This window comes from Sciurus vulgaris (assembly GCF_902686455.1).
Source record: "Sciurus vulgaris genome assembly, chromosome: 15".
Taxonomy (NCBI): Eukaryota; Metazoa; Chordata; class Mammalia; order Rodentia; family Sciuridae; genus Sciurus; species Sciurus vulgaris.
Window position 1 is genome coordinate 63835152 of NC_136476.1, and position 72089 is coordinate 63907240.

At 37.1% G+C, this 72089-nt stretch overlaps 1 protein-coding gene and 1 long non-coding RNA gene across 2 annotated transcripts; one reads left to right on the forward strand and one right to left on the reverse strand.

Annotated features, from left to right (window-relative positions):
• The first annotated feature begins 7210 nt into the window (after positions 1-7210).
• On the forward strand, positions 7211-46783 carry LOC306645686. Its single transcript, XR_013759703.1, has 3 exons — positions 7211-7704; positions 43977-44046; positions 45756-46783. It is a non-coding gene; the product is annotated as an uncharacterized lncRNA (long non-coding RNA).
• A 7046-nt stretch (positions 46784-53829) lies between these two features.
• Positions 53830-54188, reverse strand: LOC306644806 (mitochondrial import inner membrane translocase subunit Tim9-like). The gene has a single exon (XM_079112074.1). It carries the CDS (start codon positions 54133-54135, stop codon positions 53914-53916), a length of 222 nt encoding a protein of 73 aa, XP_078968200.1. The 5' UTR covers positions 54136-54188; the 3' UTR covers positions 53830-53913.
• Between the last annotated feature and the right edge of the window lie 17901 nt (positions 54189-72089).

Here is a 72089-nt window from a genome sequence, read left to right on the forward strand (position 1 = left end):
TGTCCATTCTGCCAAAGCCCAACTCAACCTCTCCTCCTTTGTCAATCAAATCACTGTAGCTCTTTTTGACTTGATTCCCTTTCCTGCTGTCCCTTCCTCTCCCTTCCATTCCTTGGTTTCTCAGTTGCTTGTCATTTTTCCACTGTTCACACTTGAACGTGTGGCTCTTTCATTGTAAAATCCCTGATGGCTCCCATATTGCCTGCTGAAAATCCAAGCATCATGGCGTGACACTAATGGCTTTTCATTACCTGGCCACCACCAACCTCTGCGGATTAAACTTCCAGTTACTTCCCTGCCATGCTACTCCCAAACTTTCAGTTGTTTCCTGAATATAGCATGTAATTCTCTGTAAAGTCTTTCCACACCCAATTTCCAAACTTTCCCCTGATTTCAACCTCTTTTCTCTTCCAAGAAAAAAATATTTTTCCTTGTTCTTTGTCCATATGGTTACTGGAAGTGATTTCTTTAAAAAATTGAAGGCAGCAAGACATGATTGAGATATTATGTTTTATACTTGAGAATAATATATGTCACATTTCAGATGGGAAGCTGGGGAGACAAATATAGGATCAGATAATTATAATTCAGGGATGTGATGAAGACTATATAAAGAAATGCTTAATTAAATACCAGGGGGAGACCTGTATAGATACTCACCCTAAAGTTCTCCATGACTCCATCTCCAGTCATTCTTTATCATGTTACCCAGTTAACATTTATCTGAACTTATTTATTCTGTTGTTTCCTTATTTATTCTGTTTCCTCCCCTGGAATGCAAGTCTTATAAGAGCAGATACTGGACACATTTATTTGCTCTTATACCCTGTGTTAGAACAGTTATTGGCATATTATGGTGCTTAGGAAATATTTGTCGATTAAATAAATGTGGTTGGAGAAGGTTTCCTGCTTCCGTTTCCCTATCCTTCTCCTTTAATCTTTCTCTTGGTTAGCAAAGTTTGACTTCCACTCCATCTAGCTGCAACCATCAGGTGAAGTATAAATTTTATTTCATTCTGGGGACTTTTCTGGCCATCTATTACTTATCCTCATTTATTCATTTATATGTCTGTTCATTACCCATACCACAAATGTGCTACACGAGGCTAGACATAAGAAAAGAAAGATAATAAGATGAAGTCCCTCAAGTAATTCATTACACCAGATTAAACAGATAGTGTTCATTGAGATCAGTGTTTTTAATTGAGGTAAACAACCTAAAGGTATATCATTTAAAGGAGGGCACACATTTCTGTCATTGAACTTCAGATAACATTAATGCTAATCACATTCTAGGATCTATCTTTGGGGTATCTTTTGTCTCCAATTGTCTCAAAATTCAAATCGATAAATATTTATGAACAGCGACTTTGTGCCCAATGGAGAGGGGTACAAATGGGAATGGCATTTGCCGTACTACTAAGAAACTGATGGTCTGGTAGTCTCTTTCCAAAATGAATTTGAAGCATTCTAAAATGGGATATCAAAATTCTGGTAGGAAGGAGGTGAAACAAACATGTTGGCCATGGTCAAATATCAGCTGTTGTTAGATTTGGATTTGAGATTTCTTTGTGCAAAGACAAAATGGGAACTGAGTTGGATTAGAGATTTTCAGTGTGAGAAAGCAGCGATTCTGAGTGTATCCTTTTATTTTTTTTTTAGATTAAATTCTTAAGAAAAATTTTCACAGAGGATCCATTATCAGAGTCATCAAATGATTAGCACACAATGTCCAACACAACAGCTTTTACAACCACAATTAAATCTAATAATTTGCATTTGTTGAGCCAAGAGCTGCTGTAAATATGCATGTTCTCATCTCAACCTTATGTGGTGAATATTCTTATTATCCCCACTTTATGTATGGGGGAACTAAAGCCTAATAGGTTAAATAACACATTGAGAATAATCAATAAATGGTAGGGCCAATAATCACAGTGAGAAAGCCTGACTACAGAGCTCATGCACTTCCTCTGGAAATGTAGCAAGAAGCAGAATGGATCTTCCTGACATGACTATCCCCATAAAACTGTGGTCATGTCATTAAAGGCCAACTCGGAACAAATCCACAAGTGTTCATCTGTGAGTTTCCTGGTGGTTCCTTGACCCTATGGTAAAACGTCCAGAGGAAGATTTTTGCAGTTTGAACATCTTTCCTAAATGCTCAGGGCTTCTGACAGAGACAGCCTTCAGACACTATGAGACCTGTGTTGTGTGACAAGGCTCACGGTATTTGGCTGGGATATTTTGGAAACCAGAGAAGGTGAGGAAGGCTGGGAAGACTCAAAGTGGTTCCTCCCTTAATGAGGACTGCCTCCTTTCCTGAAGGACCTATTGACAAAGCCAAGACTTCCTCCGGAATCAGCTTTTGGTCAGTTCTAGAATTGGATTCAAGGTTTGACTGGCTAAAACCTCTGGAGGTTTCTGATGCACCCTCTAGGGAAAAAAAAATTTTTTTTCATCAAGGTGGAGACTTCTAGTTTTGTCTACCAAATTGAAGAAAACTTAGCAGAAAGAACATGCTGAAAAAATTCAATCGACAGAACAAAAAACCCAGCCTAGGCTCAGTTTTATACATTTTCGACTTTATTATTTTTTTTTAATACTGCAGGTGAACTTTATGATGAATGCTCCAAACTAACAAGTCCTTTAAATGACTCTATAATGAGAAAACTCTTTTGTATGAATTTGTGAAGTTCCCTGTCAATGCAGATCAATAAATCCTGCACCAGTTGATTTTTAAAAAAAAATGCAATTTATTGAAGGGGGGGAAAGACTGTATGGATTGGATTTCTTGTCCCAGTTTTCAAAGACAAAGAACAGGTTCAATAGCAATGCAACTGAAGTGTCTCTCGGTGCTGCCTCAACCCCCTCCCTTCCCTCACTGACTCCCACTCCTGGTTTTCCTTTTTTAGTACCCTGTCTGCAATCACCCTGCCTGGGCCTGCTGCATATTTTCATGAAGTGGCGATTTGAAAAATTCACAGAGGTATGATACCGCCTGGACAGTGGACAGTGAATTCCAGCTGCTGTGTTCATGAATTTCTGACATAGCTTCTTTACACCTGTAATTGAGAAGAACATTCTCAGGTGATGTGGACTCCATCCTTGGCTCTTGGAGCATTCACTTCCCAGGCAAAACTGACTTATTTTAGTGATATTTTGGTTTAGGAATTTATCTCCTACTAGAGTAGACTAGGGATGACTAGTGATTGACTGACGTCAAATCCTAGCTTTAATACTAGGACCTTGGGAAAATTCCTGAAGCTCTCAAAACCTCAACTTCTTCATCTGTCAAATAGGAATAACAATAGTGTGCCCACTATTCTAGGATTAATTAAGATGTAAAGTGCTTGTGTGTCAATTATAGTACTTGTTTATATCAACTACTTGATTAATACTCCTTGCAAATATGAATGAATGTGAATGTGTGCATAATTCACTTTGTGCTTAAATGATTGTAATTTTTTCCCTTCTCCAAATCCCAGAATTTAACATGGGATCCAGAAGATGGTAAGTGTTCCACAAATGTTAATTGAATTAATGACAGCAACAAAGCCTGGAAGTGATGCTTCCTTGGATTTTCTCAAGTTGACTCCTAAATTCATTTTCTCCTTTGCATTTTACTCTTGACCCTGCTGTGTGCTCAGTATGACTTTGGAAGAGGCATTGTTTTCTTATCTACAGAACTGCGGGTTGGCATGTAAAGGTCTCTGGAATTCTGGAAACCCTTGCTCCCTCACCCTTCTCTTCTCATCACTCTATTTTTTAGGATGACCAGAGATCAAGCTCTGTCAGCAGGGAGGGTGTAGCTCATGGTCTCCGAGCCCATCAGACCCAGAGGTTCTGGGCCAAAGAGTTGGCTGAGTAGAGAGGATTAGAGTTAACCCAGGTGTTCAGAGGCATGCTTTAGGAGTTGTAGACACTTACTCTAGTGCTGGGTCTGCCCTTTCTTGGCTGTGTGACTATAGTCAAGTCACCTGAGCTCCATTGGCCTGCTTTTCAGGTAGGAATGGTGTCCTTTACTCTATTTATCATTTGAGTGGTGAGATTCCAAGAAGACTGGGCATTTTGTCAACATGTACACAATTACAGACAAGCTGCCATGGCTTTGGTGTTAGGATGCAATGGTTCCCTTGCTTTAGGGTTTTATAGAGATTTTTCAGAAAAGCCAATAGATACTTCAGAGACATCACATAATGTTTAAATTATGGACAGAAATACAAGAATTGAAAATTACAGGCTATGGCGAAGATAGGCTTTCAATGATTACAGGAATAATAAAGTCAAAGTCAAAACAGCAACAGCAGACACTTCTTTATGTTCCATGCATACAATGGACAGGCACTGAAATAAACATATTTAATGTATTATCTCATTTAACTTTTACAACAAGCTCACGATCTAGTAAGTACCCTTATGATCCCATTTTGCAAGCGAGTAAACAGGTTCAAGAAGGTCTCAGAGTTACGAGGTGGAACCAAGCATGTCGGCAGAGTTCACATTTGGCTCTTCACCACAATGTTGCCTTCAGGGAGTGGAGGCAGAGGGAAGAAAGGGTGACGCCTCACCCAGTGCTCCTGAAGCTGAATGTCCTTTGGTCTCTGACACCTTACCTGTCTCTGGATGGGAGATCCATTGCCAATTTCCTCTCTCAAGCAAGAGGCTCTGGACTTGGAGCCTTGGAAGATAAACTAGATGATGCATCTGTAAGGAAGCTAATAGTGGGGGCTGTCCAAGAGGAAACTGAAAAGTGCTGAGGGACCCAGGGGCCCAGAAAAGGATGACAATTATGACCTATAAGGTGGTAGCAAGAATCAGTCCAAGAAAAGAGGCAGGGAGGAGCCTAGCCCGTGGTGGTCCCATGAGACACTTCTGGGCCTTATCTGAGAGGACAAGGCTTGGGCTGAGGCCCAGCCTACCTAATGAAGGGATGGGGCAACTTTCAGAGGGTGGAAAAGATACAACTTCTTAGCCACCTGGAATTGACTCCGGGAGAATTAAGCTTGGCAGAATCGTATATTCTTGGAAGTGGATTTTGAAGAGAACTTGAACTTGTAATTATACCAACAAAACTCACCCCTGTTGGTTGAAGACTGTTCCGCAGCAGGCACCACGCCAACATTTCACCTCCATTTTCTCTCTCACAGGAGCTGAGTATGGCCCCAGTTTCCACATGAGAAAACTGAGGACCAACGTCACACTGCTTGTGGGAGAGTATAGTTGAGATTCAAATCCAGATCTCCCTTCAACATGTCCTACTGCCTCCCAAAACTGAGAAGAAGGGAGCCTAAATACTGGTAAATTTACATAACATCTGGTAATCTTTCATCTGTATGCTGAGGTATTCTTCGAAGATATAAAAGAAAGCAAATGAAATTGTTTTTGCATTGTATCATTTTGACAGCCATCAGCTTCCCACATAGAGACTTACTTTGGCTTTTTGCAGTTATGTGAATATGCTTATAAGGACCTGTTACCCTAGGAGAGCAGGGTGTAGAGAACCCATGTCCCAAGGTAAGTGAGCAGATGGAACAGAAGCACCAGCCTTACAAAGTGAATGCCAGACTTTTAACTGAGTAAGTACATCCCGAAGCTTGGAGAGAATGTCTTTTTTCTTCTTATTCCTTTTTTTTTTTCCATGCTGGGGATCAAACCCAGAGCCTCCCACATGCTAGGCAAGTAAGTCTCCTGGAGAATTATGGTAAAAAGATACAATGCTTCAATTCTGTCCATTCTAATTCCTAAATATCACATACTCCTGCCAACCTGTCTCTTTACTACTATTTTCTGTGTCTTGGCCACTGTCACCTTGAGCCCCAGTTCTGGCAAGAGGCTTCTAAAAGGTCTCCCCCAATTCTATCTTATCTCATCTCCAACCCCATCTAGCCCATTCTCTACACGACAGTCTAGATGATCTTCCTACAATGTACACCAAGTCGCTCTTGCTTCAAACAGTAGAGAAAACACAGTCTGCTTTTGCTATCGGGTAGATCTGGGGATGAAGTGTGAAGAACTGGACCAGAGACTTTCAGGAAATTTAAGGAGGATATTTCTGATAGTCCTAACTGTCCAGTGACTGGGTGGGAATGTGAGCTCTTCATCACTGGTTGGTGGGTGGTGAGCAGAGACAGTCCCTTGGAGGCGGATGTAGCATCTTTTTTAAACATGGGGGCAGGAGTTTATGGGAAAAGGAGGACAGGAAAGCTAGATGATTTTTCAGTTTTTCCTGAGGCTGTATGAGTTCAGTCTCTGTAATCACATTAAATAAACAAGCAATTTTCCCTTGGGTCAAGGTTTGGGATTACACACAATTAATATTCTTTTCCTTCTCTTCCTTCTCCTCCCTTTCTTCCTTCCTGCCTCCAGACAACTTCTTTGAGAACTACTAGCCTTTGTACAGTTGAGGGGCAGGGAGTTTAATATCTAACTAATAAAAAGACAGGCAAAGATAGTGGCACTCCTTCAACCCTGTGGCATCTGTATGCCTCTCCATGAAAGAAATAGGGCCTCCCCTCTCCTCACTTTCTCCTTAAAGGAGAGGAGGGTTTGACTGAGTGAAAGTGAGGATTTGGGGGTAGGGGAACCACACCTTCTGCTATTCGTGTGGATTAGAATGGGATGGGGCACCCTCCACTGGCTGCCCCCAGTCAGGTGGATTTGTCTGGCTACACCATTTCATCAGCGCAGGAGGGTAGAAGGAGGCTGATATTTAGAGCTAAGCTGTTGGGTTGGCATTTTCTTTACCTATTGTCCTTTAAGAGAGCTTTTACAGCCCCAGAATGCCTCCACACGTACGTTGGAGCAGCCAGCACTAGCCATCCCAAAGCACAATGTTCCATTTAGAAGTTTTACAAACATTTGGTGAGCATCCACAGGTACTGCTCTAGATGGTAGCAACACAGGGAATTTGACCAAGTCCCTATCCTCATGAACTGGCTTTCCAGTGGGTGATACGGAACAAGTCATCAGATAAAAGCACACTATTCTTAGAATTGATGATAAATGCTTAGTGGGACAAAAGACTAAACTACACTGCAGGGTCAAACATGCCTCAAATTTCCATGGCTTACAATAACCAAGCTCCTTCTCCAGGTCTACCACAGGTCAATGACTCTCCTACTCCATTTTTTGACTTCAAGACGTACTGACAGAGCATTTCTGGTCTTGATGGCAGAGAGGATAGAAATAGAGTAAGTCACAGGCTGGCTACAGAGTTTCTTCCTGGAAGCAGTACACCTGGTGCTTGTCCACATTTTATCAATCAAGGCATGTAAAATGGCGTCTGCCCACCACACCTCAGGGAGAGAAATAGAGGTGTTGGGTGATATGATTTAACGGGTGGTGCACATTCACTCTGGGAGTCTGGACAGCGTGGTCTGAGTGAAGCAAGGACACGGCCCACATGAAGATATGGACAGAGCTGGTTCTACGTAGAGGGAGAGGAAGCACAAAGGGTCTGAGGGGGAAATGAGAAGAACTGAGAGCTGGGCAGGCCAACATTTAGAGATTGAAACAGGAGGAGGCAACAAAGGAAGGCTGAGGACGAACAGCCAGCAACACAGAAAAATCTAGTAAACCAGTGGGCGAAACAAATCACCCCCCCCCCCCAAAAAAAAAGTTTGCTGTTCTAGAATGCAAAAGAGATGAGTATTTCAGGAGGAAGAAGGTAATCGACTGTGCCAAATGTTTTTGAGAAGTCAGGTATGTTTGAGACTAAATGTCATCCAATCTCTTCATGGTTAAGGGCATTTGGGAGCCTTTTGGGGACAGTTGGAATTGAGTGGCGGGGATGAAAGCTTGATTTGTATTTTCATTACAGAATAGAGGTGGGGAAGCAGAGGTAGTGAGAACAGTGTTCTTTTAAAAAATTTTTTTTATATTGTAATTTTTTAATTTGTTATTTTTAGATATACATGATAGAGTGTATTTTGACATATAATACATATATGGAGTATAACTTATTCTAATTAGGATTCCATTCTTGTGGTTGAACATGATGTGGACTTCCAGTGATTGTATAGTCATATATGAACATGGGAAAATTATGTCCAATTCATTTTACTGTCTTTCCTATTCTCATCCCTCTTTCCTTCCCTTCATTTCCCCTTGTCTAATCCAATGAACTTCTATTCCCCCCAACCTCATGCATTGTGTGATAGCACCTGCATATCAGAGAGAACATTTGGCCTTTGGCTTTTTGGGACTGGCTTATTTCACTTAGGATGATAGTCTTCAGTTCTATCCATTTACCAGCAAATGACATAATTTCATTCTTCTTTACAGCTGAGTAATAGTCCATTGTGTATATATACCATATTTTCTTTATTAATTCATCTGTTGAAGGGCACTAGGTTGGCTCCATAGCTTCACTATTATAAGTTTAACTGCTATAAACATTGATGTGACTGTGTCATTGTAGTATGCCGATTTTAAGTCTTTTGTATATATGCCAATGTGTGGGATAACTGGGTCAAATGGTGGTCGCATTCCAAGTTTTCTGAGGAATTTCTATACTGCTTTTCAGAGTGGTTGCATCAATTTGTAGACATACCAGCAATTTATTGTTGCGTGTGCTCTTGATAATTGCCATTCTGACTGGAGTGAAATAAAATCTCAAAATAGTTTAAATTGCATTTGTCTAATTGCTAGAGATGTTGATTTTTTAACTGTTGACCATTTATATTTCTTCTGTGAAGTGCCTGTTCAGTTTTGTTGTCCATTTATTGGTTGGGTTATTTGGGGTTTTCTTGGTGTTTTTTGAATTCTTTGTATATCCTGGAAATTAAGGCCCTATTGAGGTACAGGTAGCAAAGGTTTTCTTCCATTCTGTAGATTCTCTCTTCATGTTCTTGATTGTTTCTTTTACCATTAAGAAACCTTTTTGTTTGATACCATCCCATTTACTTACTGTACTTTAGGAGTCTTACTGAGGAATTTGGTTCCTAAGCCAATATGATGAAGAGTTGGGCCTACTTTTTTTCTAGTAGGTACAGGGTCTCTGGTCTAATGCCTAAGTTCTTGATCCACTTTGAGTTTTGTGCAGGGTGAGAAATAGGGCTTAAACTTTATTTTATATAGATTTCTGTTTTCCCAGCACCATTTGTTGAAGAGGTTATCTTTTCTACAATGTATGTTCATGGCTCCTTTGTCTAGTATGAGATAACTGTATTTATGTGGGTTTCTCTCTGTGCCTTGTCTTCTGAGAACAGTTTTTCTTAAAATAAGGCAGTGACTAGGAGGGGGTGTGTGGCCAACAGAGGTTCTATTTATTTATTTATTTAGTCTGTTCTGTGTCCATTTAGTTTCATCTTTGTTAGTTTAAATGGCAGCTATTACACCATGGTTGGGTTTTGTGTTTTAATGGAATGGCCCTTTCAAGTCATAGACAGGTGGCATCTGTGTGGCTCTTCAGAGTCCATGTGTCCTTATGCTTTGACTCTGCCATTTTGTCTTGGGTTTGCTCTTTCCTCAAAGCTACTATGTCATGAAACTACAAAGACAGAGGTAGATTTCAGAGACAGTCTCTCTCCCATCATGCTGAGTTATCCAATCTTATCTGGTCCCAGCAGTCAGAGACTTTCTCTTGATTAATATTATCTGAGACTCCTCAGTTCTCTTAGTGTTTGGTGGCACTGACTTCTTTTGAAACTTAATAGTTTTATGACTTTTATTAATTTACAAGCCTGCATTCCTGTGTATTATGACTCAACCATAAGTCTCTTAGGAACCAACAGTCACCATAAAGGAGTTGTGTTTTCCTTTGTAGCAGACCTACCTTAAGATTTCTTTTTACAGGATTACTGCAAAGCTATCACTTCCTTTTAATAAGTACAATCAATTCTTAAGGAAGTTTTTGGAAGCAGAACTATAGGGTTTTTCATTTTAAGGTTCCATGTTTTTGCTTTGCTCTGGCTTCTCCTAGCTTGATGTTACGTGTGGATATTAAATGTATCCCTAGGTCTGCAAAATTAGGGTCCAGGTCCAGCCCATAGCCAACTAGCCAGCATAAGCCTGACACTCATTTGTCTGGTTACTTTGTCCATTAGGTTTGTCTTCCTATCTTATCAACAGAATCCATGAATTCCTGGTAACTTGTACCTAAAAATCAATTTTCATTCAACAACTTACTTTATATTTTGATTTTGTTCTTCTTAAGTCAAACCACCTTTTTTTAAACTTTCTTTAGAAAACAGGGAATTACATTCCCCTTCTAGAACTGTTCTGAAGACTTTAGGGACTGTTCAGAGCATTGTGGCTCCCACTATTATAAGGACTGCTTTTTTGAAAGCTTCCATTGAGCCTCTCTGGCTTATCTCCAGAATCTCCACAATCCCCAGAATGCATCTGGTCTGACTTTCTGGGGAAAGTGATCAAGGTCTTGCCTCCTTTCATTATATGTAAATCCTAAGTTCAAGTTCACCCTGCCTAGATTATGCTTTAATTGAGAGGTTTTTGGTTTTGTCCACCTAGCAGAGGTTCTCAGCCTGTAAGTAGACTGTGTGGTGTTATTAGAAGGAGGAGTAATAGAATTATGAAATCTTCTTCTTTTGGCTGCTCTGAGAATGTACTACTCTTCCTTTCTCTCTCTCTGAGCATATATTGAGACAAAGTGAAAACATCCTGACATTTGTGAGTAGTCAGACATGAATAAGGTCAAGGTCTGTAGCACTATTATTTATTGACTATGTGACTTTGGTCAATGTTTCAGCCTAAATCTTTTCCTGTATAAAAGGTGGGTGGTAAAGACCTATGCCATTAAATTTTAGTAAGTATCCATAATACTGTGTGAAGTGCTCAGTATAAATAGAAGTTATAAAAACTGGTACTATTACTGATGTAGATAATAATAATAATGATAACAATAATAATAATAAAGCATGTGTCATATAGAGCTAGACTACAGCTAAACATCAATGAATAGAACTTAATCCTTTACCCTAAACCATCTCCTGAATTGGTGGGATGCATAAAGGAATGATTCTAACACAGCTCAGCATATGGAATGGTAGTGCAAGTGCAAAATCTTAAAGAAAAAAACAGTTGATTCTGTTTAGATGGTATCAGGACAATGCTACCTAAGTTGGGGATTTCTAAAGAATAGGGAACATTTTTGGCAGCAAGCACATTATCAACTAAGGGATAGAGATAAGAAATGATATTCTGGCTTTTGAAATAATGGGCGAATTAAATTCAGGTCATGGTAGAATAATGGTAGCTGCCTAAAGATAAATTTTTCCACATCCCCCCACAACTATACACATGATAAGGAGGGCAAATAAAATTACCTATAATCTAAGCCTAGAGCACACTTAAGGAATAGAATCCTACAAACTGCAATTTCTGTATGAGTGGGATATGGTAGGCAGAATAATTTCCCACCTCTCCAAAGACATCGACAACCTAGCTGTGGGTATTTTATAAGACAAAATGGAATTAAAGTCGCAAAGAAATTAAGGTGGATAATCAGATGATCTTGAGATGGGGAGATTATCCTGAATTATCCAACTGGGCCCAGTATACCACAAATATTCTCAAAAGCGAAGGAAGGAGACAGAAGAGAAAGAGTCACAGAGACACTCATTGATCTTGCTGACTTTGAAGATGGATGGTGTGGCCACAGACAAGGAATGAAAATCACTTCTAGAATCTGGAAAAACAAGGAAACATTCTTCCCTAGAACCTGTAGAAAGAATGCTGTTCTGCTGGCACCCTGGCTTGAACCCAGTGAGAATCATTTTAGATTTCTGACTTTCGGAACTGAAAGATAATAAATTTGTATTGTTTGAAGGCACTAAGTTTCTGGTACTTTATTATAGAAACAAGAGTACACTAATAATACATAGGGAAATAAACAGGCCAACACTTAGGTATACTGTGAAGTCAGTGCCAGAGAAGAGTTAGGCAGAGGCTTCATAAAAAAGAAGGAATAGTTGAGGGACAGCCTTAGCATTGGAGGAATCACGTATTATCATCCTTACAATGAAAGAGAGCTGCCGAAAGTGAGAAAACACTGAGGATGAGTTTGAGATGTTGTGTATTAGAACATTGGTTACTAGAGAATTGAAACATAGAGAATTCACAGGATATGGGATTTAAGGCAGCTGTTTGAGAAGTCACTGCTTTGGAGGAACAGAGGACTGATTTGGAGCAGGAGATGTGTCCTACAGGTTTGGTGGTAAATGGAAATAAGAGAGCAAGCTTTGCAAATAAATTATACTACAGAAACAGAAGATAATCATTAAATCAGAAGGCACACCAACCCTTATGCTCATCCTCAATCCAAATAAAAGGGACTTTTGACAAAGGATCTACCAATGAAAGAAACTAATGCCATTGTAACAATGTAAAGAATAATTTTTCTATTTGTTCTAATTACTTATACATGACAGTTGAATGCATTTTGACACATCATACATAAACGTAATATACCTTCTCATTCTTCTGGTTGTACGTGATGTAGAATCATACTGGTTGTGTAATTATATATGTACATAGGGTAATACTGTCTGATTCATTCTACTATCTTTCCTACCTGAAACCCTCCTCCCCCTTTCCTCCCCTCTGCCTAATGCAAAGTACCTCTAGTTTTCCCAAAGCCCCCCTAATTGTGATTTAGCATCTACATATCAGAGAAAACATTCAACTTTTGTTTTTTTGTGGATTGGCTTATTTTATTTAGCATGGTATTCTCCATTTACCTGAAATTGCCATAATTTCATTCTGCTTTAAGGCTGAGTAATAGTCCATTGTGTATATATACCACATTTTACTTATCCATTCATATGTTGAAGGGCATCTAGGTTGGTTCCATAGTTTGGCTATTGTGAATTGAGCTGCTATAGGCACTAATGTGGCTGTGTCACATTAGTAAGGTGATTTTAAATCCTTCGGGTATAAACCATGGAGTGGGATAGCTAAGTCAATGGTGGTTCTATTCCAAGTTTTCTGAAGAATTTCCATACTTCTTTCCATAATGGCTGCACCAATTTGCAGTCCCACCAGCAATGTGTAAGTGAACATTTTTCTCCACATCCTCCCCAACATTTATTGTTGCTTGTATTCTTAATAAATATCATTCTGACTGGAGTGAGATGACCAATATCCCTGATGAACATAGATGCAAAAATTCTCAATAATATTCTGACAAATCACATACAAAAACATATTAATAGTGCACCATGATCAACTGGGGTTCATCCCAGGGATGCAAACTTGGTTCAACATACAGAAATCAATAAATGCAATTCATTACATCAATAGACTTAAAGACAAGAATCATATACTTGACCATCTCTATAGATGCAGAAAAAGCATTGGACTAAATACAGCACCCTTTATGTTCAAAAATTAGAAAACTGGGGATAATAGGAACATACCTCAACATTGTAAAAGCTATCTATGCTAAACCCAAGGCCAACATCATTCTAAATGGAGAAAAATTGAAAGCATTCCCTCTAAAAACTGGAACAAGACAAGGATGCCCTCTTTTACCACTTTTATTCAATGTAGTTCTGGAAACTCTAACCAGAATAATTAGACAGAGGAAAGAATCAAAGGTATACAAATAGGAAAAGAAGAACTCAAACTATTATTATTTGCTAATGACCTGATTCTATATTTAGAAGATTCAAAATATTCCACCAGAAAACTTCTATAACCAATAAATGAATTCAGCAGGACATAAAATTAATACCCATAACTCAGTTGTGTTCCTATACATTAGTGATGAATCTACTGAAAGAGAAATTAGGAAAACTATCCCACTCACAATAGCCTCAAAGGAAGCAAAATATTTGGGAATCAACAAAAGAGGTGAAAGACCTCTACAATGAAAAACATAACATTAAAGAAAGAAATTGAAGTCCTTAGAAGATGGAAATGTCTCCCATGCTCTTGAATAGGCAGAATTAATACTGTCAAAATGACCATACTACCAAAAGTTTCATACAGATTTAATGCAATTCCTATTAAAATCCCAATGACATTCTTCATAGAAACAGAAAAAGCAATCATGAAATTCATTTGGAAAAATAAGAGACCCAGAATAGTCAAAGCAATCCTTAGTAAGAAGAGTGAAGCAGGAGGCATCACAATACCAGAACTTAAACTATACTACAGAGCAATAGTAACAAAAACAGCATGATATTGGCACCAAAACAGACATGAATGTCAATGGTACAGAATAGAAGACAGAGAGCCAAATCCACATAAATACAGTTATCTCATACTTGTCAAAGGCATCAAAAACATTCATTGGAGAAAAGATAGCCTCTTCAACAAATGGTGCTGGGAAAACTGGAAATCCACGTGTAGCAAAATGAAATTAAACCCCTATCTCTCACCCTTGCACAAAACTCAATTCAAAGTGGATCAAAGACTTAGGCCTTAGAACAGAGATCCTGTGCCTAGTAGAAGCAAAAGTAGGCCCAAATCTTCACCATGTTGCCTTAGGAACTAACTTCCTGAACAAGACTTCTAAAATGTAAGATGTAAAATCAAGAATCAATAAATGGGATAGAATCAAATGAAAAAGTTTCTTCTCAGCAAAGGAAAAAATCAATAATGTGAAGAGAGATCCTACAGAATGGGAGAAAATCTTTACCACCAGCACCTCAGATAGAGCATTAATCTCCAGGATATATAAAGAACTTGAAAAACTCAAGGCCAAAAAAATAAATAACCCAATCAATAAATGGACTAAGGAACTAAACAGAGACTTCCCAGAAGAAATACAATTGATCACCAAATATATGAAAAAATGTTCAACATCTCTAGCACTTAGAAAAATGCAAATCAAAACTAAGAATACTTTTGAAAAAGGGAATCTGATAATCCATTTGAACCCAGTACTTCTGCTAACAAAGCAATTATTGCTAGCTGAGAAAATATAAGATATTGGAAAATAAATAGAAAAGAATACTGGAATAATGAAAAAAAGAAGGAAAATTCCTCCCCTAAAATTAATCACAGAGCACAAAAAAATCAGGACACAATCTCCTATCTCAATTAAATGTCTAAAAGCAGGTAGATATGAAAATTATCCTCAAATAAAAAATTAAAAAACTCAAAATTTAGATAGGCAGAATATTCAAGGAGACAGGAAGTTAGTGTTGACAAAATTCAGAAAAAAATTTGAAGAAAAAGTCCAAGCCATTTCATAATAAAGATAGGTGTTTAAGAAGAATAGATTCAACTACAAATATAGGAAGATGAATTAGGACATAGAAGGGAAACAGATGAGAGAATCATAAAACAAAAGTAGAATTGTTGAAAGAAAAAGAGATAGATCTCGAAGACAGGTGTAGAATAACCAAAATACCCATGGAGTTCCAGAAGAATGAATAGAAATCAAGGAAACAAAACTTATATGTGAAAACTATAATCCAAAGCTGTCAGGAAAAACATGACCTAAATTTACATATTTAAAGGGCCTGCCATATGCTTAAGAAAATTGACCCAGAACATTCAACTCTGAGTCATCATCTTTAACAGTAAAGTTAAAAACATCATATGAACTCCAGGCAAAATTATAAGCTCACTTCAAAGTGAAAACTTGGGTTGGCATTTGAATTGTGAGGAGTGAAACACTATTTCCAAGAGACTTAGGAAATAGTGTTAGGAAAGGATTTTATAGCCTGCCAACTTGTACTTTAAAATCAAGGTTATGGAATAACAGTTTAAATATGTGGGAACTCAGCAAACACTATGTGTGAGTCCTTTTTGAAGAATCTAAGAGAAGATGAACTTTATCACATCTTATCAAGCTATGACTAGGGAAAGTTTGACCCACAGGGAAGCATTAAATATATTTAAATGTGGATTCTAGACTTAAGATCTGGGGCGAGATCTGACAACAAAAATAAGAATGTAAAAGAATAGTAACTTTATATATTTTTAGAAAATAGAAGTAATATAACCAAATTATGATAGTAAAAGAGAGAACGGATAGATGATGTAAAAAATGAAACAAAACATCCCCAAAACAAAACAACTCAGTGATTGACAGAGAGGCAATGTGAGAGGCACAGAATGTACTTAAAGGTGAAAAACCAAACAATAGAAGCCAAAGTAAGGAGAAAAGTTTCAAAGGACATTATGCAAATCCCTTAGAATAACCAAGAGAAATATCAAAAAGAAAAAAAAATTAGATCATATAAATAAAATATTTCATACTACAAATCACATGCAAACTTTCCTACAAGAAAGAAGGGATACCAATAAACAGAGGTATAGAGAAGTTAAATAACATTTCCTGGACCAGACAGTGAACTTCGCAGAGCTGGAAACAGAACATTTGTCACTTAGAGCACTTTTTTTGTTTGTTTGTTTTGTTTTTAGATTAAATAGAGACATAAGATTTTGTAAAGAATGTATCTCAGTAAAAATGTCTTAACATCATCGAATGATTATTAAACTCATCTGAAAAAGACTGAAAAACCAAATAATGAGGAACAGAGTAGATTAGTGTACCACATAATAAAAATAAGAGAAAATATTCCATAATTAAAATCATGAAGTAGTATCATCTAATTAAACATAAAAAGAAATAGGAGAAAATATATTAGATATGAATTAGTGAATAGCTGATCTCTAGTTTTACATAGCTGGCCATCAGTTCTGAAAATAAAGTGAGATTCATACCTCATGCAAAATAACATTAAAAATCTAGCTAGTCAACATAATAGATAATGGAAATGGTATCACATTTTTGGAGAGACAATGATATTATCAGTTTCAAGATATTAGATTAAATCACAAAGTTGAAAATAAATTTGATCACCTGAGATAATATCTGTTCAGTAAAAACGTGTAACAATTTAGCAAGAGAAAACATTTACAACAGACATGATAATGCTTAATGTCTTAATGTCTTAAAAGATATATCCAAGTTGAAAAAATCTGAAGACCCTCAGGCAAATATACAAATTTTGGGGAAAAATTAGTTCAACTACACTAGTTTAGCAAATAATTTACATTTTTATTCCCATTAGAGTAGTACTACTTTGGAAAATATACTACTCAGGGTTGCAGTCAAATTGTTACTTAAACCATTAATAGCAGCATAGTGGATGAATGCAAACCTTTTAGAAAGCAAGACCACAAATGGAAACAAGTAATTATAAAATATTCAGGCATTTTACATTTTTCAGTTTGTTTCCACTAATTGGTCCTAGGGAAAAATATGACAAAAGGAAAAAGAATAGTGATCATTTATATTAGAGTTTGGAAACAATCTAAGTATATGATGATAGAGAAATTGTTATAAATATGGCACCTTGATTTAGAAGATATTTATGTGATGATCCTAAGGATCAAAGTAATATAAAGACCTTCTAAACATATAATAAATAAAAATTATAAAACATGATAGCATTCTGGAGAAGTCAACTATGCCTGAACATAGATATAGACAGGAAGAGAACAAGGAAATAAAAAAGTTCATTTTATTGCAAATTTGGTATTTTTCAAATAAGATGTTTTTACTTTCTGTCTTCCATTCATACCATTTGTATCATATGATTATGCAATATATAAGTCATCCCTACATTCTCTCCCTGAGATCCCTGGCCTATTTCTATTTTACTGTAGTCATTTTCTTACTGTATTTTAATTGTATGTTTGCTCAGTTTCTCCATTAACTTGTAAGATTCCTGAGGTCATCTCTGATATGAAGATCATGCTTATCACAGAGTAACCACTGAGATAATAATGGAGAAAAGAAAGGAATCCCCCTAACATGAAGCAAATAAAGTCTAGAATGTCTCCACCACTTTCTAATGTGCTACTGGGGGAGATTTTTAACTTTTTAACAATATTTTTTATGTGTTGGGCTGGAGTAAAGTGGGCATTGGAGAAAACTAAAGCAGCAAAGGTGAAAGAGGAATCTTAGTTAATACAAACTTACTTAAGGATCATTTGAATGAAACTGGTTTGTGCTCTCAACTTCCACAGCATCATATCATTTGTCCTTGTCAGTGATTTGCTACCTGAAACAAATGTTTTTTCCTTTTATTAGCAATACAGGAAACTCTGTGGGTCAGAGTTAGGACTGTGACCTCTATTAAACCAGGCTGTAAGATGGTATCTAGGAAAAATAGAGTAAAGGGACACACTTTCTATTCACTGATCTAATTTTTGGGTCTGGTTAGACCTTCCAGAACGCTGTGTCCTTGGTTTAGTATAGGAACTATGTTAACTAAGAGGGTTTTTTTTGTTGTTGTTGACAAAAAGGAAAAAGAAATTTTATTGCAGCGTCGTAACAGAGGGCACTTCTGGCCCAGACGTTGTTTCTGCCCATCAGTAGGAATGGGGTTTTTTGTTTGTTTGTTTGTTTGTTGTTTTTTAAAAGAGGGGATTCAAGTCTGCATTCCATATGGTGTATGTCCAGAGTTGTAATTAATTTGCTAAATTGGGATATAGTAATTTCTTAGATCTTCTGATGCCATCTCCAAGTTTGAACTACTTCTTTCCTGTGCTGGGTGTGTGCTCAAGAACAGATAACTCTGCCTAGCGGGGGGAAGAAAGGTAATCCTGTTTCCCTGGAGATTAGGGAGGTGAAGGGAGAGAGGAAGAGAAAGAGATATGCCTATTTTAAGCCTACGTTGCAGTGGCAGAGAAGCAAGAGCTATATTCAAAGAATAAACTAGATTACTCTTATATTTCCCTATTGTCCATTTCTACATTCCATTTCTATGGAAAAATGGGTGATGGCATCTCCAAGTTGCTTCCTGCTGCGAGAGGGCAAAGTTGGGGGAAGTAACCCCAAGTCCTTGTTCTCCATCATGTGGGGATGCATGAAGAACTAAGGGCATTTAGCATCAGGGCAGTCCAAGGCCCATTGGTGGGTGACTGGACAAGGCATACATAGGGCAGGGATCATGCTAGAACAACAATAAATAAGACAGCAAAGCATTACTTTTGGTAAACAATTAGCACAAAAGAAATTAGTATTTCTGAAGACTGTATCTCATAATCATACCAGTGAAAAACAGATCAAATTTGTGTATGTTAGGAAAATTTGTAGGTCTATGAGATCAGGCTCAAATTGACTCAGGACAAACATGTGACTCAAGAGTCGTGTGTGATCATTATTATTAGGCATTCCCTCACAAGAACCCTTCCTTTATAGTCTCCAGCTTTACTTACTTTTGGTAGTGCTGACACAGTATATATTGTGAGTTACATTAAAGAAATCATTGTCTTAACTTTTATGGCTGTGCTTTGATCATACTCTCCTCCCTGGTGTTAAAGACCAAGTTGATCTTAAAATTGACCTTGTTCTTATCTACTCTTAGGGTCAGCTGAGATTTCTCAGAGATCATTCTTGGGAACATGTAAGAAGCCTCTTTGCCAAAAGATTTGACTCAAGTTTTCTTATTATTACTCCCTTGCTCTTCTGGAGAACAGAATATTTTGATTTTCAAGAATTTCTATTTCAAAATATTATTGCTAATGAAAATAGAAGTAGTCCATTTGTTTTTGTTTTAGAGTTCTAAGCTCTACGAGATCAGGAACCCTTGTTCACCACCTTAGTCCCAGAACTCGAGTACCTGAGCTAATGCTGAGCATGTAGGACACGCTCAGTGTCATTAAACTAAACTATGGAATGACTTGTTGACAACCACATCTTTTTTCTTTAGCTTAATGTCTTTCATCTAAAGTTTCATGTGACCAATTTTATCTTTGAGGAACTGAGTTTTTTTTTTTTCATGTGGAAGTTACGAAAATTAGATTTCCCCTCATCTCCCTCTTCCTTCTTCCTCTCCTCCTCCTCCTCCTTTTTTATTCTTCTTTTTGTTTTCTCCTCCTCTCTCCTACTCCTCTCCATCTTTCTTTCTCTCTTCTTTATTATATGCCTCATTATCATCCTTCTCTTCCTTTTTCTTTTTGATGCCTCAGTTACTAGAAATTTTTAAACTAAAAACATGTGTAGTCAATTATAATCTAGCTGTAGGAACTCTAATAGACCTCGTCATTACCATAGTTTTTCCTGGGTTTATTTAAGTCCATATTCCTGGAATCAAATGGATATGATTTGAAGTCTGATCTCTCCACCTACCTTCCCTGAACCTCTTTCCTTATTTGTAAGGGAGCGTAACCTACAGGTTCTTGGTTCACTGTGAAGATTTAAAAAAAAAACAAAGGGCTATACAATATACGTTGTTCAATAAATCCTTATCCTCATCTTTCATTTTGATTACTTATCTCAAATCACATTTTTTTGTTTTGAGAAGTTGTTGGGATTTAATCTGATTGTTGAGGGCATGGTCCTCTGTACCAGGTATGTGTTGAGTGCTCAGGGAGGGGGCATTTATAAGAACCATGCTGCCCACATTCAAAGTATGTCTAGGCCCACAGTCAAGAGAGTGATGTGACTGTTTTTAATTAAATATGTTGTTTTATGAGGCAATGCTTGGAGAGAGAGAGAGATCTTGGAATTATTATTTTACTATCCTCCTCCTCCTCCTCCTTCTGCTCTCTTTCTGTCTCTCTCTCTTCTTACTGTTCTTTCAGAGAACATGAAGTAAACAAAGATTTCCCTACTACAGTTTGGCATTGTCAGACATGTGTGAGTTTGAGATACCAGTAGTGACTTGTTCTCTCACTTCCTGCTTACAGCATCAACCACTTAGTAGGAACTCTCATCCTCTGTCAGACCATCATGGGAAACAGGTGGCTCATCTCTTGAAATGAATGTGATGTATGTGAAAGCAGAAAGATTGAAATGCAGCTATCTCATTTTAGTCTGTTAACAAATAGGCCCTGGGCCATGGGACACACTGTGAGTACCCTGGGGTCAACAATGAACAAATAGTTATAGAATATGCAAGGTGATGTTATCCAAAGAGGCACGGAAGTACTGGCACGCACTCGGGAGGGGAGGGGAATACATCCCAGTGCAGGCCAGGGACTCTCCAGCAAAGCTCTCTGTGACCACTCATTCCTTGCTTATCATATACTTGAGCTGTTGGCTTTTCAGGTGTGCAAACACAGAAACGTAAGTCACGAATGGTATGTACCTTGTCTATTCTGTTGGACTTTCACACTCTACTGCCATTTGTTTTTATGTATTTCCAGTGAACTGTGAGTTCCAAGAGGGCATTGTCAATGTCTTATTCAAGTTTGAATCCCAGAGGCCAAAACAGTGCCAGGGTCATAGTAGATGTTTAGTAAATATTTGATAAAAAATAAAGCTGGAGCTCATAGTCTCAGGGAGAGGGATAGGGAGGGCAAAGTAAACCAGTGCTTCTCAGATGATACTTGGTTAAACATCAGTTTTTTTAAATTAAAAAAATTACAATTTCTTTTAGATTTATATTTTGAACAATAATTTTGAAAAAATAAAAAAACATGCAAATCATCAAATAATTTTTCTCATATTTACACATGAACTTCTCCTTTCAAGTTGCTATAAAAGCATTTTGTGCATGTGTTTCTCATTGTGACTGGTAAGAGTTTACAGACTGGCAGCTGTGCATGGCCACATTTACTTCTAGATAACTATATACAAATATATGTACAGTATGCTGATGTTGTGAAATTGCTAGAGTAAAATGAAGCCCAGGAATAGGGTAGAGAAGTGTGGAGTGGGGAGGGTGGGGTTGCTACTTCATTGAACAGAGTTGGGGGACTTCTCTGATAAAATGAGGTTTGAGTAGAGAATGGGATGAAGTGAGAATGAGCCTTGTAGTTATCAAAGGAGAGTTTCTGGGAAAGAAAACAACAGGATAAAGACTCTGAAGTGAGATTACTTCTGTGCCCTAGGAGTGGGGTCAGGGAGAAAAGGATGAGACTACCAGGGCCTAAAAGATAATTAAGAGAATTTTAAAATTTTATTTTGAGCCATTAGCAGATGTTGAACAAAGGTGTCACATGATCTGGATTATAACTGCAGTCATATTGGCTCCTTTATGAAGATCGCAGGAGAGAAAGTTAGGAAGCTCTTGTGTGATGTACAAGGACAAATGATGGTCACTCAGTCAGGGAGGTAGCAGTGGAGATGGTGAGAAGACTTTGGAACATGAGTTGTACTGGAAGGCAGAACAACCAACATTGACTCATAGATTGTACGTTGACTACAAGAAAAAGAAAGTCAAGGTCATCGCCATGGATTTCAGAGAAAGTCAATGATCAGTTGTTGACATTCATTGATTGAGATTGGGCTGTCTGCCCTTGGGGCATGAGTGATAAAGATGATTTATTCTGGACCTGTTAAATTTGGGATACTTATTTGACACACAAAGAAGATGTTGAATAGGCTATTGTGCATATGAGATTGGAGTTTAATTGGAATTCGAAAACTGGAGTTGTCAAATCAGAGGTCATAAGTATATGGAAGGAATGTAAAGCCACAGGTCTGAATGACCTCACTTAAGATGTGAGTTCATAAGTATATGGAAGGAATGTAAAGCCACAGGTCTGAATGACCTCACTTAAGATGTGAGTTCAGACAGAGAAATAAATAGGTCTGATACTTCAGTCCTTGGACCTTTCCACATGGAAAAGGTCTGGGATGAGGAAGAACAAGCAGAGATTGAGAATGAGCTGCTACATCAGAAGGTCAAAATTTAACTCTACACTTTTTTCAACAATTGGTTTTAGGTGTCTAGGCTCTTGTTTAGGAAACTCTGTAAGAGAAGTAATATTTTGGAAAGCTTTAGATGCCTTTGAAGTGGTTGATGTTTCAAAAAAATAGATGTTTTCATGCTTAAAGGAATAAACTCTCAGCTACCTTTCAAGCCCAGCTGTCCACAATCACTTACTCTTCAGGAGTCCTGTATTACTGAATGGCTACTTTCAAATTTTAGATTTATAAGATGTGCTACAGTACAAAAAATACTTTCCTATAGTCTATCTCCCTTGAACTTTACAGCAAACCTCCTAGGAAAATAGAGCATTATTTTGAACTTTTATTTTATTTATGGAGGAGATAAAGAACCAGAAGAAATGATTAAGACCTGTTGAATCTTGGTCTAGGCCCTAAGCTTTCTCCCCATGAATCCAAGTTTCTTTCTTCGACCTTGCCCTTCCTCTCACTAAAATGATACCATATACTGTGGCCACTGGGAAGCAAATAGCCTTCAGGCCTAATCAGGACTTGCAGTGTCCTGTTGCTTCTTTTGGAAAAATGTATTCTATGGTCTAAGTGATTGACTTGTAGACCAACAGCTGGGACCTAGTCTGCTGGTGTTACATACTCTCTATAGCTCTGTGTTCTCGCAGAAGCTGGCTTTTTGATAAAGGGTTGTTTGTGATGAACATGTTCTCTTCTCTCCCAGACTGGTTCTCTTTCCAAACTTTTCCATTTTCAGATGCTGGTGTCAGTGCAGATACCTCATTCATTTAAGGTTACATCTTCTTCATCCCTGGCATTTCACAAATTATGAAACTCAGCCTACTGTGTCCTGGACTCCTCTGGCCACCCTCTCCCCTATGCGACTGCCCTACTTTCAGCCCTCCCATCTCTCACCTGTGCCACTGCCTCTCTGCCACTTGGCTTCCTGCCTCTAATCTACTTTCCACAATCCAGCCAAAGGGCTTTCTAAATGCAAATCTAGCCCTATTAAAAACTGACCCTATTTAAAGCCTCTAGTGTTTCCAATTGCTCTTGGGATAAGATCCAAGCTCTTTAGACCAGCATACTAGGACCTTCAGAATTTGCCATGGATATATAAAAGTGAAAAAATACCTAGTCCCCTCTTCAATGAACTCACAGTTTGGGGGCAGGGGACAATAATGCATGCACCAGTAATTTTTTTGCACTATGAAAATATTCTCAGCATTATGTGAAAATGTGTACAAATCACTAGAATAAAGGGTGATGTTTGTCATTCTTCTATTTCAAGTAAGATGTAACACTCAAAGGAAGAAGTCAGGTTTATCAAGAGCATGTTCTCCATAATGACCTGTTTTCTTAGTGTACCTTACCCTGGGAAGCAAAATTTAACAGTTACTATCCTGTGGTTTCCTACCAACGTAGACATATGCATACCTTACACAGTACCTGGATGGGTTCTTTGATTTGGGAATCTGAGAAAGAACAAATGGATTTGTTCAAAATGTCTTCTTGTGTGAGAATTATATATACTTTACTCCAAAGTCCTATTTAGGCATAATTCTGAATACTGAGCTCTGGAATCTGATATCTAGGCCCACTTTTCCCTCATGAATGGATTCTCAGCGCATGAAGCAAGAAAAATGTCTGCTGCCTGCACTGTTTTTCTGCTCTTCCTTCCTCATGTGTTCCATGTCATTCTGGACCAAGGTACCCCTTTCTCATCTCAGAGGCCTTAATGACATTCTTTCAAAGGTTTCAGATTTAGCTTATGTATTTGCTTGCAGTTCTCATGCTCAGACTTTTTAAAACATCCACTTGTTTCTGTTGTTTTAAAAACATCCACATGAAGACTTCATGATGGTCCTCAGAGGGCATCACCCAGCTGCTCTGTGAATGATCCAAGTGCTGTAGCACAAGACTGTGTGCTTTTAACAACTCTACATAGGAAAAGAAAATGCCTCTACTGGGCTATGAGCTGGTAAAGGAGTCCCACATAAAGTGCCATGGGTATTCCCTGTAAAACCTCATTACGTTTCTCAGGGTGCATAGCTCAGGGGAATTCATCTCTAATCTAGTATTTCCTACTGCACATTCCTTGGAAACTTAAAGCTGAGAAATACCAAGGGGATAGTCCCATGGTCAAATAAACCTGGAAAATTCTACATATTATGTCTGGTCTTGAAGAGTCACATTGCACGGACCATCTTAGAGATGTCAATAAATGAAGCAGTAAAGAAACACATTTTCTTTTTTTAACCCAGTGCTACCAAACTTATCTGACCATAGAACCCAATTTATGTGGCACCCACGAATAATCACTGGAAAGATGATGGCTTCTTCACTAATCAAATGGGCTGAGTTTGGGGCTAAGCACTAATATGCACTTGTTACACTGCATTGTAATTAGGGGTTTTCAACATTTTATTGTAAAAGATTTTCAAAATTATACAAAAATCAATCCTAATGTGCAGCAAAGCCAGAATCTCCTCCATCTAGATTCTATGATCGTCATTTGGCTCTGTCTGCTTTACAAAATTATGATTTTTGTCTTCCTACCAGATTGGTGTACCTTACTGAGAATTTTAATTTATCTTTATTTCTTTAGTACTTAGCAGAGGACCAAGGTGCCTAGTCTGGAAACCAGTAGAAATTTTTGTGTAAACAATGAATGAATGAAGAATGAATAATGAGTGATGTTTTAAAAAAATATTCTCAGACCTCTCCCTGCCACCTCACAGGGATTAAGTTGCGAAGACGAGATGGGGCTGTTCTACAGTCTTTCTAAGTCTGAATATTATGAATGCTGAATAAAATGCAGACCCTGAGTAGAACTTCTCTGGCGACAGAGGTGGAAGCTGTTGCTTTATCACTGGGAGCTACTGTGTGGCCCCTGGAAGTCTTACTCCTGCTTCTGTCCCCGTGATTGATGTTGGGTGAGGTTAGCTCTTGCAGGCCCCGCGAGCTCTGGAGGATGAAGTGAACTTGGAGCTGGTCTGCTGAGTCCTACATTGCTAGATTCTCTTCCCCTTCACAGGTTTTGTGCTTTTGTGAGATTCTCATGTCTTAATTTCCAAAGGTGTTTAGGTTTCACTCTGATTCTTATCTGCCCCTCTTTTTGCATTCCTGAAAACCTGGTCCAGGTCTGTCTGACTTTCCACTTTATTCACTTGTAACTACTGATGGAAAATGGTCACTTGGGATGTCTTTTGCCCCTTTATCCCCAGTGAACCATTACTTCTTCTGGATCCCTCTGAAGCAATTGCCCTTCTCCTTGCATTTCTTTTCTGTTTGTGCAGCTACATCAACAGAACAAAAATCCACACAATCTTTACTTTCTTTGTTTTAAAAATCTGCTTCACTTCCTTCCAATGAACTCCATTCTAACTTTCCTAGGAGTCTTCATCTTGACACTCATTCTCTCCTCCTTCCTGTTTCTTCTCTTCTTCCCCCATCCCCTTTGATTTTCCTTGTCTGATACAAAAGAATCTGTGCTGTAAGTTTAGAGGAAATGAGGTGGGAGGTTAGAACGAAGCCAATCACGTATGCTGAGTGAGGCGTTAGCAGGCTAAGGCTCTCCGTTCCCTTTTTCAAACAGTTTCACTGTCCTATTTTGTAGACATACCCCAGGTTCCCATGATGCTGTATTTTTAAAAATTATTTTTATTGATTCATTATAGTTATATATAATGGTAGGATTCATTTTGAAATAATTATAAATGCATGGAGGATCATTTGCTCCAATTCAGTCCCCAGTACTTGCCCTTACCCTCCCTGTCTCTCAAATAAGTAGAACAGTAGAGTAGAGGAAAGGGAATGGGGTTATAAATAAATATATATTTTTAAATTAGTATGACCCTGTATTTGCCATGTCCACTCCAAGATCTGGGCATTGCCTGGGATCCATTCTATTTTATTCCTGTGAAAATATGACTCTTGAACTTCTTGTGTCTAAAAGTTTTGTATTTTCCTTTCTACAAGTGTGTTTGTGTTCTTTGACAACTTTTCTGCAAGGTGGTAGGTCATGTTCTTGTTTGTTTGCAGTAGCTCTTTTTATACACACACCAAAAAAGGCCATTTTCACTTGTTATTCATCACCCCCACCAGATTGCTGTCCTTTAACTTTATTTACATTTTATTTACCATGCATAACATTTTGAAATACATAGAAATCTTTTATGATCTTTGGGTTTTATAACATATGGAGAATATCTGTACTCATTCTATTATTAAAAAAAAATGTTTTCCCTACGGAATTTTGAGGTTTCAGTTTTTACATTTAAGCCATTTATCCATCCAGTTACCTTGTGGTCAAGGTCCGTGTAATATTTGTGTTGTAGGGATCTTTATTTTTTTCTAGAAGATTACTCCTTTATTGAACAACTCATCATTTTCCACATGGGCAGTCTCATCATAGGCAAAGTTCTTTTATATGTATATTTCTTTATGTATATTTATTTGCATATTTAAATAAATTTATTTGTATTTTTTATTATATTCTTTTATATGTATATTTCTATTGCTAATATGTTTAAATGTTCTATTTCTAATATATATTTTTCTCTTTCTAATATTTCTACTTCTCATTGTGCACAAACACCACACTGATTTAAATGTGTTCTAGTGTCTGTTGGGGCAACTCTCCCTTATTACTTTTCTTTCAGAATTTTCTTATATATTCCTGTGTAATAATTTTCCCACAAGTAAATGACAATTTGTTTGTCTAATTCTAAAATAAAAAGCCTGATGCTATTTTTATTAGAGTTAGGTAAATTTATAGATAATAGAGAGAATAGAATTTTCCTACTATATTGTCTTTTTATCTGAGAATAGTTTCTTCCACTTCTTCAAATCTTCTGGATTTTCAGAAGGTTTAAAGTTGCCTAAATTTTGGATATAGCTTTTAAAGTTTATTTCTGTATACCTTGTGTTTTTGGTTATTTTATGCTAATGTAAATAGAATCTTTTCTCCTTTTGTATTTACTATCTTGCTATCTAAACATGACACGACATTAGTTTTGCATTTCCCTAAGGAATGCATTCTATAATCCTTGTCTTATATCCTTGGACAGGAAACGTTGCTGTGTTTTCTTGTAAGGTGGAACTTTCAGTGTTTTGTTCAAAAGTTTGGTGGCTTCTCCGTCCTTGTTTTTCTCTGTGTCTGCTTATCTGTCTCCCATCATTCGCGGTAAGTACAAATTGATTTTTACTGTACTGAAAGTTGTAAAAATCAAGAAAAGATGCTGAATTTCATTAGATACCTTTCAGTATTAAAAGAGATGATCATGTGATTTTCTCCTTAGTCTTTTAATGTGATGAGCTATATTTCTTGATACTGAACAATCTTTGGTATGAACCTAATTAGGTTGTGAGATATTTTGCATTTATATACTATCTAGGTTCTGTTTGCATATATTATTTAGGATTTTTTTCATAGGAGAAATTGTAGCTATTGTTGTCAGATTTTGATATTACTGATTTTCTGACTTTACACAAAAGAGTTTGAAAGTATATTTTCTTTATTCTGGAGCAATTTTAAAAAGCATTTGAAATACATATTTTTGAAAGGTTTTAGAGAATTCACCTGAAAGATAACCTGATCCTCTGTCGTAGAGACAGGGTGAGTAGTTCTTTGACAAATTTGTCTACATCTCCTAGTAATTTATTTGCTTGATTCTCTAATATTTCTTGAGTCGCTTCTGTCCCTAATTTCTAATTTCCTATAAAAACATCTATCTTTTGCAGGTCTTGAAGTTAATTTGTATGGTCCAGTAAAATAGTTTTTAATAATGCTTTAAACTTCTTTATGTGATCAAATCTCCAATCTAGCTTCCCATTTATATATTTTTATTTCCTGTACTCTGCTTCCAAAAAATGAATTAACTGACAGCTATCTTTTTAATGACTCTGTTAAGATATAACTGCCATATCATACAATCTGCACATTTTGAATATACAATGGAATAGTTTTAGTATATTCAGATAGTTGTGTAATCATTATCACAATTTTAAAACATTTTCATCATCTCAAGAAAACCCAACTAACCCAAGTTAAAAAACAATTCCATACTCCAATGATCAATCTCCATTTCTTACCAACTGTCCCCACCCAAGCCTAGGTAACTACTAGGTAACCATGTACTTTGTCTTTGTAAATTTGTCTAGACATTTCCATTTATAAATGAGATCATACAGAATGGGGTCTCTCGTGATGGATTTCTTTCAGTTAGCATCATGTTTTCTAGTTTCATCTATATTTTACCATTATCAGTACATCATTCATTTTTATTGCTGAATAATATTCCACCATAATGGATATACCATATATTATTAATCTGTTCTTCAGTTAATGGGCATTTGAGTTATTTCTCAAATGTTGGATGTTATGAATGGTGTTGCTATAAACACTGTATATTAGTCATTGTGCAGATATTTGTTCTTATTTCTCTGGGGTAGATACCTAGGTATGAAATTGCACATGGTAACTCTTATGTTTAACATCCTGAGGAATTGTGAATATATATATATATATATATATATATATATAAATGTGAATATATGTATATATTTTTTCTTTTGGATATAAGTTCAATATGAGACATTATTTGCAAATATTTTCTTTCATTCTTTGGGTTGTTTTCACTCTTTTTGTGATGCCTTTTGAAGCCCAAGAGTTTTTAATTTTGACAAAATTTATTTTACCATTGTTTTTTGGTCATTTGTGCTTTGAATGTTATATCTAAAAAAGTTTTCCTTAGTCCAAGGTATCAAAAATTTACTCCCGTGTTGTATGCTAAGAGTTTTATACTTTTGACTTATATTTAGGTCTATGATACAGTCTGAATTATGTTTTGTATTCAGTTCATTTGATTCACTGAGTTTATTTATGAGTTCTCAATTCTATTCCTGAGTTATTTGTCTGACCTATGCCAATGCCATATTGTCCTGATTGTTTAAGCTTTCTGATAAATTTTGAAATTAGGATGTGGAGTACTCCAACTTTGTTCTTCTTTTATAAGGCTGTTTTATAATTCCCTTAAATTTCCACATGATTTTTATAATAAGCTTGTTGGTTTCTTTAAAAATTCAGGCATAGATTTGATACAGATTGTGTTGACTGTGTAGATCATTTTGGGGGAATATTGCCATCTCAATGAAACTTATCTTCTTAGCTATAAGCATGAGATGTCCCTCCATTCATTTAGTGTTTGATTTTTTGAATAATGCTTTATAGTTTTTAAAGTATACACTTTGCACTTTTGTTAAATTCATTCTTAGGAATTTTATTTTTCTGATGCTAATATAAATTAAATTGCTTTGTTAATTTCATTTTGGATTATCCATTGCTGGTAGATACAAATAAAAATAATTTTTGCATATTGATCTTGTGCTTTACAACTTGGTTTTCTTTGCTCCTTAATTCTAAAAATTTTTAGGTGGATTTCATATGGTTTTCTATTATTTTTCAGAAATTTGTAAAATCGCATCATCTAAAAATAGATATTTGGCTTTTCTTTCCAATCTGAATGTCTTTTATTTCTTTTTCTTGTCTTATTGCCCTAGTAAGACCTCCACTTTCAAATAATTTTGTAAGTGTTTTATGGATACTTAAAAAAGTACTGCAAAAATATGAAAAGACACCTCAACATTAATGCATTGAAGAATGAATATTTTTAAACACCCATGCTTATAGATTCATAAGCAATTTCCACCAAAATATCAGTGATATCTTCACAAAAATAGAAACAAAAATGCTCCAAAAATTAATATGAAACCACAAGAGATCCTGAACAATCAAAGTAATTCTGAGTAAAAAGTATGAAACTAGAGGCATTACAATACCTGACCTCAAAACATGCTACAAAGCTATAATAACTATATCAGCATAAAAACTGAACAGAACAGAGAACCCAGAAATAAATCCTTGCTAATATAGCCAACTTATTACCAACAATGGTGCCAAATCTTTGGAGAAAGGACATTAGAGAAAGAACATTCACTTGGGAAAAGAGTATATCCATATATAGAAGACTAAAACCAAATACCTGTCTCTTCCTGTATATAAAATTTGATTAAAAAATCAAACACTTATACCTGTGAAATTGTTGGAAGAAAACACAGAGGAAATATGTTAAGACATTGGTATAGGTAATGAGTTTTTTGGATAAGACTACAACTGCATAGGCAAAAACAGACAAATGGAATTGTATCAACTTAAGACACTTCTATACAGCAACAGACAAAAACAACAGAGTGAAAAGTAAATCTGCAGAATCGGAGCAAATATTTGGAAGCTAATAATCTAACAATGTATTAATATCCAGAATATATAAAGACCTCAACTCAAGAGAAAAACAAATGAACAAATAATTCAATTAAGAAATGGACAAATGGTCTCAATGGACAGTTCTTAAAACAGAATATAAAAATGGGCAGTAAGTATATTGAAAATGCTAGCATTACTAATCATCAGGGAAATGTAAATCACAACCACAGAAAGACATCACTTTATTCCACATAAAAGGCTATTACCACTACCATTGAGCTACATCACCAGTCTCTATTATGTTAGTTTAAGAAAACGATACTGTATCAATAAGTGCTGAAAAAAGTATCTGCTCTGTTTTTTGAGAATAGGTTCCTTTATAAATGAATTAAATATACTTTATATATTACACTATTAGGTCTTCTTTGTTCTTTCTTAAATTATTTTCCAGGTTGGGCAAAGAGCTGAAAATTAAAAATCTCTTGATATGAATATATTTTTGTCTATTTCTCCTTTCACTGACTTCAAGTTTTTGTTTATACAGTTTTATATGCATTATTTTGTGTGTAACTACTAAGGTAATCATTGTGGATTGAAGTATATATCAGTATAGAATGTTCTTTTTGTTCTGTTTTCTGAATTTAACATTATCTTTTTAGCAAATGGCCCATGTTTTTCTTTGTATTTTCTTGAATGCATTTGTCCATTTTCATTTTACTTTTCTCCCTTTGCTTTGTATGCTTTTGTCACATATGGCATATTGTTGGATTTGTTTAGCTTTTTTTTTAAAATAATACGTGAGTTTATCCCACTTTACATTATTGACTTTAATAAATATTTTATTCTAACTAAACTTTTGGCATTCATTTGTAGTTATGATTTCTTTAAACATTTTAATCAACTAGTGTATGTTTTATTTTTTATTATTGTTCAGATTTGTACTGTTTTAATTTCTTTTATTACCTTCATTAATATAACTTTATGTACTGTACTCAGCTCTCTATATTTTAAAGACTATCTATTAAGCAATGATGAAAGAATTCTTTATGTGTTCCAACCCTTATTTCTTCAATTTTCCACTTTAGTTCTTATTACTCTATATGTAGGAATAAACTAAAACAGTTCATGACAACTAAGCCAGTACTACAGAAAATACTTCAAGAAATACTACACACAGAAGACCTCAAAAAAAAAAAAAAAAACAAACAAAACGAACTCCATAGGTCCTGAATGGAGGAAGCTCACTAAAAGAGCAGTTAAGCAAATAAAAATTAAAATGGAATTAAATATATGAAATAACATAATTTATCTATAATAACTGAATTCAAAGAATCTTAACTCTTCAATTCCAGTCTCATGATGGGCAGAGTGGATTAAAAAAGAAGATCCAATTATATGATGTTTATAGGCAAAGATGGCCACACGTTGAAAGTAAAAGGATAGGAAAGGATAGTCCATGCAAATGGAATCCAAAAACATGCAAGAGCAGCAAGGCTCATAAACAAAAAGTAGATTTCAAGAAAAATTCAATCAGAAGGGACAAGGAAGGTATATATCTTTATAAGATTATGTATCTCTCTCTCCTTCTCTGCACGCACACGCACACGCGCACACACACACACACACACACACACACACACACACATGCAAACACTCTTGTGGTTACCTAAATTCAATGATCATTGCCAGATAATTTTTAGTAGCTTAAAAATTCACTTCTCAATGTACCCATGTTCTTCTCTGATAGCTTTTTCAAAAAAAATCTAATTCGAATTTATATTCTTTGGGTTTTTGGAAGTTTAATTTATCTTTCTCTTTACACTTGAATTATTCAAATTTTTTGTCTAGGATTTTTAAAGCACAGTGTTACTATATTTTATTTCTTGAAAATTGTCATGGAGAAATCTGAGATTAGTTAGGTACATTTTATTATAAGCAATATTCTCATTTTAATAGTCATAGGTTTCTTTATTTTAAAAACATGATAGCATTATTGAGATGTTTTTATTAGTTATCTTATAAGACATTCATTTTCTCAGAATGCATCATTTTATTATGTAAATTCAAATATTGTTTTTCTAAATGTTTTCTAGAAATATATCTTGTTTGCTTTTCTTGTGTTTAGTATTTTCTTCAAGGATACTGGTCAAAGATATGAAAGATCTCCTTAGTCTATTTTTCATTAATATGATTTTTTTCTAAACTATTTAACAATTTCTCATTTTTAATTAATGTTAGCTTTTGAAATATTATCTCCTCTACTTTTTTCTATGATTTCATAGGACTGTACTCTTATTTTGTATACTGCTGATAATGGGATCCTTATTAATTTTCCTTGTTAATATTTTTATATTTTCCTTATAGCTTTTCTTAACTCTGACCTCTTATATTTTATTTATTTATTTATTTATTTATTTATTTATTTATTTATTTATTTATTTATTTATTTTGTCTTTTCACCATACCTCTCATAAGCTCTTATAAACCTGCTTTGTATTCTTTATAATGTTCATTGATTCCCAGAAGTAAATGTTGTTATAATTTTCCTCTGCTTGTTAACAATATTCCTATTAAATAATATGTATTCATCAATCAATAGGTCAATCTCTCTCTCTGTCCACACACACAGACACACACACAACTTTTTTAGAGGAAAAATAATTTTGTTCACTTCTTTTTTCTCTTAAAGAATCTTTGGTTCCTTGTGTGGAGGGAGGAAACATAAAAAAGGAAAAGAAAAGAAAAAAAAGAATCCTTGGTTCTTTTTAAACATTGTTCACTTTCAAGTAAAACCAGTTGCTGAGTTCTTAGACTGCATGTGTAGGAAGTTTACCCATTTTTTTTCTCCTTAAATAGAAAGTTCTCTCTGTTTCTGACTGTTTCTGCCTATTTTTCTTTGTTTTGTGTGTGTGTGGTAGTTGTTTACACCTTTACATTTTTATTTCCCAAATCTTAGGGCTTTTCCTTCCATCATGATTCATCAACAGAGTGCTTCTTGTAAAACTGGCATATTGTCTGTATCTTTGCTTATTTCCTATTACTCTTTGTTACCTTGGCATGTCATTCCTATGTTTTTTTCTTTTGGAGATGTGATTACTGCTTCTTGCTTCTTGCAGTGCACCATCTATTTTGATGATGGTTTTCTCCTGACGTTTTTATAGATCTGCTGTTATAGACATCTATTCTTGGTCCAATCCCACACCTTGACATCATTTAATCATATACAGCATTTTGGGATTAGAGAGCTTCTTAGTTTTGCCATAAATTATTTATGCTGCTTCTTGCTTTGGGAGTAATTTCTAAAGAAGGGGATCATCCTGCCAACAGAAATCTCTTCTTTATATTGAGTTTTAAAAACTATATCCTTAAATGAAGTACAAAACAGACAGAAATTGAGAAATTTAGTATAAATGATAAAAGTAATTACATGAATAAAAGGATAGTAGAAAGAACAGAAGACTGTTAGTGCTGCCATACTGTATCCATATATTGTTTAAATTTGACCTTTTCAGAAATGTTTAGAAAAAAGAATATGAAAAAGCATTGTAATACCTGGGCTTAGTTTATGTCTTTGTTAGTTTACATGATCCTGGGCAAATGACTTAGCCAGTTTCCTCACCTGTAAAATGGAATGAACTATGGCTTTTATATAGTCACCTGTCATGTAGCAGGAATTCAATATATGTCTATGGTATATGAATATAATATAGTATATATTCATTTCAAGTGCTTTTAAAAACCTTCAAAGTGGCATCTTTCCAAAGAGTGAAGATATGCAATAATATGTAAAAACTATATGATCATTTTATAAGAGGATTATGCCTAGAGAGATCTTTGATTTGATAATGGATTATATTCTAAAAAGTTCCACATCTCTGCAACATTTGACTGTCCTTTCAAACATCAACCTGTTTTGCTGTAATATAAAAGTATTATTAACAATTATTAATTTTATTTGTCTTTGAATTTTTGTGTTCACAATGTATGACAGTATTTTTTTTTTTTACTTCCCTGAGCAGAAAATTCTTTCTTTTTTCAAGGAATTACTTTACTTATACATACCTCACTGGTGTCAGATAATATGAATACAGTACTTTCCAGCTTGTGGGTATTCTCATTTGACTTCATTTAACAATGAAAATCTGAACTAGAAGGTCTAGAATATTTGACAGAAACACACTGATTCAGACATAGGGGTCATTAAAAAATCTGGATTTGGATTCTTCAGTTCTAGAAACCAAAATTAATCAAATCCAAATAAGGTGGAGAGACATAATGGAAAAATAACCAATTTTGATGTACATCCTATGGCCTAATGTTATTCCTTGATAACATTATATAGTTGAATAGCTTCTCAAAGACCTACTTACTTAAGAACTTACATAAGTTTATATTCTCACCAGGCCAGTTACTTAATCTTACTGAGCCTCCATTTTTTCCAACTGTTTAAAAAGAATAATTCTTAACTCTGTTCAGTTTAATTCATTAAAATATAAATCTATTGAAAGTCTACTATGGGCCAGGTAATGGGATTTAAATGTTATATACTAGAATATCAAATGGGCTTTATGTGTGAAAATATTTTATAAGCTGTAAAAAGTTCATGTAATTGTCAATGGTTTAATTAACCTTATGTGCTCAGATATTGGTTATCAAAAAAAACTTTATTGTTCCTTCTTTTGGGAAAATCTCAACTATTTTATAGCAATGAAGCTTTTTCAAAATATCTGTGAAAATACTGTTTTTCATGCTGCTCTTCTGCCATCCCCATTTTGGTCAACCTGTCCAGTGTTCTATCCCAGTAGTTTTGAGCACTGAGTCTCATTGATTCCACTCATCTGTTCAGAATTCGATCTTCAGGAACACTATTTCCAAGAACGAGACTGTGAAAATTGTGTGAAGAACATAGGTGGGGTTATCCTGGCAATGGACATTCAGAAACCCCTAGGTTTCTGCTGTCCCATTGTGAAATGGTAACAACATTCCCTGCCAAGGCTTTGGTGCTGTCCATAGGATCAAATGAAGTAATGTCCTTAGTAAAATATATATTGGTATAAGATATAGTGGGTCATTGATATCAATTATGTACTACGTAAAAATTAGTATTAATTAGGGAGTGTGATAGAGTGGAAAGAGTACTGGATTTGTGGTCAGAAAGTATTGGCTTCATTTCCTCCTCATTCTGTGGTACATTACCCAGTCTCTTAGGATTTTCATTTTCTCAACTGTAAATCAGAATAAAAGATACCTTGACTTCTAATTTTTAAAAGGATCTTCCAGTTGTTTTTCATAATGTCAACACCAGTTGATAGTCCCAACAGTGTACATGGGTCTCCCTGTCTGTCACACCTTTTCCAACAATTGTTATTCCTGATTTCCTGTAATAGCCATTTTAACATGTATGAGATGACATCTCATTGTGGACACAGTGATCTCACTTCTGGGTATATATTGAAAGGAAATGAAATCAGCACCTCATTGAGATATCTGCATTTGCATGTTTATTGTAACATTATTGACAATAGTCAGGATATGAAAACAACCTAAATCTCATGAATGGATAAAGAAATAGTATCATCTTTGGAGGAATATTACTAAGTCTTTAAAAAGAAGAAATCCTGACATTTTCCATAACATAAATGAGACTGGAGGACGTTATGCTGAATGAACTATCACACAAAAAGAAGAACACTGTATAATCTCACCTACAAGTGGAATCTTTAAAAAAATGTTGATTATGTAGAAATGGAGAATAACAAGAGTGGTTACCAATGATTGGTGGGAGGGGAAGGAAACAGGGACATTGTAGGTCAATGGATACAAAGTTGCAGACATGTAGAATGAAAATATGTAAAGATCTAATGAATAACAGGAGGATGATAGTTAAGAACATTGTAATGTGTTCAAGATCTTTGCTAAGAGAGTAGAGTTGAGGTACTCTTTTAAAAATATTTTTAGGTGTACATGGACACAATACCTTTATTTTGTTTATTTATTTTTATGTGGTGCTAAAGCAATCACTACCGCTGAGTTACAAATTCAGCCAAGATTTGAGGCACTCTTGCTGCAAAAAAAAAAAAAAAAAATTACTTTGTGAGATGATGATTATATGTTAACTTGCTTGACTATAGAGGCCATTTCTTTATGTGTAACTATTTCAGAAACTATGTTAAATAGATTTGGTAAAAAACTACAGAAAAATACACCACAGTGATGCAGCCACATCAATGCTTATAGCAGCTCAATTCACAATAAACTGTGGAACCAATGTAGGTGCCCTTCAACAGATGAATGGATAAAGAAAATGTCATATATATATATGTATATATATATATGTGTGTGTGTATATATATATAAATACATGATGAAATATTACTCAGTTTTAAATAAAAATGAAATTATGGCATTTGCTGGTAAATGAATGGAGTTAGAGAATATCAAGCTAAGTGAAATAAGCCAAATCCCAAAAATCAAAAGCCAAATGTTTTCTCTGATATGCAGAAGCGAATTCACAATAAAGTGTCAGGGAATAGGGAAGAATAGAGTTACTTGATATTAGGTAGAGGGGAGTGAAGGGAGGAGAAGGCATCCGGGGGTAGGAATGATAGAAGAGTGAAACAGACATTCTTACCTCATATACACGTATGACTGCATGACTGACATGATCCTACAATTGGCATGATTGGCAAAATGAGAGATTATACTCTATGTATGTATGATCCATCAAAATGTATAAATGCCTTCTACTGTCATGCACAACTAATTAGAACAAGTAAAATAAATAAATTTTTAAAAAACTAAAGAAAAGTACCTGAAGGATTGTTAAAATCCTTAATTGTAAAAATTAAGTTAGATAGCATACAAGAAAGCATGTAAGTATTGGTTGATTTAAGTTGAACACAGGAGGATTTAGTTCTCCTAATAGAATTTGAAAAAGTGCATTTAAACTGGCAGTAATTACAAATCCTTCTTGTTCTCCATAGTTCCCATACAATTTTCCGTGTGAAAATGCTTCCATATGGTAGAGGTTGATCTTCATGCTTTTCTGTAGGGTGAACAACATCTATAGGAAATACAGCGGAATATCTAGTTTACCTATAAATACAGAGGACACCCTGTATAATGTCTTAATGCCATTGCCTCGGAGACACCTGTGAACAATTTTCCAGGCTCAAGACCTTGTTGCTGAGACCAAGTAAGGGATTCTGCACACAAACATTTGGATTAGCATGAATTCAATTTTTATTCACATATTTTTGGTACCTTGGTTAAGGCAACATGCTAACGTAGTTAAAATTGTACATTTTGTCATCTCAGTGTGTTCTCAATATCACTTTTTTTGTGACCGTCAGGTTTGCAAGGCCAGAAAGGAGTTTTGAGCTTCCTTCATACTTCACAGATTTCAGACCTGAATACTAAACTCTTGGAGGTACATCTGTGTAGACATAACTGGGAGTTTTAACTCCAACTTGTCTAGCTTTTATGAGCATGTATCCTAGCATAGAACAGTGATCTCCAACCTACATAGTTACCCTCAATGCAGAGATGATGTTTCAGAATCTGGAGTGGACTCCCAGAACCTTTTAATAAACATCACAAATGATTTTGAGGCGGATGTCGTGCAGACTGAATTGTGAGATACCTTGATCTAGACTCATGCCTCCAACGCGAGGGTACCATTCATAAAAAGGAAAATCTCATGAGCAATTTTCGATACTGGAAATGTCAGAGGAGCCTTTGCTGAGATTTCCTGAGTTCAGCAAAATAACAAGTCTCTAACTTTTTTCTGGATTTTTGTCACTCAAGGTCATGGTAGCCCTGTTTTTTCTTTTCTCTTCTTTTTTTTTTTTTTTTTTTGAGGCCACTCCACAGTCCTGGAACAGCTTTAGGCCACTAAGCATGAAATGGGATCCCCAGATTTAAAAACCAGATGCCTTAAAAAGCTACCTGGTATCTAAATCTAATGTCAATGTGGTAGAAGCTACAGATGAGTTCACTTAACACCCACTCCTAATACCTTGCTTCCATATTTTCTTGTACTAAGAAGATCAGAAAGTAAAAAAATCTACATTACAAAATTCCCATACAGCTAAGATTTCACAGATTTCTAGAGATTCTGACAAGCAGATAAGATTGTGAGAGACCTGGAGGGCAAAGTTAATTGGCATATTTGAAATCATACCTTGTTGAAGCATTTGGTTCCACTGGGCCAGTTGTAGTCCACATTCTGATTTCTGTTCCCCAGAGTCATGACTATTAAGAAGCTAGTGAGAGCATCAACGTATAATCAGTTATATGTTGGACATTTCTCATGGTTCCAGGCTGAGTAGCAGACAATCTTACTGCCTTGGATTTCCAGTGAATTTTGTGAGCTATCTACTTAAGCCAAATGTAATGGCTTCTGTTGTCTGCAACTAAGCTGCCTCTAGGTTATGCTTAAAGGGTTTAATGAGTTCAAAGCTGTAATACTTCCTCCACCCTCCTGTACATTTCCTTGGTGGAGGCATCAACTCTTACATTATTCTAGAGTCCATAATCCACATCCTTTAATGGATGATCCCAGCCCAGGCATAGTGATATATTTTACTTGGATATAAAAAATTGCTGACATTCATTTTAAATGCCATGTAAAATGTTTTCGAAGCATTCTTTATGTCTTTTTATTGTATCTTCCACACTTTTCCCCCATTCATCCCTGAGAAATGAGCCCTTATAAAAATAGGGACACTTTTAGATTAATGATAAGAAATGGCCACATGTAGAACAGTAATAATAATAATAACAATACTCATAATAATAATAAATTTTCTGTTACAATAGTAATAGCTACAATATCTTGAGCAATTATTCTTCTCCAAGAAACACACTGGGGTACTGTATAAAGTATCTCATTTAAAAACTGGCAGAGTTTCAGACTGTCTGGTGGCCCTTCATCCAGATTCATTTTTGCTGCATATTTTTGTTGCTACTGAAAACCTCAAGTCATGGAAAGAAAGTTCTTTACTATATTTCAGTGTTATTCCCTAGTTTCTATTCTTCTTTTCACAGTCAGTATGAGGACATGCTGTGTTAAGTGAATGTTAACACTGACAAAGTCACGTTCCTACGTCCCTGCCTACCTTGGGAATCAGGCTCACATGCTTTTGTTGGTTGGTATCTGCCAATGTGGCCTTATAAAGGCAATTGTCTCTGGCATGGTCCAAGATGGACTGATGATTGTGTTGCACAGAGCAGGTGTTTAACATGAGTAAGTCATTCTGGTTTTTCTAGGTGTGTCCCTAAGAGACATGGGGTTGACTGCAGGTCACTATCAATTATACTGTGTGTTCTCAGGTATGGTTACCTTAAGAGATCTGCTCTGGGATGTCACTTCCTTCTATGAGACATTTATTTCTATTTGCAGGAACTTTTCACTCTCTCTGTCTGTTACTGTTCAAAGGTCACCTGAAATGCAGAGCTTTTATTAGCTATAGTGAAAGGATGTACTTTTCCCTGAAAGCTCTCTGCCAAGTGCCCTTCCCATTCTTTTATTAATGAGAGAATGGATTCTCTCTTCACTTGCCTAGCCTATAGCACTTACTTTCTTTCTCCTTCCTTCTCTCTCTTCTTTCACTTAGTAATCCTCTGCCTGTTATGTCTTTTGCCCAAAGGAAAATGATGGACAGATCTATTATCCTGCTTGTTTACTTTTCCTTTTAATCTTTTTTTTTTTTGGGGGGGGGGTCACCAATTTTCAGATGAGAATATAAACTCACAAAGGATTTTCCTCCTTCTCAAAATAGCCATCCTTCTTTCTGGCTGGCACAGGTAAATTACCCTGCGGTGCATGTGATGGGTCTGCTTAACCACTTCCCTCCCTGTCATGTGGACGGCACAGGCAGGACCGATTGTGGTAGCACAAAGCGGTGAGAGCAGTAGGAGACAGCGTGTAATTGGCTTCTACTTTGTGAGCTGGAACTTCCTGTTGAAAAGAGGTGAGTGCGACTGACGTGAAGCTCTTGGGGCAAGAGTTTTTCAACCCCGGTTGGCTTCTCATTCATGGCCCGAGAGTACAAAAAATCTCTCTCTCTCTCTATCTACAGATATGCTCGAGAATTTGAAAATGTACCAAACTATAAATCACACCCTTTTGCATTTTTTTTTTTTCCAAAGAGGAAACCTCTGTCGATGAGGATAAACTACCAAAGCAGGATGAGTTCATGTAGCTCCTAGAGTTTTGCCAACAGTACCAGCTCCAAATATGAAGTATCACTGGCATTAGCTAGTTGGTGGGAAACTTGCAGTCTGCCTTCATCTGGTATTGGCTGATGACTTGCACAACATCATGCTGTCAGGATGGTTATAAAGCATCCTTAACTAAAGAAGAGGAATGCAAACAGAAAAGAAAACCTTGATCTAGAAAAGTTTGTATTTTCTTCTCCTACCCTTTGGTAAGCAAAGAATGTTACACTGAGAGCATTCAGTGCTTGACCGAATGCTTGTGTCCCTTCAAAGATTAGTATGTTGAAATCCTCACTCTCAATGAGCTGGTATTAGGGGGTGGGGTATTTGTTAGTTGATTAGGTCATGAGGACAGAGCCCTTACATACAGAATTAGTGCCCTTATAAAAGAGACCCCAGAGAGCTCCCTATCAGTCTGCCATGTGAGAATGCAAGGAAAGACTATGAAAAAAGTACCCTCAGCAGGCACAATTATGCTGGATCCCTGATTATGGACTTTCTAGCCTGAAGAACAGTAAGAAGTAAATTTCTGTTGCCTATAAGCCAAATAGTCTATAGGACTTTGTTATAGTTGCTGGAATGAATTAACATACCTAAGTTCCAGTAAATCATTCACATCGATGATCTCTCCTGAAATGTCAAAGGAAAAATTTCAAAAATCCATAACATTGGGAATGGGGATGTAATATCCAAAGAAAGAATCAAGGTTCCAAATGATGGAACAGTGGGATGAGAACCAAAGTGAGATACAATTTAGTTGAACATCAAGTCGCTGAATTAAATGAAAAAACTCACTTTAAATTTTGAATGATGCTGACATGATTTAATTGTTGCTCTTGTGACAAATGTTAAGGAAGATTGGGTTGATTTTAAGGTCATTATGCACCAGTTGTCTAATGTGGCACTACACTAAAAGTTCCTTGTGGTTAAGCATCATATTTCAATTATTTCCAATACTAAGCATAGTTTATGGAAAATATCAGGTATCAATTAAAATTTTCAGAATGTGACTGCTAAAAGGATCTTAGAGTTATAGAACTAAATTTTTGAACTGTTGAAACAAACATTGGTAATAATGACAAGAGAAACATGAGGAGGATGTAGAAGTAAGAGGAAGCCACATGAAAGAAGACAAAGAAATGAGAGCTTGCTTTTCTTGGCAAGGCAAAAATTTTGAGATGAAAATCTCCATGACAAAAGATCTTCCTTGTTATGGATAGGCAGAATTAATACTGTCCAATGGCCATACTACCAAAAGCGCTACACAGACTTCATGCAATTCCTATTAAAATTCCAATGATGTTCTCCAGAGAAACAGGAAAAGCAGTTATGAAATTTATCTGGAAAAATAAGAGACCCAGAATAGCCAAAGCAATCTTTAGTGAGAAAAGTGAAGCAGGAGGCATCACAATACCAGACCTTAAATTATACAATAGAGCTTTAGTAACAAAAACGGCATGGTATTGGCAATAAAACACATGAATATCAATGGTACAGAATAGAAGACGCAGAGAAAAGCCCACATAAATACAGTTATCTCATACACGACAAAGACACCAAAAACGTACATTGGAGAAAAGATAGCCTCTTCAACAAATGGTGCTGGGGAACTGGAAATCCATATGTAGCAAAATGAAATTAAACCCCCATCTCTCACCCTGCACAAAAATCACTCAAAGTGGATCAAGGACCTAGGCATTAGAACAGACATCCCTACTAGAAGAAAATGTAGGCCCAACTCCCCATCATGTTGGATTAGGAATAAAATTTCTCAACAAGATTCCTAAAGCACAAGAAGTAAAATAAAAAATCAACAATGGGATGGTATCAAACAAAAAAGCTTCTTCACAACAGAGGAAACATCAAGAACATGAAGAGAGCCTATAGAATGGGAGAAAATCCTTACCGCCTGCACCTCAGAGAGAGCATTAATCTCCAGGATATATAAAGACCTCAAAAAACTTAATGCAAAACCCACATATCTCAATAATAAGTGGGCAACGGAACTGAACAGACACTTCACAAAAGAAGAAATACAGCTGGTTAACAATTATATGAAAAGATGTTCAACATCTTTAGAAATTAGAGAAATACAGATTGAAACTACACTGAGATTTCATCTCTCTCCAGTCAGAATGACAATTATCAAGAATACAAGTAACAATAAATATTAGCGAGGATGTGGGGAAAATTTACATCATACCTTGCTGATGGGACTACAAATTGGTGCACCTCTCTAGAAAGCAGTATGGAGATTCTTTAGAAATAGGAATAGAACCACTGTTTGACCCAGTTATCCCACTCCTTAGTATGTACCCAAAGGACTTAAAATCAGCATACTCTAATGATGCAGCCACAACAGTGTTTATAACAGCTCAATTTGTAATAGCTAAGCTATGGAACCAAACTAAGTACCCTTCAACAGATGAATAGATAAAGAAAATGGGTATATATACACAATGGAATATTACTCAGCCATAAAGAAGAATGAAATTATGGCATTTGCTGCTAAATGGATGGAACTGGAGAATATCATGCTAAGTGAAATAAGCCAATCCCCAAAACCCAAAGACTGAATGTTCTCTGCAATATGCAGATGCTGACACATAGTAATGGTGGGGTAGGAAAAATAGAAGTTCATTGCCTTAGACAAAAGGGAATGGAGGGAAAGGAGGGGGGATTGGAATAGGAAAGATAGTAATATGACTTGGACATAACCTTCCTATGTTCATATGTGAATATACAACCAGTGTAACTCCACATTATGTGCAACCACAAGAATGGGAAGTTATACTCCATGTATGATATGTGAAAATAACTCTACTGTCATGTATAACTAAAAAGAACAACAAAAACAACAACAAGACTCCATGAGAGTTTCATTTCAGTTTTTGAAGAGGCTAATTATTTTTAAAATTTTGTCCCTGGCAGGTAAATTATTTTAAGTTTCAAACACTCTGAGAGGCAAATCTTACCCAGATATGAGGAAGGACTTTAAGCTGTGAGTAGCAAAAGCTTTCTGTTGCCCTCCACTATCAATTTCCTTTTTATTTTATTTTCATCATAGTAGAATCTTTCATCTTTTGGATAAGCCTGGAATGAAGGCTTCCTTAGTCATGCTTAACTGGAATGTGACAGTTCTCACCAACTGAAACTGAGCAGGATTTGAGAAGAAATGATGTGTAAGACTTCTGGTTGGGTTTTTTCAAGGAAGGGGTGTACCTCCATTCTTCTTCTTTCCTCCTTCTTGCTAATGGAAATGTAGACTCATGATCATTGGGGCTGGAATGGGCATCTTTTTTTTTTTTTTTTTTTTTTGGTACTGGGGATTGAACTCAGGGGCACCGCTGAGCCACATCTCCAGCCCTATTTTGTATTTTATTTAGAGACAGGGCCTCACTGAGTTGCTTAGGGCCTCGCCATTGCTGAGGCTGGCTTTGAAATCATGATCCTCCTGTCTCAGCCCCAGAGCTGCTGGGATAACAGGCGTGTGCCACCATGCCCAGCTGGAAAGTCCATCTTGATCATGAGAAGCTACATCTTGAAGACAGCAAAAGAAAGGATGCACAGAATTATGTTTTCTAATGTTTGCATAGCTGTTATATCAGACTTGGACCACCTTCCAGAAGAATAAACCACTATATTGCTAAAAAACACTATTTTGGGGGTCACTCTGTGACAGCAGGAAAACTATCATCTTATTTGTCTATTTGTTTAAACAAGTTATTTGAGAGGTTGTGACTTTCTTTTAGTAGGAGGAGTTCAAGTAACAATATGGTGGAGGAAAGTATCTCAGACAAGAAATCCTTTATGATTTCTCAGATTTTATATATGGAACACATGGATGATAATGGAAAAATTTATTTCAGCCTAACATATCTTAGAAGATACTTCATTTATGATTTAAGCTTTAAAAGGTGATATAAAACTGTGTTAAGTGAAGGTTAATTGGGGATATTTACCTGTGGAAAGATAAACCTGAGAGCTTTGAGTTGGTAGCCTGTGGAAACTACTGCCACATAGCAGGTAGGATGTGATGTATAAGATATAAATTTTTCTGGGCTCCTGAGGAAAGAGTTTGGATCAGTGGGTGGAAACACCAGGATTATGATTGGAACTGTGGCTGCCAGGCAGGATTCTTTCCATCTAGTACAAATATCATCCAAGATTTGGAATTTTTATAGTAGATCTTATTTTGTTGGTTTGAATACAATCTTTTCTATGGTTCTTTGGAATCCTGGTGATGATATTTGATCTAGCAAAGTTTTACCCTAAACCAGGCATGGCCTATTCTTTCTATGTTATTAGAACTAAGAATTAACGAAGTGGAATTTTAGGGGTAAATTCCAAACATGGCTGAGTTCATTTTTAATGTATAAATTTCTCTCTCCTGTTGATGTCTCCAATGTAGGTATTTTATGAAAAATCTCAGTGAGTTCAGAAGTGTCACATCTTAAAATCTGAGAGTGATTCCTGTCAATCAGATTTTAGTCACATATTTTTTAAGCACTACATGCAAAGAATTGTTGATCAAATAAAAGAACTAACATGAACATAGTGATTGAAATAAGGAACTGGAAGATGCCCACTTCCCTCTTCATGTGCACATTTCTCTTCTCAGACTGTGGGAAAACCTTCCTCCTGAATGTCCTTTCGTTGCTCCTATTTTTCTGGAGCCCACAATGTGACATTTTCCTTTCTCTCTTTTAGGGTTCTCCAGACCATGCAGTTGGCTGGCATGATTCTTCAGTTGCTTTAGGTCTACATTTTGTGAGGCTGAACTTTCTGGAATAGTTTCAAGAAGTAGTCTCGTTCGCTTTCGCCATTGTCTTTCCATCTGAGCTATCCCTATTTCTGCGACTCTTCGGGATGACTTCTGGTTTCTTATGCAAGTTTCACCTTTCGCCAGTCATCCCTTTGTTCAATTACCCATTCATCCAATAAACATTTACTGAGGACCTATTTCCAATTCATATATTCTGCCATGCACTTGGTGTCCAGAAATGAATATGACCCATTTACTCATTCAACAAATGGTTATTATGGTAGGCAGCATGTACATAATAGTGAGCAAGATAGATTTTCAGAAGGTTTAAGCTAGTGAGCAAGCTTTAACCCAAGAGAGGAATACAGATTCATCTGAAAATAGTAGTTAGCATTTATGGAAAGGCTACTTAGTCCACATTACTGTTGTAAGTGCTTTGCATGCATTGTTTCATGTAATAATGATCACACTAACCAGACAGGTAGTTTTCTTGTCTCTGTTTGACAGAGGAAGGAACTGGGGAACAGAACGATAAGTAATGTGCCCATGATCACACAGCGATTAAATGATGGAATGGCTTTTATTCACTCTAAATTCTGCATTTTTAACCTGAAGTGGAGGTGAGAATAGTATTTATCACTGATTGATAAATTATTTAAAATTGTTTAAAATCGCACATACCTAAAGCTTGTAGTCCATTTTTAATTGTCTTTACCTTCTCTGCACATGAAGTATTCCTTACTCTTGCACCCAGAGGAGACCACTCCCACCACTACCCCTGCTCCCCAAAGTTCCCCTGCTTTTAACTACTATGCTACTGCTTCCTGAGATCACTGTAACACACATGGGAGAAAGGTAAAAAGACCAGGGGAGTCTGATGGAAATTAATTAACCCAGAGTGGTAGATGAAGCTGGAGGAATTAAGCTAAGCTTAAGTGATCAGCGGAAGTTTGCCAAACAAAGTAGGTGAGAGGTCAGGGTGCAGGAAAGGGCACTCCAGGCAGCAGGGACCGCTTGAGCAAAGGCAGGGAGACAAAAACAATACGTGCAGAGACTGACAAAGAGTTTGATGTTACGGGATCCAAAAGTCACAGACAAGAATTGCCGGTGGAAAGCAAGCAAGGACAGACTCCTCGGAGGCATGCAAGCGGGCCAGGCAAAGAAGCTGGACCAGCATCAGCATCCTGTGTGCCACGGAGGTCACTGAGGACATTTAAATAAAGGACCACCATGGAGTTCTAGTAAAACACACTGGAGGATGGGTTGGCGGGAGGCAGGACCAGAGATAGAGATCTTTTCCAACTGTCTCTGAATATCATACTCCTTCAAATTGCCTCCTGTACTGTCACATGGAACAGCTAAAATGGGCAAGTCAGAAACTATTTGGACATCCTATTTGGGAACCCTCTTCAAAACTGTAACACTACTCTCCAGGAGCTTCTGCTCAAGGCAGGGGTCACCAAGAAGACCCGGGACAGTCATGGTTAAAATGGATAAGGTGGCCTATCTGAATAAAAGCATCTCTGGGAGCTGTGTCAGCGTCTCACTCCAGCCGACAACAAATTATTCCATCTCTGGCAAAGGTGTACTTGCTGACGATTTCATGGGGTAACACTGGATTTGCAACACGAAACACTAGTGTTAGCAAAGGGTATAGCTAGCAATTTGAAATTGGTACACACAGCAGTCAATCTATTGCTCCCCATCCCCATCGTTCCCCAACGTAGACTTGCCATTAAACACAGTATGAGGTACTGCCCAGTGGGGACACGTCTACCCGCAGCCAGCTGCATGCTCCCCACCCTCTCCTCTCCCCTCTGCTTCTTGAAGACACAGAAGAAATAAAACAAATTGGCATTTGGATAGCTCTTTGGAGTTACTTTTTGTTGAGACTTTTGTTTTCTCATCTCTTCAGAGTACACAGGAGGGGAGAAAAGGAGACAGGGAGAGACAAAGGGTGGCAGGAAGGGAGGCAGTAAAGGGAAACACGTTTTCTCTATCCAGAAGGGTAGTTTATTATCTTAAGTACTGGGAAGGAAGAAACAGAAAATCAAATAAATTCATTTCAACAAGCACTTATTGAATCCATATGCTTAGATGGCTAAGATAGGGTCTGTGTCCTCACGTTGCCCAATTTGGTTGTGGAGACTGATGCACACATTCATGTCCCATGAAGAGTGACGGGGGTCTATGATTGGTACAGAAGCCACCTTGGGGAGAGACAGGAACTTGAACTGGAACTCCATGGGTTAGTGGAAGACAGAGAATCTTAAGGAGCCGGGAAGTTGGGTGGGAAGTTCTCCAGACAAACATGAGTGTACAGGAAACATTTCAATCAGAGCAGAGATACAGGGGTAGCAAACAGCATTGCTAACCTTGGAACCAGAAGTCATTCCATGTCAGGAGCTAAAATTGTGAGGAGTGGGAAGGAAGCACCATGAGATGAGACCCCAGAGATAGTCCTGTAAAGACCATGGGCTCTAGGAATGTGGCACTAGAATCCATATATATATATATATATATATATATATATATATATAATTTTACCCCTAAAGAAAAGAAAAGGGAACTGATGAGGGTTTTCAAAGAGGGAAGTAACATGATCAGATTCTTAGAAGATTCTGTCTATGCAGTGTGGGTTGCGGAAGGGAAATAGGGCAATAAGAGGCTATCTACAGAAACACATGACCCTGGATTTCTGTTTTCCATAGAGATGGATAAGAAGGTTGGTTTAAGATATAGACAGTTGATGACTGTTACAGGGAATGAAATTAACATTTTTCAATTCCCTTCTTGCTATGTTCACAATGTTTGTGTTTTCCCCACAATCTGTGTGTTGAAACTGAATCTGCAATGCAGTAATACTAAAAGATGGGACCTTTCAGGGGTGATGAGGTCCTGGGGGCAGAGTCTGCAGGAGTGGGATTAGTTCTTTTCTAAAAGAGGCCCAAGGGAGTTCATTCTCTCCTTTCTCCTTGTGAGGACACAGCTAGAAGGTCACTAACCTATATCGGCAGCTAGAATTGAGAAATTAATGGTCAGTTTTAATCTTGCTCCTCTTTGAACTTAAGTACAAGTTATAGAGACAGTTATTATGCAGTAGAAATTAGTAGGAACGGAGTTGGAAAACCTTAGTTTAAATCTTCATTCTCTGGGCTGGAGATATAGCTCAGTTGGTAGAGTGCTGGGTTCAATCCCCAGCACCACAAAACAAACAAACAAAAAAACATATCTTAATTCTGTCACTTACTGAACAGATGGCTTGCTAAACTGCTAAAATCTTTGACCCTGCAGAGTTTCATATTAAGCATCCTATGTAAAAATGTATATATAAATGGCTCAAGTGGAGTTTTGGGGGGTAGAAAGAATCCAGAACAAAGGCAGAAGAGAAGGGAGGGTTTTCTAGGGAAGACTCATGCTCCTATAGGTATTTAATTCATGCTTCAAGTTACTCTGTAATTCTGACTCTGGGACTAAGAATTTCCTGATGTTGACCACTTCTTCCAAATCCTTATTATTATTATTATTATTATTTTTTTTAGTTAAGTTGAAACTCAAGATGCCTTTCCCAAGGAAGTTTCCAAAGGCATTTATTCCTTTCTTTCTGGGTGTAAAGGAATCTGGTGAAAGCAAGTTAATCACTGAATCTGAGTTCAAATTCCAATCCTGCTGCAGTCTACCTATGTGACCTTGGGTAAGTTAATTAACCTCCAGGGCTCTAGCTTCTCCATGTGTCATAATATTGTCGATAGACTTCGTAAGTAAAAGAACATGGATCCCCAGCACAGACCCTGGCATACAGCAAAAGCTCAATGTTTCTTTTGTTCTGTTTCCTTCTTTCTTTCTTTTCTTCTACCAGTTGGTCTTCCTTTCTCTCTCCCTCCCTTCTGCAAGCTCTCCTGACCCTCTGCTCCTTTGGCTAAGTGGATTCAGTTCTGGAAACCGAGTGGCTTCTGGTTCATTTCAGGACACAGATATTTTGAGCTGTTTGTTTTCCAGCTTACAGTCATGTTTTCCAATTCAGGTTACGTTTCCTGCTGGAAAACTGGGCCCTCACAAGAGCTTTTGGCAGCCACAGACTGATTTGGTTGAGAACCATCCCATCCTTGGCAGGCAGTTGACGAGAGCCACTCTGTGTGCGGGCGGCAATTCACACTCCTTCTCTGAGGTTGGACTGCTCGCCAAAGTCACTACCCACACCGCTCCATCTCCCCTGAGATGGAGAAACCCTTTTCCAGTTTAATGGCTATATGCTTCCTTGGAAGTGGAATGCAGAAGCACTGAGACAGATAAAGCTGTGTTTTGCTCCTCTCCTTTGTCAGAAGCTAAATATGGACTACTGGGCTTTTAAGCCCCTGTGAAGGCGGTGGATGGGGAAAAGCCTCAGTCATTAGTGCAATTCTGTGGAAATTGCACTAATCTACTGGAATGTTCCCTGGTTCCCAGGCCTTGCCTTTTACCTCTGCTGACTTTGATACTAAATTTATCTGGATCTTAGGTGACCATACTTGGTACTTCCTACACTAGGTTCCTTCCGAGTCTCATCTCCCAGTCTCAATTGTGGTTCCTTTCTACACCATCAGGAAGGTAGCTATTTTATGTTGGCTTTCTCATTTTTTAGTTTTGCCTTCAGTGTTTCCATCTTGAGCCTAAATCAACATGTCTGAAACTAAACAGTGACTGTCGTATCTCTGCTTCTCTTGTGCTCTATCGTTCAGGGAAGACCATAATGAGCTCAGGTAGAATGAGCCGAGGAACTACAGTCATTTCAGATTCTTCCATGCCCCTCTCTGTCCTCTATCCTTGCTCAATCCTTTAGAACTTACTCTCTTCTAAATATCTCCTGATTGATTTTTAAGTCAAATACTACTCTAGTATAGACTTCATTGATTTTATTTTGATAATTGCAAAATGCCCCCCTGATGGTTAATTTTATGTGTCATCTTGACTGGGAAGAGGGGTGTCCGTGGAGCTGGTAAAATATCATTTCAGGGTGTGTCTTTGAGGGAATTTCCAGAATATTAGCATTTGAATTAACAGACCAGGCAAAGAAGATAAATTCTTACTAATGTGGGCAGGAACAATCCAATATGTTAAGTGTCTGAATTGAACAAAAAGGTGAAAGAAAGGCTTATATGGTCTTTCTTTCTCCTTTTCCCATCTCTGGTCCTGAGCTGGAACAACCATCTTCTGCTCCCTCTGTACTTGGATGCTTCTTGTTCCAAGAGCTTTGGCTTTGGACTAGGATTTGTACCATCAGCTCTCTTGGTTTGCAGGCCTTTGGCTTTGGCTGAATTTTTATCACTGGATTTCTTGGTTTGCCAGCATGCAGGTGGCATATCCTGGGACTTCTGGGCTTCTTTACTCATGTGAGTCAATTCTCATAATAATCATCTCTACATCTGTATGTCTACATATGCTATTTATTCTGTCTTCTCCTTTGCTGAACAGTCTCTGCCACGGTGCAATTGTCTCTCAAATCTGTTTGTATATTTCCATTGCTTAAAATCTCTGTCACTTGTTTTTCAATGATGAGCCATAGGATTAGGTTGAAATGCAGGACATGAGTTTATCCTCTCTCTCTCTCTCTCTCTCTCTGTCTCTCTCTCTCTCTCTCTGTCTCTGCGCTCTCTCTCTCTCTCTCTCTCTCTCTCTCTCTCTCTCTGTCTCTCTCTTTCATATTCCAGGATACCCTGGACAATGTCATGACTCCTTTATCTTTGATCCTACAATGTCTTCTGCCTGCAAAGTTCTCTACTCTGCCTTGTTCATTCATTTGTTCATTCAAGAAATTATTGCCAGTCCCAAACCCTAGTGTAAGAATTCTTCTGCTTAAAACAGAGTTTGAAAACACTAGACTCAGTAATCCCTAAAGTGCTTTCCAGCTTGAAAACCCCATGATTCTGCAAAATTTTGCAGTTAGTATTCAGAGTCACCTGCTTTCTCTCCTTTTCTTTTCTCTTTTTTGGGGATGTCAGAGCAATAGCTGCCTTAGAAACCATGTTGTGGGCTGACAATGCCCTTTAAAAGAGGTCTAAAATTGAAGATCAAATTCACAGAAGTACCACCAGCATTGTTTGTAGAAATGAGTCTCAGAGCAGAAATGGTGTGGTGGGAAAAAAAAAAATGTGCCAATTCTGGTAGAAAGAAAATGTGAGCTCAGAGATCTCATGGGACTTGACATTTCCATCGATCATGGCCAGCAAGCATGGAAGGGGAATGACTTGGTTTAATGCAAATCCTCTGGATCTAGTTAACCATTTGGAAATCATGAATAACAATCACTTTCTCCACTAGGGCCCAATTCTCATCACCAGCTATAATAAATACATATCATATTGCCCATGCATCAGTGTTACGCAGTTCTTCAGAAAAATACTCCAGGGATATACATGCATGTGCGAGCTGGCACACAACATGCACATACACACGAAAGAACTTATTTCTATACCAATTTTTCTCTAAATCACAAAATAAGGCTGATTGATAAATAGATGGATAAACTCTTTTGCCGTCTTTCTTTCAATTGATAGCACCCTCTCCAAACCATCTCCTTAACCTTCCCACCCGCATACAGCAATCCCAGAGAGTTTGCACCTTGGCCCCACATATTTCTTGGTCTTCTTGCTTCATCATCATGTATTATTCCTTTGTCTTACTAGACTGCATTTACCGGGCTCCAATAGCTTCCTCTCCGAACACCAGCTTCGTGGTCCTTCTTGTCGTGATACACAGTCTGGCTTCCCACATTGTTGTCCTGGCATACACACTTGGACTCACTCATCCTTTGATTCAATTTGCTCCCAGTGTTCTAGGAAACCCTTCTCTCCAATTTCCATATCAAATCCCCTGCCTGGGGACTCCACCTTAGCAAAGGCTGCTGGCCTTGTTATAGCCCAGCTGGGCCAGATATTAAGCTACTGTCTGTTGGCGCCCAACCCACCCTCTGCACTCAGAATTGGGATGTGCGGACTGGGAGCCTATAAACCTCACTTCTGCTTTGCCACCTGGCTGCATGATTGGCTCTGTCAATAGGGGCACCGGAGGGAGATGGTGAGACAGGAGGAGGAAGAGGGATTTTCTGCTTCCTGTCCGCTTCACATGGGCATTCAGTGGGTTATCCCAGGCTCCCTTCTTCGCCCCAGCAGGAGCAGTTTATTTTTGCAACAGCAGCTGAGTTCAATTTTTTCCCCAGCACTTGAACAATCAACCTCCTAGCACCTTCCTCAGAGACATGAGTTCAGCCCAGTGAGGGAACGCCCCCCCAAGAGCCTGAGGGTCTGTGGGAACTTCGTGTACTTTTCGGACTCTCGTGCATTTATGGGACCCATATCCGCACTTGTAAACATTAATAACTTCAGTATTTTTGCTCTTCCAGCCATAAGGTTAATAACTTTTCCTATAGTATCTCTGAGATATGTTATTATATCTTTTTGACTTTTCGGATATGAAGTTAACAATTTTTTTATACTTTGATAAAAATGCTTTCTGTTAAAATAACTGGCATGATTTCTTTCTGTGACACTAGCCACAAAGGAGGTGATTTATAGAAGGATTCTTTTAAATGTTCATCACTATCTGCATTTTTCAGAATCTATTGACTTTAGTCCCTCCCTCAAATGAGTCAGGGGAGTTGCGACACTAATATTGGGTTCTAAAGGATTGGGCTGGACCATGTACCTATCCTTTTGGGTAGCTAAAGCAAAAAGCATTTTCCAATCTATTTTGGACTTCAGTGCTCATGCCAATTCTACTTTTTGGTTTTTTTTTTGAAGAAACAATAGTTTATTTTTCTAATCAAGTGGCCAAGCTGCTGAATCTTAAGGCATCAACAAATGTATCTTATTATTTTCTCTGAACAATAAGATCTTCTATTTTGATTATTCTTGGTGAGCAGCAGTGTTGTTTCTTCTTTGGTTTCCATTGCCAAATAGTCACGACAGACGGTTTAACATGGTGTCTACTGTTTTCAGGGGACTCTATCACATGAATCTTCATTTCCAGTGCAACAGCTATTGGCAATCTTTCGTTGAAAGACCATCCATCAGGATTTTTCTATCATGGTTGACCAAGGAGTCCTGCTTTGGCTGCCAGGCCTTCATTCTACTGAATATGATGTTCCTGAAATCTCATGGATAGTCTTTGTGTCATTTTCCAATATTTCTGTAAGCAGTGCTCTGAACAGGTGATCTCTTCTGGTTTTACTTCTCTCGTGGTGAAGTCTTTTACACAGTCCAAAAAGCAGGTGTCTATAAGTTTATTGTAGGTTCCAAGGAATTCCCTAAACTGTTTTATCTGATCAGATTCTGGTATTTGTGCAGCCATATTCTTTTGGTATGTTTATTAGTCACCTTTTCTGATGCCTGAGTTTCCTTTCTCTTCTGAAAAAGTAGTCGTCCAGCCTTTAATTGAACGTCTGTCTCCAGTGAGGCCAGATTTTTACCAGTGAGGTCTGGAGCATGTCAGTCAAAGATGAGTCCCTGAAATTTTATCCAATATCTTAATCTTGTAGGGAGAGGTGCTGCCTTTAAAATAAGAATAAATTCACATCTCTTTTAAGCCTTTCACAGTGGGTGTTTGTTCCCATCCAGAGAGGGATGGAAGTGCACTGGAGCGCCAATTCTACTTTGAATTCAGGTATGGATATTGGTGGGAACTGGACCCATCAGGCACTGTGACCAACCAGGGGGACCTTGAGTCTTCCCCCCCCCTTTTTTTTTTGCAGGCACTGATGACACCTATCTTTGTAAGATTGAAAATAGAGAAAAAAGGGTGGGGACACTCATGTTCACAGAGATTTGGTTTTATGTAGCACATAGTTGGACTGCACTTTTGTACATCCTTGAAGTTAGGTGTGGTTATAGAATTTGTTTTGGTAAATGATATCTGAATGGAATTGATGTGTGTCACTTCTGATGGCAGCTTTAAGATGCAGTGTGAAATTTGACTCTTTTTTTTTTGTTTATTTGGTTTTTTTTTGGCTTTGGCTTTGGCTTTGGCTGTTTTAAAGGATTTATTGATTTGAGCCTCTGTCAGCCTGGGTTTCTGAGTGTCTATGATAAACTGATTCCTTACTCTTCTTGTCCCTGGAAACTGACCTGCACTAGACATGTAATGGCCTGAAAAATAGATGTTTATTGAATTAAGCCATGGAGAGTTGGAGGATGCTTGTTATCATACATAGTCCTACAGGAGAATAAAGCTTGAGAAATGCAGGAAGTTAGAAGTGAAAGCTCTGACCTTGTGTGTTGAAGCTGAGGGCATGGAGGCTGATTCTCTGCATTCAGACCTGCTTTAACTCTTGATTTTGGGCCGTTTAGTTATGTGATAATAACCCAGCTTCTTAAGTTCTCTAATTGTTTTCTTTTTGGCAAAATGAAAATATTGTTATCTACCTTGTAGGGTTGCTGGGATGATGAAGTAACAAGGAATAAAAATGCTTAGCACAATGGCTACTACAAGAAGTTATCATCATTTCTAGGTGCACACAGAAATCGTGTGCCGGGTTGAAAATAATGTCCTGAATGAACCATCAAAACACAGGATGCAGGCCAGGAGACCTTAGCAGCCTTGTGACATTAAAAAGCTACACGGTATACTCAGTCTCCTTATGTGTAAAATTGGGAGAACTATGTCAGTGCCTTATCTGATTCTTAGGATTGTTATGATCAGTCTTGATTAAGACACATGAAAATTCCAAATGAACTATAAAGCCTGGAACAGAAATGAAATGATTTACTAAGGGATGAGCTATCTTGGGGTAGCACAAATATGAACTCAAGCTTAGGAAGGGCAGTCTAGACCTGTGTAAGTGAGAATAAATGTCTTAATAATAGACTTAGAAGACCTACATTTCTTCATGTTCTTACAGTTTTAAAGGAAAAATAAAAAATGCTGGGAAACATCTGCCCCTTACTTTTATAAAAAAGGGAATGATATGTGGATATGAGATTGACAAATGGATTTTAGATTAACAAAGTGGATATTTTAAATTGAATGTGGCGCTCTGGTCTATCTATCATCTATCTATCTATCTATCTATCTATCTATCTATCTATCTATATCTGTCAATCCATCCATTCATCCCTCCATCTAGCAATAATTTGGATTTCTAGACATATGAGATTGATCCTGGAAAAGTAGGAATAGAAAAGAAACTAGAATTAAAATCTTCCCATAGCAATGCCTGGGCACATGAAAGAGGGTGTCAGGGTACAGAAGCATTTATTTTGTAGGGATGTTTTCTTGGACAAATTGTTTTTAAACCTCAGCACTGTCATCTGAGCAATGTTATATCTTTTAAAATCTATTATACATAAAAAAGGATTGTAAGGTCAAAATAACCATGTATCAAAGTACCTAGCACCATGACACTGTTAAGGATTGAGTGTGTTCCCCCCACAGTTTAGAGTTTGAAATCCTAACCCCCAGGTGACAAGAGTAGGCAGAGCCTTCAGAGTGATCAGGTTATGAGGGCAGAGTCCTCATGAATGGGAATAGGGCCCCTCATAAAAGAGACTCTAGAGAGATCCCTTGCCCCTTCTGCCATGGGATCTTACACTGAAAAGATAACCTTCTATAATGAGGGTCTTCACCAGACACAGAACCCACCGGTCCTTTGTCTTGGACTTCCTAGCTTCCAGAACTGTAAGAAATAGGTTTCTGTTGTTTATAAGCCATTTTGCCTTTGGTAGTTTGTTATAGCAGCCTGAATGGACATAGGCACATTCATTAAATAGCATTTACTATGATTTTATTGTTATAATCTAGAGGATGAAGGAGAAAGGAACATCATCCAAAATATGTTTTCCCATTTGTGAATGAGGTGATATTTGGGCAACAGAAAGGGAACAAAACTGGCCACTCTTCATAGCTAGCTTTATTTCATGGCAGGGTCATATATTCAGTCTCACCCTTAACCTCTTTCCTTCAGAAGAAATGGAAGACAGAAGAAAGACATGATAGACTGGGAGAGAAGGAAGCAGGGAATGAAAAAGAAAAATTTAAAGGAAGTTAGCTTCAAGGGTAATCCAGATTGAGGACTCCAAGTTCATGAGATGATTCTATAATGGGTAGATCCCCAATTAAGAAGTACTAGGCATTCTTAGTCATTCAGAGATCTTCCTTTACATTTCAGAAAAGCAACCTTTCAAGAAGTTGTCTGCTTTCTGGATTCTAGATGGCATCAGAAATGTAGGTGAAATTTGGGGCCTGAATGTCTCAATTTTTTTATCATTTTGGCCCTATATAAGCTGTGCATATTTTCAGACAATGATAACTAATCTGGGTTTAACTTTTTTGTTCTGATATAATTACAAATTTATAGACAATTTGTAAAAATAGTAAGAAGAAATCTTAAAAGTCCTATATCCAGCATCACCAAGTATTACATTGTGCCCCAGTTATTTTATCACTTTCACATAAGTCTGATTTTTTTATATCTATCTGATTATTGTACATATATATGTATGAGAAATTGAGAGATATGATTTTACACATGTATATAAGAACCGATTAGTTACTGGATAAGAACACACCCATACAGAAAATTTGTTCATAATATAATATTACGTTGGAAAGATCTTTTGCAAAAATTCCTCATTCACTATTTTATTGATTTTCACTTCTTTATTTTACACACTTTGGTTTTAATTTGTTTGTTTGCCCCCCCCCCTAGTTTTTTAAGGTAGAAATGTAAATAATTTTAAACCTACTTTTCTCCTCAGATTTATGCATTTATACTATAATTTCTCTTTAGTGATTTCCCACACATTTAATATACTGTATTTTTATTATCATAAAGTTCAAAATATTCTCTAATTTCTCTTGTTATAATTTTAAAAACAATCTATGGTTATTTAGAGGCACTGTTTTATTTCTAAATATTAAGAGCTTTTTTTAAAGTTATCCTATTGATTTTGATTTCTAATTTAATTTCATTTTGATCACGCAACATACTTTACAAGATCTCAATATTTTGAAATTTGTTGAGACTTTCAATGGGATAGCATATAGTCTCTCTTGGTCAATATTTCATATATGATTGAAAAGAATGTGTGTTCTGAAATTTTAGGGTAGAGTTTTAAAAATATCAGAACAAGAAAGCATATTGTTCAGCTCTTCTAGATTCTTACTGATGTTTTGTTCAGTTTTATCAATTACTTAAAGAATGACATCAACATATTCAACCACTTTGCTTCAGGTACAGTCATGCACTTCATAAGCACATTTTAATCAATGACAGAACACATCTATGATAGTTGTTCATAAGATCATAATGGAGGTGAAAAATTTCTCCTGCCTAGTGATGTCATAGCTGTCCTAATATCATTACATAATGTGTTTCTTATTCATGTGTTTGTGGTGATGTTGGTGTAAACAAAACTGTCATATTGCCAGTTGTATGAAAGCATAGCACATGTAATTACATACTTTTTTCATCTCTGAAATTTTATTCTATTTGTGTTTTGACATTTAAAACTCATCTTTTGTACACTGCATATAGTTCGTATCAACTTATTATGCAGTATAATAATTTCTGCCTTTTGTTCAGTGTTTATTCCATTTATTTAAATATAATTATTGAATCATTGTTTTTATAATGTTGCTATTCGTTCCAATTATATTTTAATTTCTCCATTCTACATTTCTTCCTTCTTTTGAGATGATCAAATATTAATATTCAATTTTACTTCAACTAATGACTTTTTGACCATGCTTCTTATTGTTTTAATTTAACTGTTTAGAGTTTAATATGATTACCATATGAATCTTTAACTCTCATAGTGATAAATTTTTATTACTTAATGTGAAACATAGGAAAATTAAACCTTCTTTTGTGCTAATTTAAGTGGATTGTACTATACATATACACATTTTAAGTCTTGTTTTCTTAGTTATTCATTTTTTATTGGTTCTTTTTTTATTAAATATCATAGATTTACATAGGGCAATGTTGTTTGATTCATTCTGTTATTTTTTTCCCTTCCCCCCACCCCTCCCACCCCTCTTTTCCCTCTATACAGTCCTTCCTTCTTCCATTCTTACCACCCTTCTTATCCCTAACCCTAAACCTAACCCTAACACTAACCCCTCCTACCCCCCATTATATGTCCTCATCCGCTTATCAGCGAGATCATTCGTCCTTTAGTTTTTTGAGATGGGCTTATCTCACTTACCATGATATTCTCCAATTTCATCCATTTGCCTGCAAATGCCATAATTTTATCATTCTTCATGGCGGAGTAGTATTCCATTGTATATATATGCCACAGTTTCTTTATCCATTCATCAACTGAAGGGCATCTAGGTTGGTTCCACGCTCTGGCTATGGTGAATTGAGCAGCTATGAACATTGATGTGGCTGTATCTCTGTAGTATGCTGATTTTAAGTCCTTTGGGTATAGGCCAAGGAGTGGGATAGCTGGGTCAAATGGTGGTTCCATTCCAAGCTTTCTGAGGAATCTCCATACTGCTTTCCAGAGTGGCTGCACTAATTTGCAACCCCACCAGCAATGTATGAGTGTACCTTTTCCCCCACATCCTCGCCAACACCTATTGTTGCTTGTGTTCTTGATATTCACCATTCTAATTGGGGTGAGATGAAATCTTAGGGCAGTTTTGATTGACATTTCTCTTATTACTAGAGATGTTGAACATTTTTTCATATATCTGTTGATTGCTTGTACATCTTCTTCTGTGAAGTGTCTGTTCATTTCCTTAGCCCATTTGTTGATTGGATTATTTGTATTCTTGGTGTAGAGTTTTTTGAGTTCTTTATAGATTCTGGAAATTAGCGCTCTATCTGAAGTATGAGTGGCAAAGATTTTCTCCCACTCTGTAGGCTCTCTCTTCACATTACTGATAGTTTCCTTTGCTGAGAGAGAGCTTTTTAGTTTGAATCTATCCCAGTTGTTGATTCTTGCTTTTATTTCTTGTGCTATGAGAGTCCTGTTAAAGAAGTCTGATCCTAAGCCAACAAGTTGAAGGTTTGGACCCACTTTTTCTTCTATAAGATGCAGGGTCTCTGGTCTGATTTCAAGGTCCTTGATCCATTTTGACTTGAGTTTTGTGCAGGGTGAGAGATAGGGGTTTAATTTCATTCTGTTGCATATGGTTTTCCAGTTTTCCCAGCACAATTTGTTGAAGAGGCTATCTTTTCTCCATTGCATATTTTTGGCACCTTTGTCTAGTATGAGAAAATTATATTTATTTGGGTTTGTGTCCATGTCCTCTATTCTGTACCATTGATCTACCTGCATATTTTGGTACCAATACCATGCCGTTTTTGTTACTATTGCTTTGTAATAGAGATGAAGATCTGGTTTTGCGATACACCCTGCTTCGCTCTTTCTACTGAGGATTTCTTTAGCTATTCTGGGTTTCTTATTCTTCCAGATGAATTTCATAATTGCTTGCTCTATTTCTGTAAGGTACATCATTGGGATTTTAATTGGAATTGCATTGAATCTGAATAGCCATTTTGGTAGTATGGCCATTTTGACAATATTAATTCTGCCTATCCAAGAACATGGGAGATCTTTCCATCTTCTAAGGTTTTCTTTAATTTCTTTCTTTAGTGTTCTATAGTTCTCATTGTAGAGGTCTTTCACCTCTTTTGTGAGATTGATTCCCAAGTATTTTTTTTTTTTTGATGCTATTGTGAATGGGGTAGTTTTCCTAATTTCTCTTTCTGAAGATTCATCACTTATGTATAAAAATGCATTGGATTTATAAGCATTGATCTTGTAACCTGCTACTTTACTGAATTCACTTATGAGTTCTAAGAGTTTCCTGGTGGAATTTGCAGGTTCCTCTAAATATATAATCATGTCATCAGCGAACAGGGGTAGTTTGTGTTCTCCTTTTCCAATTCATATCCCTTTAATTTCTTTGGTTTGTCTAATTGCTCTGGTAGAGTCTCAAGAATGATGTTGAATAGAAGTGGTGAAAGAGGGCATCCCTGTCTTGTTCCAGTTTTTAGGGGGAATTCTTTCAGTTTTTCACCATTTAGAATGATATTGGCCATGGGCTTAGTGCAGATGGCCTTTACAATGTTAAGGAATGTTCCCACTACCCCAATTTTTTCTAGTGTTTTGAGCATGAAGGGATGCTGTATTTTATCAAATGCTTTTTCTGCATCTATTGAAATAATCATGTGATTCTTAACGCTTAGTCTGTTGATATGGTGAATGACATTTATTGATTTCCGGATGTTGAACCATCCTTGCATCCCTGGGATAAAACCCACTTGATCGTGGTGCACTATCTTTTTAATATATTTTTGTATGCGATGTGCTAAAATTTTGTTGAGAATTTTTGCATCGATGTTCCTCAAGGATATTGGTCTGAAATTTTCTTTCCTTGATGTATTTCTGTCTGGTTTAGCTATGAGGGTGATTGGCTTCATAGAATGAGTTTGGGAGGGTTCCCTCCTCTTCTATTTCATGGAATACTTTGAGAAGTATTGAATGAGCTCTTCTTTAAAGGTTTTGTAGAACTTGGCTGAGAACCCATCTGGTCCCGGACTTTTCTTTGTTGGTAGGCTTTTGATGACCTCTTCTATTTCATTGCTTGAAATTGATTTATTTAAGTTGTGTATGTCCTCCTCGTTCAGTTTAGGTAATTCATATGTCTCTAGAAACTTGTTGATGTCTTCGAGGTTTTCTGTTTTGTTGGAGTATAGATTTTCAAATAGCTTCTAATTATGTTTTGTATTTCACTCGAGTCTGTTGTGATATTTCCTTGTTCATTCCAAATTTTAGTAATTTGAGTTTTCTCCCTCTTTCTCTTTGTTAGTGGGGCTAAGGGTTTATCAATTTTGTTTATTTTTTCAAAGAACCAACTCTTTATTTTGTTAATTTTTCCGATTGTTTCTTTGGTTTCAATTTTGTTGATTTCGGCTCTGGTTTTAACTATTTCCTGTCTCCTACTACTTTTGATGTTGGTCTGCTCTTCTTTTTCTAGGGCTTTGAGCTGTAGTGTTAAGTCATTTATTTGTTGGTTTCTAATTCTTTTGTTTAATGTGCCCTATGAAATAAATCTTCCTCTAAGTACTGCTTCCATAGTGTCCCAGAGATTTTGATATGATGTGTCTTTGTTGTCTTTTACTTCTAAGAATTTTTTAATTTCCCTCCTGATGTCTTCTGTTATCCATTCATCATATAATTTTGTATTATTTAATCTCCAAGTATTGGAGAAGTTTCTGTTTTTTATTCTGTCATTTATTTCTAATTTCAATCCATTATGATCTGATAGAGTACAAGGTAGTATCTCTGCTTGTATTTGCTAACAGTAGCTTTGTGGCATAAAACATGGTCTATTTTAGAGAAGGATCCATGTGCTGCTGAGAAGAAAGTGTATTTGTTCTTTGTTGGATGGTTTATTCTATATAAGTCGGTTAAGACTAAATTGTTGATTATGTTATTGAGATCTATGGTTTCTTTATTCAATTTTTGTTTGGGAGATCTATCCAGTGGTGAGAGAGGTGTGTTAAAATTGCCTAGTATTATTGTGTTGTGGTCTATTTGATTTCTCGAATTGAGAAGGATTTATTTGATGTACATGGATGAGCCAATGTTCGGGGCAAGATATTTATGATTGTTATGTCTTGCTGATTTATGCTTCCCTTAAGCAGTATGTAATGTCCTTCTTTATCCCTTCTGACTAGTTTTGGCTTGAAGTCCACATTATCTGAAATGAGGATGGATACTCCAGCTTTTTTGCTGTGTCCGTGTGCATGGTATGTTTTTTCCCATCCTTTCACCTTTAGTCTATGGGTGTCTCTTTCTATGAGATGAGTCTCTTGCAGGCAGCATATTGTTGGATTTTTCTTTTTAATCCAATCTATGTCTTTTGATTGATGAGTTCAGGCCATTAACATTCAGGGTTATTATTGTGATATGATTTGTATTCCCAGTCATTTGACTCATTTTTGTTTTTTGACATGATTTGGTTTCTCCTTTCTTTGGCTATTCCTTTAAGCTAGTTCCTCCCGTTGCTGATTTACATCGTTGTTTTTCATCTCTTCCTCATGGAATATTTTGCTGAGAATGTTCTGTAATGCCAGCTTTCTTTTTGTAAATTCCTTTTGCTTTTGTTTATCATGGAAGGATCTTATTTCATCGTCAAATCTGACAGTAAGTTTTGCTGGGTATAAGATTCTTCTTTGGCATCCATTTTCTTTCAGGGCTTGATAAATGTTGTTCCAGGCCCCTCTAGCTTTTAGGGTCTGGATTGAAAAATCTGCTGATATTCTTATTGGTTTCCCCCTGAATGTAATTTGATTCTTTTCTCTCGCGGCCTTTAAAATTCTGTCTTTATTTTGTATGTTAGGTATTTTCATAATAATGTGCCTTGGTGTGGGTCTGTTGTAATTTTGTATATTTGGAGTCCTATAAGCCTCTTGTACTTGGTTTTCCATTTCATTCTTCAGATTTGGGAAATATTCTGATATTATTTCATTGAATAGATTGTTCATTCCTTTGGTTTGTTTCTCTAAGCCTTTCTCAATCCCAATAATTCTTAAATTTGGCCTTTTCATGATATCCCATAATTCTTGTAGATTCTGTTCATGATTTCTTACCATCTTTTCTGTTTGGTCAACTTTGTTTTCAAGATTAAATATTTTGTCTTCAATATCTGAGGTTCTGTCTTCCAGGTGTTCTATCCTATTGGTTATGCTTTCTATGCAGTTTTTAACTTGGTTTATTGTTTCCTTCATTTCAAGGATTTCTGTTTTTTTTTTTTTTTCACTATCTCTAACTCTTTATTGAAATGATCTCTTGCTTCCCGTATTTGCTCTTTTAACTGTTGATTGGTGCGATCATTTAATGCCTGCATTTGCTCTTTCATCTCCTCCTTCAATGCCTGCATTTGCTCTTTCATCTCTTCGTTTGCTTCCCTGATTGCTTTAATTATGTATATTCTGAACTCCCTTTCTGACATATCTTCTGCTCTGCTGTCATTGGTTTTATTGATATAGTATCTAGGTTTGTTTGGGACATTTTCTTCCCTTGTTTTCTCATATTGGTCAGATGTCAGTGGGACTCTGTGATATTGCAGATTTCCTCTATTGGCTTATAGTGTCCCTGTAGATTTCCAGTGTATCACCTACCAGCCTTCAGTAGCCTGAAGTCTTGGAGTAACTTGATAATGCAGTGCTTCTGAAGAACACTGCCCCTAGCCCACTACTGGTTCCAGGGAGAGAGACCTGGAGAGGTCTCTGGCTGCCCTGCCCTGGTCCCAGAGGCTGCTTGCAGGTCGGAGGTCTCTGCTGGCTTGGGGACTTGTGGCTGGCTCTGTGTAGAAATGCTCTCACTGGGTGGTCTGCTCCGAGAAGCTAGCCTAGAAAGGCGCTTCCCACTGGAGGGAGCCGGGCTGCTTGGGGAAGTCCCTGGCTACCCTGTGCTGGTCTCTGAAGCAACCTGCGGGCAGGCTGGAGCTGGCCGCGCGCTGGTTCTGTGCAGAAGGGCTCTCACTGGGGGGGCCTGATCCAAGAAGCTGGAGAATCTGGCCCTGTGAGAGGAGCCCACTGCCGGAGTGCTCATGGCTGCCTGGGGGAGACTCTACCTGCCCTGCCCTACTCTAATAAGCCGCCCGAATCCGGGCCTGCTGCCCAGGCCGAGCTTCACCAGCTGGGGGAGACTCACCCCATGGTTCTATTTTAGTTTGAGTCTCTCAATGCCTCCCCTTCCTGAATCCTGGGTTCTGGAGCGACTGGAGATGCAGTCACCCTCTATTCCACCATCTTGGATTGCCCCGTGGAAAAAACCTGCGGCCGGAGGCGGGCAGGGCCGCCTGGAGAGGTCTCTGGCTGCCCTGCCCTGGTCCCAGAGGCTGCTTGCGGGTTGGAGGTCTCCACTGGCTTCTTTATTGTTTCTTTTTAGTTATACATGACAATAGAATCCATTTTATATACTTAAAAAAGCATGGAATATATCTTCTTCTAATTAGGACCCCATTCTTGAGGATATACACATTGGTGGAATTCACTGGGGTGCATTCATATGTATACATAGGAAAATTATGTCAGATTTATTCCACTGGCTTTCTTTCTTCTATTTCCCTCCCTTCCCTTCATTCTCCTTTGTCTAATCTACTGAATTTCTATTCTTTCCCTCTCCCCACCTTACATACTTTTTTCATCTTTGAAATATGTGGCTAGCTTCCACATATCAGCAAAAACTTTTGACTTTTGACTTTGGGGATTGGATAATTTCACTTAGCACGATAGTCTCCAGATCCATCCATTTACTGGCAAATATAAAGTCATTTTTCTTATTGGATGACTATACTCCATTGGGTATATATACCACATTTCCTTTATCCATTCATCTGTTGAAGGGCATCTATGTTGGATTCATAGCTTAGCTATTGTGAATTGAGCTTCTATAAACATTGATGTGTCTGTATTGCTGTATTGAGTCATTCATTTTTTAAGAAAATGAAAAAGGAAGGAAAACATTCTTTACACTTATGCAATATTTACTAATTTTATTGCTACCCATTCTTTTGTTGATCTGTCTGTTTTGTTTCTATTTGGGTATTATTTTCTCCTCAGGTATAGAAATTCTTTCAGCATTTTTTTTTGAATGATAACTCTCCCTTCTACAAATCTTATCAATTTCCATTCAGTAGAAAGTGTCTTCATTTTATCTTATATTTTAATAATAATTGTATTGAGTATAGAATTCTTGTTATCAGTCTTATTCCTTCATTGTTTTTAGTGATATCCTTCCATTGCTTGTGTTTGTCATTATTTCTGGTGAGAAATCAGTGGTTATTGCATCACTATGGCTCTGTATATATATGTCATTTCTTTCTGGCAGTTTTTAAGATTTTATTTTTAGCTTTAGATTTCAGAATTTAAAATGATGTCATATGGTGTTGATTATATTTATGCCACATGGGATTCATTGGACTTCTTGCATCTATAAATTGAACTTTCTCACATAGTTTGGGAAATAAAATTCACTATACATTCAGATTTTTCTCTGTTCCATTCTCCCTTTGAGTATTTTTAGAATTCTTATTATAAATAGGTTAGATTGTTTGATATTGTCTCAGAGGTCACTAAAATTTTCCTCATTTTTATTAAAAAATTTTCCTGTTATTTAATTTGGATAATTTCCACTCATCTGCTTTTTAGTTCATTTTTTCTTCTGTAATTTTTAATATGCTATTTGTGGTTTCTGTTCTAAAATTTGCATTTTTTTCTTACTCTTGTAGTGCATTACACTTATACACAGCAGTGGGGTTCATTCTGACATATTCATAAATGAATATAACATTTTTCTCCATTCTAATCCCCAGTGCTACCCTTCTTCCTTCATTTCTCCCTCTGCCTCATCCCCTGACTCTACCTCCCCTTTGTCTTCCTTCTATTTATTCATTTTTAATTGTCAAATTATAGGTTTATGTAAAATTGGAATGCATTGTGGTATATTCACATATGCACCTAATATAATTTGGTCAATTTTATTCCCCATTTCTCTTCCCCTTGGTCCCCCACTTCTGCTCTACCGATCTCCCTTCTATTTTCATGAAATTACACCTTCAATTCCTTTTCTCTCTCTAGCTTCTGCATATGAGAGAAAACGTTCGACCCTTGACTTTCTGAGCCTGATTTATTTCACTTAGCATGATGTTCTCCAGTCCCATTGATTACCAGCAAAAGACATAATCTTATTCATCTTTATGGCTGAGTAGAACTCCATTGTGTATATATACCACATTTTCTTTAGCCATCCATCTATTGATGTGCACAGAAGTTGATCCCATAACTTGACTATTGTGGATTGTGCTGATATTAACATTGGTATGCATGTATCACTACAGTATGCTGATTTTAGTTCTCTTGGATAAATACCAAGGAGTGAGGTAGTTGGGCCATATTGTGGTTCCATTCCTAGTCTTTTGAGGAATCTTCATACTGCTTTTTAAAGTGGCTGTACTAATTTCCAGTACCATCAGCAATGCATAAGTGTACCTTTTCCAACAGAAAGATTCCAATCTAATTCTACATCTCAAGGCTGTAGAAAAGCAGGCACCAACAATTTTTAAAACCAGTAGAAGACAGGAAATAATTACTGTCAGCTGAAATTAATGACATGGAGAATAAAAGAAATGCAAAGGACCAATGTAACCAAGAGTTAGTTCTTTGAAATGATAAACAAAATTGATAAATCCTAGGTAAACTAACCAGAACAATGAGAGAGAAGACCCAAATCAACAAAATCAGAAATGAAATGGAGATCTCCCTTCTATTTTCATGAAATCCCACCTTCAATTCCTTTTCTCTCTCTAGCTTCTGCATATGAGAGAAAACGTTCGACCCTGTATTTCATATGTTGATGAAATACAGAGGATTGCTAGGGACTATATTGAAAACTTATATTCAATAAATCAGAAATCCAGATGAGACTGACAAATTTCTAGGCATGCATGACCTGGCCAATTAAACCAATTCAGTTAAACCAATTAAACAGACCAATATCAAGCAATGGGATTAAATCAGTAATAATAAGCCTTCCAACAACAACAAAAAAAGCGTTTAAATTTTATACTTTTTGCTTACCCATATCTCCCATTCTTCATTCACTGTTTTCTTAGAAGTTCTTGAATATAATCCTTTTCCTCTGAAGAATAAGTAACATATTCTTATTTCTCATGTATAGTTAATTTTTTAGTTATATGTAGACATTGTAAAAGATACATTGTAGAGACTCTAGATTTTGCTTTAATGTGTTCATATTTGTTCAAGCAGACAATGAACTTGGTTGGACTTGAACTTTAAACAATCTTTCCTAGGTGGGTATTAGTTAGAATCTATGCTCAGATCTTTCATCTTTTGCTCTTTCTTACTTAGTAGCCAATCAATGGCTTTCAGCAGAGTTTATTTGTAGAGTTTTTCACACAGTTCTTTCAATTTTTTCTTCTCCAGATCACTCCTCAGACTCATTTCTCAGGGATTTTATCAGTGTAGAAGTCTATTCTCTGACTCCTCAGGGTTAGTTGAACTAGTTTTCCATTATTCTGACTTGCAGGGATTGGGGAATAGTTTCCGTAAAATTATGCTAACTCACATACCTCACCAATACACCTCTGGTCTTAGAAGAATTTATATCCCATCCAGTTCCTGCTTACTTGTGATATTCTGCAATACTTTGTAATATCTGGTACATAATTAATTATTATTATCTGTTCACTTAATCTGCCCAGCATACTTTTCCATCATTGGAGGCTGAAACTTGTTAAATTCACTTTGTCTTCCTTCCTACTGAGTCCTTGGTAGCCTTTTAAAACTCCTAACTTCTTTGAGAAGTCAGATACAAGTGAGTATAAAATGCAACATTGTATTGTGCCTTTAGTTTAGGAGGAATTTTTATACTACTTATTTCTCTTTTAGACCATGACTCAATCTGGTTAGAAATATATTTTTATTATTTCTGTTTTATAGATGAAGAAACTAAAATTCAGAGACACAATCTTGTGCAAGTTCATGCATCAAAAGAAGAATTATCCTGTGAACTCAGTTCTGCTGATTTTAAGTTCTGGGCTTTTGTCACAACACCAAATCTGTCTCCAAAGGGAATCTTTGTTTTATAGCTGAGACCTGAGTAGTTTCTATAACCTCCTCTAAGGAAATTAATGGCTGGATGTACCTGAATGGAGACTGCAAAGAGTGTTGTCTGAGGGCTGGACACACATCACCGAACAAGTCCTGCCAATTCCTGTTGATTTTTAGCATATGGAAGTTCTAGGATCTGGATATTTGTTCCCCTACCATCAGCCAGTCCACAAAGGTTGATGGGCCAATGTCTTGTTAGTGCATTTTCTACAAAGCATCAGGCTCAGGGTCTTATCTGCAGGTTCAGACTCAGGGAAGGCATGAAAATCAAATGGGTCTGGCATTAGAGGGGGACCCTTGAGGACACAGTCCTGGCTCCAGAAATTGGATGTGGAAGTGTAGCTAGGCAAGAAGGCACAGAGCCCAGAGAAATTGTGAAGCTTGAGATGTGCCAGGCCCGGCTGAGCACAGGAATGTGGGGCAAGGGGCTGAGAAACACTAGGAGTCCCTTGGACATCATCTAGGGGAAGTAGGATCTAATCCAGACAGGATCCCAGAAAAAGCAGGACCTTGCCATAAAGGCCTAAGTGACAGCATTGACAGACCTGGGATGCCTGGAAGAGCCAGGAGTAGGGCTTCCATTCAACTCGTTGTTCAATGTCAGTTCTTGTGCCAGGTAAGTTTTTTTTTTTTTTTTAATTTAATTTGATTAAGGAGAAACACATCCTGATAACTGAGCCATCTGAAGGTAAAGAGAGAGAGAGAGAGTGAGTGAGAGAGAGAACCAACAAGAGCACACTGCATAGAGGAAACACTCAGGGTTCTTCCCAGCAGCCCTGGGGAACCGGGCTGTGAGTTTCATCACAAATATATGAAAGACCTGCCAAAGTGTATAGTAGGCATCCAATGACCATAGGTCACTGTGGCCAAGATATGTGTTCATTTTAAAGAATCATCTTATTCTTTGGCTTCTCTGCTTGCCAGAGCCCCCCAAGAATTGATTTTCTGGCTGTTTGGCAGCTGAAAAAGGCATGGACCACTATTCTGCTTGACAGTCATTGTCTGTGCAGAGCTGGATTGAAGCTCTCAAAAGCTGCCAGTCTGACTTAGAAGAGGCTTGATGAATCTACCATCCAATGAGTGCCCCTAGCGAGGCTGTTCCAGGAGACTGGGGTTTGCTCCAGAATAGCAATTCTGACAAATCGACAAGGCAATAGGAGTTCACTAGACTGCCAAATGCCTTTGTAGGAATATAGTGGGATACTAGACCCATTTACCTCCTTTCCAGAGAAGTCCTGGGTGTAACATTAATGTCCAAACTGACCCACTGGGGCTCCCTTGCCACATCATTCTGCACAGATGGCCAAATCCACTGGAAGCTGGAAACAGGAGCTTCTGCGAGTGGCTTATTATCATTGGATGTCTATTTTGTCGGCATGCATCGGAATGGCCTGGAAAGTCTTTATACCATGTGTTGTATGTGCTAAGCTCACTTGTGATTTTATTTTTCTATTTCTGTTAAAATCTTTTATTTTCTCTTGGTTCTACTTTTCTCATGTACTTATTTTAAGTTCAATTTAATCAATTTTTGAATTGAATGTATTCATATTATCCACCTTAAGTCCTTTCTTAAAAAAAAGAAGACATCAATACTTAAGCAAATAGACACACATAATCGCTGGGTGAGATGGACATGGACTGGAGTTCCATAGAATAGTAAGACTTTTCCCCCATTGCTCCAGGGAGAAGAGAAAGCTACAGGTCGATCTTAAGCATAGGTGGGTTTTCTTGAGTTTCTGCTTGAGTTCATTTTTGAAGATGATAGTAGGTTGCTCCAGGCCTGTCCTGGAGCTAATCTACAACAGCTCATGAGAGAAAACAGTTTAGATCCTTGGAAATTTTGCAAATTGGTGGAGACCACTTTGGTAGCTTACAGTCAACCACAGTGGGCATATTCGTACAACAGAAGTTGTCAGGAGTTGTAAGTTAGAGCTGCTGCCTCCTCCTTCACCTTCTTCCAGAACTGGCTTGCTGGTATGCCACTGGTTATCACTGTTCCTTTCCCCCAAAGGTGGATTTGAAGAAATAAAATTGACCTATGAGAATTAAGTTATAGGCTAATAAATTGCCATCAGAATTTTAAAATAGATACTTGGATGTCACCTTCAAAATCTTGCCAGTTTAGAAACTGGGAACCTACCTCTCAGAGATGAATGGGCTTTGGACCCCCAAGAGAAGTGAATTTTTAGACCAGTTGGAGCATAGATGGACCCTGGGGTGTAGTAGCCTCCAAAACATCCAGTTCAGTCTCAGTATGAGCTGTATCAACCAGTGTCTGATCAGGAAGGAAATCAGTGTAAGCATTTAAAGCAGAGGGAAATTAATGTAGACAACTGCTTCTATAGATATAGAAGAGAAGCTGCAAAACTGAACTAGGAACAATCATGCAACCTGTGGTTAGTAATGACAACAGTCGGAGGCTGCAGGGACAAAAGGTGGGGGCAGTGCTGCTAGAGTCCAGGGTCTGGAGTCACTAGGAGGGAGCTGGAGCCATGGAAGGAAGCTAGTCATTTCCAGAGGTTATTCTCTGAGCTGAGAGAGAAATGGGGAGAAATACCCAGGCTTATTTACTTCTCGTCTTTAATTTCCCTTCCATGTGTATCATTGGCCAACTTCAGCAGGAAGTGAGCTTGAACAGTGCTGGGGAAATGTAATTTTGGGGGTCACCCCTCATGAGATGCAGCCCTGCTATGGAGCCCAGAACAGGGAAGGGACAGGAGGCAGATCCTGCCGGCCCTCTTTGCCCTTCTCTCATTAGAAACTATTGAGATACCCGTTCATTGTAGATAAAATCAGAGTTACTTTGGACAGTGCCTGGGATCCCCTTAAGTCTGTGCTCCTCAATCAGTAGTAAGGGGATCCTGGTGAGGTAATATGGCATCTGGGTTGGAATCAGGGATAGCAGAAAGCACTCTCTCTCAACTCTCAGGTCAGACTGTTGGAGAGATTTTCCATCAGAGACCTTTCAGTTTGCTAGATGAGAATGTGAAGAAACCAGACATGACTTACCCCTCTCCTTTTCTCTGAGCTAATCTCTGTAATGTGCTGTTCCTCAGCAGGATTATTATGGTTTTCAACTTATAATGGAATTTCACTTTTAATTTTATTTTTAGGGTAATAATAATTATAGCATTTTCTTCCATTTTAACACTCTTAAGTGGTGAAGGAGCTAGTTTGCATTTATTGCATGCGTTTTCTTTAACCCTCACAGTAAGACTATGAAGTAGGCACTAATATCCCCAATTTATAGATGATGATCTGAGCCTCAGAGAGGTGAAATAACTGGTTCAAACTCTCATGGTCATTATTATGCATTTGTGTATTTATACCCTGTCTTATTCTACAAGAGGATTTCAAGGGGTTCACATGATTGGTAAGGGATGGAATTGAGGTTTAAACACAGGGTTGTGCTCTTATCGCTATAATGTGATGTTTTTCCTGCTCTGTAATATCAGCATACCAGGCATCAGAAAATACCGAAGACTGAAAACTCCTGCTCTCTCCTCCTTTGCCTGTGTGTCTAATTGTATACTGAATAAATCTGAGGTCCTGATTTCAATTTCAGGGGTGGAAGTACAGGTCCCACAGCCAAAAGGCCTTGAAGAGATCATCTGATTTCTTGGAAACTAAATCATCCTCCTTAATTCAA

Bases quoted from the DNA above. Each gene is read 5' to 3' on its own strand.
- LOC306644806 (XM_079112074.1), bottom strand. From the start codon at position 54,135: ATGGCTGCACAAATACCAGAATCTGATCAGATAAAACAGTTTAGGGAA.